A 70614-nucleotide genomic window follows, 5' to 3' on the forward strand; every position below is an offset into this window, starting at 1 on the left:
TATAGTTTATTTAGCTGCTAATAGTAAAGTAGCTGTCAAGTTCATGCAAGAGGGTGGAATTGTTTTATCATGCCAGTAATTAAGAAGTATAGCCCCCGGCTTCACTGGTACAGTATAATTAGGCATTAGTTTTATGATTTCTATTGCCTTAGTCCAAAATTGTTGGATTTCTACACATTCCCACCAGCAATTAATATAGGTACCCTTATTTCACCGATGTTCTTTTTTTGCTTGTTTGTTTTATTTATTTTTTATAACAATAAACTATTAAACTATATACAATCATGAATTTGCAGTCATGCAAGAAGTTAATACTAAAATCCGTTAATAAATATATACATCAAAATTAATAAACACATAACGTCATAATAAGTAACAATTGAATGCATATTAAAGCAGTTTAGAGGGTTATATCTGAGCATATATCTGAACAAATATAAGGAGAAAGTACTTGTAAATTCTAGCATATTAAATTGACAGATTTCTTATATATTTGCATATGTATGAAAGCGTTTAAGACCGGGTAAGGAACTATTATTTTTGAGGTATTCAAAGAAAGGAAACCATTTCTCAATAAAGTTGGTTGTTCTTGGAAAATTTTCTACTTGGTAAATTTTATCATATAACTTTTCTGATATATAATGGTCCCAGATTTTTTTGTGCCAGTTATCAATTGAGGGTGTAGACTTAGATTTCCAAAAGGTAGCTATTGCGCTCTTTGCGGCTACTAGTAGGGTGGCTCTTAGGTCTCTTCTTATTATTGAAATTTGGTCTTGGTATTTGTCCCATTGGTCCAATAGAATAATTACTGGCATCAGGGGGATTCCCCGATGTTCTTTTTTTTTAATATAAAGTTTTAATTTTTTAAATAGAGAATAGGGAATAAAAAGTAAAGGGGGGGATAGAAAGAGAAGAAAGAACAAAGAAAGAAATTGCATTTCTATTACATTGCATCATTCACTCTAATACATGTCTTAATATTCTGCTAATCAGCTCTCTATTTGCAAATGTTTCCATTTATCTTCTACAACGTCCATAAAGGACCACATCTTAGTTGAAAATTAAATTTCTCCAAACTTATCTTGTATCCATTTGTAAAAAGGCCCCCAAATGTCATTATAGGTTGTAGCGTCCAATTCTTTCAATAAAGCCGACAATTTGTCCATTTCAGCCGTCTCAAGTATTTTTTCGACCAGGTTTTCTTGTGTTGGGATAGTTGTCATTTTCCAAAGTCTCACATATGCAATCCTAGCTGTTGTAATTATATTCAACATCAGATGCTTTTGCTCTTTATTGAACAGGGCTGATATGTGGTTTAATAAAAAAAGTTCTGGTTTCAAAGGTAGTGGAGTCATCATAAGTATGGGATTCCCCCATGTTCTTAATGGTCATTTTTTATCATTCTTTTAATCATTTGACAGGGGGAAGAGAACAGGGAATGTAGAGCCACCGGCCGGCCCTTTGGCTTTCCTTTGGCCCAGCCTGCCCCCTGCAGGTGGATCGGCGCAAGCGCTCCGCAGCCACCCGACGACTCCTCCAGCCTGCAGAGGGCACTTGCAGAGAGGAAATATCGACGTGCATATTTGCAGTTTTTTCCCCGCAAATTTGAACGTTGCAGCCGACGGAGCTTTTCCCTTCCGCTTCCTGCCTCCTGCCAGGAGCCGCCCGAAGCATGGAGGGGGACAGGTGAGCCGGGGAGAAGCGCGCTGATGGGCGAGGCGTTTACTGCTGTTCTCCAGCAAAACGGGGAGGGAGTTGTGTGCTTTCTGAGAATGACTTCTGGTTGAAAGAACGGTGCAAGCTCTCCTTTGGATTGAGGTCACACGTTTGGAACGGGGATGCCGAGAACGACTGTAATATTATCAGGGTCCATAGAGGGCTTTAGCGCGGTCAAACCGTTTTGACGACGAGATCTCGGTCATCCTGCCAACAAGCTTGCAAGGTAGGCCTGCACGTGGCTCTTCCCCGTATTGCAGCAGTTGGGCTCTTAAAGAGTAATTATTCTTTTTAAAAAATGATAGTTCCTGTAGATTACTACTACTCATTAAAGCTCCGGTTATTTGGGGTTTGAAACCGCCCCCCCCCATACACATGCTATACATAAATCGAATGTTGTTTTTGTTGTTGTTATATGTGCTAAATAGGCAGCAGCCCAAATTATTCCAGTAAACAGAAATTTGTGCTGCTTCTTGGTTTGCTGTGGCTGCTTCTGGGCAAGAATTGTAGGGTTGGAAGGGACCTCTAGGGTCATCTAGTCCAACCCCCTGCACCATGCAGGAAATTCACAAATATCTCCCCCCCCACACACACACAGACAGAGTGACCCTTACTCCATGCCCAGAAGATGGCAAAACACCATCAGGATCCCTAGCCAAACTGGCCTGAGGTAAATTGCTACCTGACCTCAAGGTGGCGATTGGCCTTACCCTGGGCATGTAAGAAGGAGCCACAAGAACTCTGCACTGATGTAACCCTTCCTGCCCTCCCTCTCATGATCTGCCCAGGTTCACAGAATCAGCATTGCTGTCAGATGGCCATCTAGCCTCTTCTTAAAAGCCTCCAAAGAAGGAGAGCCCACCGCTTTGAGATCGATGCTTTGCAGTACACGGAGTAGAAAAATTCCTTACTAGTGTCAGGTTTCCCTTCGCAGTATTCCTCTTAGAGCTTGGATCAAAAGCCTTTGGGTGATTGTGCCACGCCAGAATGCAAACACACGCTGCCCTGTTGATAGGAGCGGGTGGCCTTCTTGATAAGGGTTGGGAAGGACAAGGTGGCGGGCGTTTCTCTTTGGTTCTTGCCTTTCGAAATGGAATCATTACCATCTGTGGCAACATGGATTAGAATTTGATGGCCACTTAACGGCAAAAATATCTTGGTAACTTCCAAAAGATTGTAATCAGGGCTTTTTTTCTGGGAAAAGAGGTGGTGGAACTCAGGACCGCGCAATGACGTCACTTTGGGTCAGCTGGAACAAGGGAGTTTTTTTAAGTTTAAATCGCCCTAGGCGAAAATGGTCACATGGCCGGTGGCCCCGCCCTAGGGGCGCGGAGGGCAATCTCAACTCCCCTCTGTCTGGAGATCAGGGGGCGGGGCCACTGGCCATGTGACCATTTTCAAGAGGTGCCGGAACTCTGCTCCACCATGTTCCCTCTGAAAAAAAGCCCTGATTGTAATATCTGCTTTTAAAGCAATTCATTTCTTCACAGTTTGTGATATTTCCCAGCCTGACCTGATGCATGCCAACTGGTAAATAAGGGTGGGGTTTGGTCATTGGCTCAATATTTTTGGTGGGTCTTAAGACTTAACACTAGATAATGCAAATAATTTTGTGACAAGCTTATTTTGGACATTTACCCATGCACAGGGAGGGATATAAGAAAGGGATATATCCATGTTTCTTTTGAGATACATCTTCCATATGATGACTCTTAGGCCTATCATATTATACAATATGATAATTTTTATATAATTATGTAAAATTAATTATATTTTATATATAATTATATATAATTATTGCGTTTATTTTTTAAGCTCTAGTGTATTTTCTAGAGGGAGATTGCTTTCAACAGAACTTGTTCTTGAGAAATGTTATAGAAATACTTAATATGAAAAGAATGTCAACCTTTGCTGGCAAAGGATGGAAATGAAAATGAAAAATTATCTTTGAAGTAAACAAACTCAAATCCCCAGGCAACAACATTTGGAGGTCACAGTGAGTTAGAGCTTAGTCACATCAGGAAGTTTTCAGTCAAGCCCAGGAGAATAGTGCAGGAGAATGCCATCCAGGCAGCAAGCTGTATTTGTGCCCAATCTTGGCTTCATCAGACCTTCCCTTGATGTCTGTACGCCTCCACTGTAACGTGGACATATTTTGAATATATGGGCATTAACCAATTGTTTACCAGCACCATTTCAAACCCTTCATTTAAAGGTGATTGTTTGGTGTGTGTGTTTTTTTTAGATAAGCCCAGAAGGGACCTTCTGCTTTGCTGAGAAACCAGAAGCAATTTCTGGATGACCTTCAACCAGGAGGGGACGATGCCCTTTCTGCATGGATTCCGCAGGATCATCTTTGAGTACCAGCCGTTAGTAGATGAGATCTTGGGATGTTTGGGGCTGCAGGATCCTGAGCGGCAAGAAACCCTCGAGAGGTAATGGGCTCAAAAGGTCCGTCGTAATTCATTGCATTTGTGCGCTCCTTTTCTTACAAGTAGTTCGGTGCTCTTTAATGTAAGAGGACAGTTCCTCTTCTCTGCTGCCTGGAGGGCCACAGGTTATGCCAAGTGGTGCTGGCAGTGCCGCGGGGTCTCCCTGGCACAGATCCAAGCCATGGTGATGATGACAAAGGCCGGAGCCCAACCCAAGAGCAAGGGACCACTTGGCTTTGCTGGCTCCAGCATTGTTTCAAAGCCCCCGTCCACTCGGGACTGGCCCTGCTTGCAATGCCTGTTTTCAGAGTTGCCTGTATGTTTGCCTTGTTCACGTTTAAAAGTGTCCTTGCATCGGTGGGATAAGTGGCATTCATCACCACGTGGGCAGCACCCTAGTGGACGCTCAGAATGAGATGATTTGCTGGAAATCGTAGTTCTCTCGGTCTTTGGATTAAAACTACAGTTCCCATCTGACGAAGAGAGCTGTAGCTCTCGGAAGCTTATGCTACAGTAAAGTTGGTTAGTCTTAAAGGTGGTACTGGACTTTTTACTATTTTGCTACTACAGACTAACACAGCTAATTCCTCCGGATCTACAGTTCCCATAAGATCCAGCAGGAATTGATGCTGAGGAAGAGCCAGAGGTATAATTGGAAGGAAAGAGAGGTTTTGGTGGGAGCCATCCTCCAAATAGGGCTGCCAGTTGAGTTGTGACAGAAGCACTAGCGGGATAGGACCGCAAAATAGCATCGCAAGATGCCGTGACATTGCTGCCAGGTAGGGACCCAGTCGTAGCGACGCTCCAGAATTTCCCCTGATTTCTATGATAAAAACCGTACAGATTGGGGAAATTCATAGAGTGTTGCTACAACATGGCAATATCAGTTCTGGGTTCCTGCTGGAAGTGAAGTCACAGTGTCGTGTGATGCCTCCCCCCATTCCCTCCACTCCATTGCATTCTGGCATGGGCTGGGGAGTGCTGGTAGGGGTTTGTCTGCCACAAGAGAGGGCAAATGGCAACCCTTCCTCTGTTGCAGGTTACTTCTTCCCACTGGGTGGGTGTGTGCCCATGTGTGTGATCGTGTACATATGTATACATACGTGCATATTTTACAACATTTTTGTGTTTGACAGGGATGCTGACAAATGTAAGTGGTCTGTCTGTCAGTCAGTCAGTCTGTCTGTCTATCACTGCTCATACGACTATTGCCTTAAGCAGAAATTAAAATGGGAAGAACCTTACTGATGTTTAATTATTGCCCCTATATATTTGGCCACAGAAAGAGTAACGGAATCATTCGTATCTAATAATAACCGTGTCACCTGGTTTGGAGTAAAGCTTTACCCCCCATCAGTCTGAGGAAAATTGTTTGCCGTGCCATTCAAGCTCCCTGATTGCCTCAGTACACCGTTATTCAGTACCCTTATTTACCTTCTCTGGTCACTCTGTCTTTTCCAAGTCCCGGCTGCGTGGCGGAAGATGACGGCAGACTGCTGGTCCTTGAGGCCCTTCTGGAGAGAGAGGCCCATTCCGCGTTCTACCAGGAAGGCGTGAGCTACGCTCTGCTGAAGGTGGCCGAGCTCGGGCTGACCCACGCGGCCCAAACCCTCTTGCGCCACGGGGCAGACATCGTCTTTGAAGGTAGGAGGAGAAGAGGGCTTTCTGCATCGGATCCTCTTCTTCTTTTTTAAATAATGACCAAAATCTTTAGGGTAGCTTAACCATAGCATGTTTGGTTGAGAGGTGGGGGAGAAATTAAGAACCTCGGCCTGCATTTGGAATCAAATATTGACGACTTCTGTTCGAAACACGACTTTTTCTCCCCCCCCCCCTTCCACTTTTTGCGGTAACTTTGCTGCAGAACTAGGTCTGCTTGGCATCTTGGTGGGCATCTCTTGTGGATTCGGTGTATGCCACCATGACAGACAGTGTTCTCTAGTGGTTACAGTGCTGGACCACACCTGTGGAGTCCTAAACCCCCCTCTTTGTCACTTCCCCTCACCCATCCTTCAGGTATAACCGTTGAGAAAGCAGAATTGTGTAGTCTGTTATGTGACTGTGTTAGATCTGGTTTGTTTCTTCCCCTGTTCAGGCTTACCTTGGTGTGCCACATGTGCACAGTGCTGCCCCTGCATTTTGCTGCTCTCCTCCAGCCCTAGCTGGCGCTCCGGAGTTTTGTGATGTCACCTCTGAATTCCTTCTAAACGGTCTCCGTAGCAACATGTCCGCTTCCGGGCGAGGTTGGCTTGATGGCGAGCGTGAGGGCCTTGGGCTGCCATATAGGGAGGAACTGGTTGGAATCCTTCCTCTCTTGCTGGTTTCCCTCTTGCAGGGTAGACAAGTCTAGTGGTAAGGGATCTGCTGCCTCTCCATCTGCCTAACAAAGAGCTAAACTATAAGAGATGAATTATGCAAGGAAGCTCAAGTGAAGGGAGTCGCAATGTTAGCTGGGAAGCCGAGTTTTAAAAGATAGATCGGAAGGCGCTGTCAATTTCCCCTCTCTACAGAGCCAGCGAAGATTGCTCCTCAGAGAGTTTTATTTCCTCTTCGCCTCCTAGAAGGGGAGGTGAAATTGACAGAGCCTTGGGGAGGCAAAGAGGAAATCAGCAAACCCTCTAAGGAATGGCCTTTGCTGGCTCTGTAGAAAGGGGAAATTGACAAAGCCTTCCGATCTGTCTTTTAAAACTCAGCTAACATTGCGACTCCCTTCACGTGGGCGTCCTTGTGTAATTCGTCTCTTGTAGCTTAGCTCAAAGCCACTACGAACTAAAGATGCAACACAAACTGTCCATATTGTGTTGATTCAGATCAAGCTACACGTTATGCTGGACGATCAGATGCCTTCATAAAGCCGTATGGTTTCATAAAAAAAGAAGAAATAGCAGCCACGGGGGGGCGGGGGGGACCTCTGATTGGGGTGACAGTGAATGGAGAAAGGAGCTATCACTCTTCTGTTGCCCCTCCTCTGTATTTCCAGTCTAATTTGTCTTCCGCCTGACTTGCTGTTTTCCCTGCGCAACAACGAAGCATTGGGGAAGGATCAGGAAGCTGGGTAAAGGAAAGGGTTAACTGCCTCCCGCCCTCTGCTCCGATCCCTGATCTGAATTGTGCCACCCGCCCCATGACAGCTATTTAATAGTAATTAGAACCTCTTAAAACACATACATACCCCGTGGGTAGTCTGTTCAGAAATGCCCATGGTATACAGAAACGCAGTCTCATTGGCTATCGATAATATAGTCTCCATATACCGTCATACAACAGAAACAAAAGAGTATCAATTCAATGGAGGAATTCTAGATGGCTGCTTGTATCGTTTCCAGTCTGGTTTTAGGCCTGGTTATGGGCCTTGGTTGTTCTGGTTGGATGACTTGTGCTAGGAAATGGAGGGAGGGGGGCACAGCCCTGATAATTCTCCTAGACCACTCGGTGGCTTTTGATACCACCGATCATGGTATCCTTCCAGACCGCCTTTTGGGATTGGCGCTGGGAGGCAGTGTGCTGTGCTTCTTTGAAGGTAAGTCTCAGAGTGGGTGGTGCTGGTGGTTCGCTACTTAGCTCCTGGGCCTCTGGGCTGTGGGACCCCACAAAGTTCCATCTCGTCCCCCATGCGTTTCCACATCTATGATGGGAGAGGCAGTCTAGAGATTTGAGCTGGGTTTCACCAATATGTAGGTAATATTCAGCTTTGTCTCGTATTTCCATCGGATCCCAGGGAGGCTGTGAAAACCATGAACAGATTTGTTCAAGACTTTTTGTATCATTTGGCATTCCCTTACTGACCGTTTCCCCTGTTTACACTTTAATTGTCATTTTGTATAATTACGTATTGGAGTTTTTAAAAGTTGATTTTAATTGTCTTTTCAACTGTTCGCTGCCTGGAGAACCCTGTGTGTGTTATGTGCCATCAAGTTGTCTTCGACCTATGGTGACCCTAAGAATGAAAGACCTCTTATCATTAACAGACTTGCTCACATCTTGCAAACTGGAGGACGTGGCTTCTTTTAATGAGTCAAGCCATCTCCTTTTAGGTCTTCCTCTTTTCCTACTGCCTTCCACTTTTCCTAGGAAAACCCTAACTGGGTGAAAAGGCGGGATAAAAATGTTTTAAACGAATAATCAAAGTAACTGTTTTCCAAAGCATCCATTTGCAAATAAGAAAAATTCTTGCATCTAGGAAGCTGACCCCCATTCTGAGCAGATCCTTGAGCAGGATTCCTTTTCTGTGACAAAATGTCACACGCCGGCATCTCAAATTGTTGAGCCTTTTGGTTTATCATAATATCCTATCCTCCTCCTACTTGTATCTATGCATGTCTACATCTCTGCCCCCAAAGGGTAACACTTCATGTAGCTGATGAAGAGAACATAAGAGAAGCCATGTTGGATCAGGCCAATGGCCCATCCAGTCCAACACTCTGTGTCACACAGTGGCTAAAACCCAGGTGTCCTCAGGAGGTCTGCCATTGGGGAAGGGACACTAGAAGCCCTCCCACTGATTGACGCCCCCCCCCCCGAACACCGAGAATACAGAGCATCACTGCCCTAGACAGAGAGTTCCAGCTATACCTTGTGGCTAATAGCCACTGAGGGACCTCTGCTCCATATGTTTATCCAACCCCCTCTTGAAGCTGTCCATGCTTGAAGCTGCCACCACCTCCTGAGGCAGTGAATTCCATGTGTCAATCACCCTTTGGGTGAAGACGTACTTCCTTTTATCCGTTCTAACCCGACTGCTCAGCAATTCCATTGAGTGCCCACACAAGCTCTTGTATTGTGAGAAAGGGAGAAAAATACTTCTTTCTCTACCTTCTCTATCCCATGCATAATCTTGTAAACCTCTATCATGTCATCCCTCAGTCATCATTTCTCCAAGCTAAACAGCCCCAAGCACTTTAACCTTTCTTCATAGGGGAAGTGTTCCATCCCTTTAATCATTCCAGTTGCCCTTTTCTGCACTTTTCCCAGTGCTATAACATCTTTTTTGAGGTGTGGTGATCAGAATTGTACACAGTATTCCAAATGAGGCCGTACCATTGATTTATACAGGGGTGTTATGATACTCGCTGATTTGTTTTCAATTCCCTTCCTAATAATCCCCAGCATAGCGTTGGCCTTTTTTAAATTGCCGTCACACACTGTATCGAAGAGGGCTCAGACTCACGTGGCACTATAATTTTGTTTATTTGTAAACCTGCCACAAGATTCTCTGTTGTATAAGTGGCAACAGCTTTGCACGGCTGTCTCTCTGGATTTGATCAGACTGAATATCTGTATAGTGTTAGATCCAACTTTTGTGAGGACAGTTCTCTGGAGCCAGTTCTAAGCTTCCTATCCAGGGAGAGGCATGCTATTAAGGGTATTGCTGGATTTTGTCAAAAATAGACTTATAATGCATTCTCTCTCTCTCTTTTAAAATTAAGACCCAGTCACCTATTACACAGCTCTGCATATTGCGGTGCTCCGGAACCAGCCAGACATGGTGGAACTCCTGGTGCAGAGAGGGGCGGATATTAACCGGAGGGACCGGGTAGGTCAATTGCCAAGGCTGAGGCCTGGAGACTTCGCAGACTGGGGATTGCACATAGTCTGTATCCAGTGTCATAATGTCCTGGTGTGTTTCTGGGATGCAGCCTATTTGGAACCTTGGACACAGTCCTGGTCGCTCTCTCTCTTAGTGAGGGTATCAGAGGTAGATAGTAAATACATGAATGACAAAAGGAAGTACTTCTTCATCCATAATTCGCTTGTGGAACTCTCTGCCACACGATACAAGGAAGAATGCTTCCTTGGGTGGCTTTAAAAGGGACAGATTCATGGAGAATAAGTTTATTGAGAACTATTAACTGTAATGGCTGCACGCAACCTCCATGTCAAGGAGGTTAAAATCAATAAATGCCAGTGCGGCAGCCTCGGGGTAGGGAGATCTGCCATCCCAGCACCAGTGTTGGAGCCCTTAGTCTTTTGTGTTGGTTAGGGGGCGTTGTACAGGAGAGCCAGTGTGGTATAGTGGTTAGAGTGTCCAACTAGGATCTGGGACACCCAGGTTCGAATCCCCACTGTATTGAGGAAGCTTGCTGAGTGACCTTGGGCCGGTTACAGGCACTCAGTCTAACCTACTGTACAAGGTTGTTGCGGAGATAAAATGGAGGAGAGGAGAGGAGAATGATGTCATTTACTTCGCATCCCCGTTGGGGAGAAAGGCAGGGTGTAAATGAAGAGAATAAATAAACAAAGGCGGTTTTTCCCCCACTTCGCAGAGCGACTGCCTGACAGTCCCAAGCAGTTCAGCTCTTAATAAGGCTGTCATTTCTGAGCCACAAGGACTGAACGCTCATGGAGCATATGCGCGAAAGCAGACTATGGCATGCAAATATGTCCATTTGCATACTGGAAACTGGCTGCGTGCCAAATCTACCAATTGGCTGAGCTGGCGTGAACATTCCAAGGAACAAATACGCTGTTGGAAGATTTGCAGTCCATCTTCTGTGAGAGAAGGGGAAGTTTGGTTGTGGTTAAAACCTTTCAAAGACCCTATGGACAGGAATCGTTTAGTGGGGCAGGCCAAGGGATGCAAGATGGGAGTCTGCCAAGACTCTCAGGGGTGGGATAAGCAGTCATGAAATTTACACTCACCCACCCGGACATGACTGTCCCCCTCAAGGATTTTTATACGTCATCAGAGGCTTGACTGAGCTTGTTTCCTTTGTCTTCCGTGCCTCCTGGAGCATGCTCAGTCCTCCCCAAGCTGATTTTTGTTTTTCTCTTCGGTTAATTTTCAAAGTCATCTTTTTCTGCACACCTGGGGGAGTCCCCTTGAGTAGGTAAAGACCTCCCACCTTGTCTGTGGCGTCGCCCCAGTTGTGCTGCCTTCATGCTTGTCACAGGGGCTGGGTATGAAAGCTAATAATAATAATAATAACAACAACATTCAATTTATATACCGCCCTTCAGGACAACTTAATGCCCACTCAGAGCGGTTTACAAAGTATGCCATTATTATCCCCGCAACAAAACACCCTGAGAGGTGGGTGGGGCTGAGAGAGCTCCGAGAAGCTGTGATTGACCCAAGGTCACCCAGCTGGCTTCAAGCGGAGGAGTGGGGAATCAAACCCAGCTCTCCAGATTAGAGTCCTGCACTCTTAACCACTACACCAAACTGGCTCTCGATGACTGATGAAAAAGTGAGGGTACTGTTCTTGGAGGGCATGGAAACTTTGAAGGACAGGGAGCCCTGAACACTGAAAGAAGGGTGCAGAGCTTACTGCCTGAGAAACAGGTGCCCTGGAGGAGGCCTGAGGAAAGGGGAGCTCACAGGAGGCGGTCAGTGGGTAAATTGTACACATGGATTTAAACAGACCAATCTGTCCCTTGGCTGGAAAACAACACAAAGAACAGATTGGTGGACAAACCACACCTGAAGATGTATCTAAGGGATGGATAAAAGGGCTTCCAGCCTGCCAGTTTGTTGTTCTCTCACCCCCACTCCTTCTCATTAGATTCACGAAAGCAGCCCGCTGGACCTTGCTAGCGAAGAGCCAGAACGCCTGCCCTGTCTGCAGCGCCTTCTTGAACTCGGTGCCGATGTCAATGCATCTGACAAACATGGTCAGTGCCTTTCTCTCTTCTCCCTTCCCCCCCCCCCCGCCCCCCAGTGTTGGGATGTTGGCTAGGATAGAGCTGGGATGTTGACTCTTGTTCCTCTTCAACACGTTGCCCCCTGCCTGCAGTTTTGTGTGTACAGGCGACGCATATACATTTTTGCTTGATGTGAGGAGAATTTGTCACGGCTGCTGTGGACAGGAGCATGTGTTGGAGGGGTCCCATGTTGCGCCATCCTCGTCTGGAACTATGGCATGTCTGTCTCTAATGGGCTGTTTCATACTCCCTCTGTCCAGGGAAGACGGCTTTGCTGCACGCTCTGGCCAGCAGCGATGGAGTTCAGATCCACAACACGGAGAATATTCGCCTCTTGCTGGAAGGAGGTGAGGTCACACACACACCCTCTCCCTCCAAACTCTGCCCTTCCTTCTCTTGGGAGACCAAATTCTACACTACTTATCGTGTTTGTGCCTGAAATTATGCAGTTCTCACAGAGGTCGGCACAACAAACTTGTCTTTGGATTGCACCACTACAGACTGCAGATGAGAAGTTCATAATTAAATTACCCCTTGTTATAAAACACTCCCTGCATGTAGAAAACTAGTACACCAGGGAGACGATTAGGGTACAGCTCTTCTCCTGTTTTGTGAGGGAGGTTGGTATAAAGGAAGAGTCTTATATCACTCACATCCTCATGCCCAGGTGATGTCACTGAGCTGCACCTTTGGGGCACTAACCCTTTGTGAGCATGGGATTGCAGAAGATGGCCCCCTAGTGTTAAGCCTATTGCAACATTTTCATCCCTATTGTGGAGTTATCCCCACCCCCACAACTGGCTTTCTGGCTTAGAGTGGTCTATTCCAGGGTTCTGCATTCAGAAGATTGTCATTGCTTTCATGGGACCACTCCCAGGATTTCTCCCAGTGCATGCACTAAAAATGGTTTGTAATACTTTATACCAGAATTTGAAACCACGGCTTGATTCAGACCTAATGTACAGCCACGGTTTATTTAACAATGCTGTGTGGGTGCAGGGTCAAGTGTAGGTAGAGGAGGAACATGGCTAAGGGCGCTGGCATCATCTTCCGCCTACACACACAGCCAAAAAACTGTCAGGTCTGCAATTGTTTCAGCACTTGAGAACACAGCAGGGCCCTTACGACATCTCTGAAATGGCTTTAAAATGGCAGCAGCATCCATGGGCGCCATTGGGAAGCATTGGGATTGCTTGCCTTGCCCGCCCGCCCACCCACCCGCAGCCTCATGGCCCAGTACCGTGGCCACCGTGGACGCCATTGCATCTAGTTTGGCCCACAGCTGCTTCATGTGGAAGGAGTCTCCATCCCAGGTCTTGTCCAGTGTGCAAGCCCACACTGGAGTGAATGCCGGTAAGTGGGGGCGGAGGCTAAAATGCTCTGCACTGCTCCCCTTCCATTCACGTTGCCTTGTGCTCACAATACTGTGTGTACAGGGCTAGGGTGAATTCAGCACTTGGCCTACAAGGTTTTCCTTCCAGCTGTGATTATAGTTCCTGTTCATGGGAGGTGGGTTGTATGTACTCTCTCTCTTTGTCTCTCATTTTGGCTGTGATGGTCCTTGAGGTGCGTTTCTTATGCTGTGTGTCTCTGTGCTCCTTCCATCTGTATGAGATCAGAAGGTTGTCATAGGGCCGGTGTGGTTGAGCCGGACTGGAGACGTGTGATCCACGAGGCTGCTGGCAGGTAGGCGGGCAAGGCAAGCGATCCCAATGCTTCCCTCCCTGGCTGCTTAATCAAAGTTTGCAGCGTGAACCCTTTGCATAGTGGTTTACACAGGAGGAAGCCCATCTCTCCTTCGCCCATGTGTGTGAATGAGTGACTTTCGTGATGTCACTTCCAGATCAAAGGTCAGGTGATGGCACTTCCCAAGCTCCACCTCCTTCCGATGATGGCACTTCCAGCATAATGTACTAAACCCCACCCCTTCCTGTGATGTCACTTTCAGGGCACGACCCCAAACACGCTTCTTCCTCTGAAGTCACTTCAGTGCATCATGTCTTGCGGCTCTCAAACATTTGATGTTTGTTCTATGTGGCTCTTACGTTAAGCAAGTTTGGCCACCCGTCATAGGCTGTCACTTAGTTCTCAGTGAACCAGAGGCAGCTCAAGAGCCCCAGTTATCTAAGGTCTCTTTTCACCCCGCCCCCCCAAACACTCTTTGAAGTCACTTCTGCCATCAAATCTCAGTGACTTAAATAAATCAAAGGCTGAAATGTAGGTCATCTGGGGCTAAGTGATCACATCTGTGCATGACAAATGGCTTTTCCCAATCTGTGGTGGAGGCCGTTAACCTCTAAAAAGGGCCACGGCCCTGATTCCTTAAAGGGCCTCCTCTTCCCACATGTACCCCTTCAGAAGGGATCCTAGAGGGTTGTGCAAGTGGGTCTAGGGAAGTTGGAGCTTCTGTGAAGTGGCTAAACTGTCTCTGAGAAGGCTCTCAAATTTGGTAAAAAAACCTTTTGTTGGGGCAGGCCGGGTTGATCGGCCTTCAGTTGCTGGTTGTGTATATGTATGGTGTGTGTGTTTTCATTGTCTGTTTTAACACCAAAAGTTCATTTTCGGACTGTAAGGTAGGCATATAAACAAACACTCCCCTGCAAAGCTAAGGTGAAGTTGAGAATTGACCCCAGAAACCAGTGGGGGCAGAAAATGTGGCTTCCACCTCTTCCTCCCCATTTCAGGCCACCTCGGTAGATAAAATAGGCAGGCAGATGGCCTAGTGACTTTAGGGGGGTTATGGGCAAGGCTGCTCATGAGAAAGTTCCAGAAGGCAGAGAGCGTCTGTTGTGTCGAGGTTGGACTAGAACCATTCTGCCCAGGACTGAAATCCCCATTTGTACATAAAGCTCCCTGAGCAGTCTTGGGCGAGTTGCTCTTTCAGCCTTACCTCCACTCAGAATTGCTTTTCGGACAAAAATGGAGAAGGGGAGAACAAGATGCATCACTCTGATGTCCTTGGGGGAAAAGTTGGTGTCACAGACCTTTCAAAGTGGCTCTTTCTTGTCCTCCCTCTCCTCAGGAGCAGATGTCAAGGCCACCACCAAAGATGGCGACACCGTCTTCACCTTCATCATTTTCCTCCTCGGAGAGATGGTGGGTGGGGACAAGGAGGAGGCCCAGATGATCAGCTGCTTCTGCTTCCAGGTCACGCGGTTGCTCATGGCCCATGGCGCCGACCCCAGTGAGTGCCCCTCCTATGAGTCCCTCACCCACCTCTGCCTGAAGAGCTTCCGTCTCCATTTCCCACTCTTGCGTTTCCTCCTGGAGTCGGGGGCCTCCTACAACTGCTCCCTCCACGGGCCTTCGTGCTGGTCGGGCTTCGACATAATCTTTGAGAGGCTGTGCTCCCACGTCAGCGAATCGGAAGACGACAGCTTCTCCACGGACTTCCTGCAGAAAGCGGAGACGGCAGTGGAGCTCATGATGGCTAGCTCTCCAGCCGTGAAGCTGCCAAGCAACTTTGAGGTCAACCTGAAGAACTGCCGCTTCCACAAGGAGAAGATCAAGGCCCTCTTCTGCTCCCTGAAGCAGCTGGAGTGCTCTCCACCCACTTTGAAACACCTCTCTAGAGTGCGCATACGCCAAAGCCTGCGACCCTGGCCGGTAGATGTCAAGGTCAAAGCTCTCCCTCTGCCTGACAGGCTGAAAGGGTATCTTCTCATAGACCATGACAGTTCCACAGAACAGGACATGTGAGCTAGAGCATGGGCCGAGAAACACAAAACATAGGTGTTGTTTATACACTGAGGTGTGCCAGCATGCTGAAGATCTCATCCTGGATCAACTGCCTTCTCAGCTAGTTGGTCTCCACAAGGTTCCTCATGTCGCATCTGGTGGCCCTCCATTCTTCTGCAAACATGCTGGCCTTTGGTCCCGTAATGGGAGATGTATCTTTCTCTGGTGGAGCCGTATCTGGTACTAAACCACGTGTCACGGGTGGGTGAGGAGAGAGGGGAGAAGATTCCGTGTCAGGTGGATCTGTGCCTTCACCAGTTAAGAACTCAAACTCGCCTTCATCTTTCTCAGACTAGCCTCTCAGTCTTTCCAAACACTCAATGCCCAATACGAATTTCTGGCAAATTAGAACATTTAGCAGTCCAGCATGCTCATTAAAATTACGTGTCTGCGCCAGTTAAGGGTTACGAGGTTGTATCATCATTTTTTTAAAGGAAGGGTTGTTAATGCCCTGTTATGAGTTGCTACATATCCCTCTTTACGCAGCCTCTATTGCAGTTCTTCTGAGAGAGAGTTTTAGTCCTCATGAGGATATCTAAGTGAAGAAATTTCGGTGGGGCAAGCCCTAGCCGAGACATGGCCTGGTTCTACCGCAGCCGCTTCAGACTTCCCATCTGTGTTGCTTTGACAATTGGTGCTACTACCTAAAGGGAATTACTGATTGTCCTAACAGCAGCAGTCCCAGGGGGGCAACTGGAGCCCCAAAAGCTGGTTGTGGTGTTTGAGACTTTTAAATCTAGCCATCTGTGACCCAGCCCAATTTTAAAACAAGATATAGCTGACTCGTTTAAATTGTCAAGTCTTGGGAACTACCCTGGTGGTCATCAAATTCTACTCTTTGGTGTCCAGCTAGCCTATAGCTACCAAGTCATCTGCTTGTTATCACTTGGTTCCTTGGAACATCTTTTATCTCTCTTTCAACGTGTCCTAATCTCTGGCCATCGTCTCCAGAGCGCTCTGTCAGGAGCTGCGGCAGTGTATCAAAATCTATAAATATCAATTAAAAAGAGGTCCATGAACCAACAAGTGCAGCTATAGTAGTAGGAATGTTGAGAGTAAACATCCTGTTTAATCACTGGTAGATTTAGGAGCCGTGTAATGATTTCTCAGCAGTAGGCTTATGTGATTGTTGCACCATGCAAAGAAGGAATTTCAGAAGACCGTTGCAAATGAAGCAGAGCAACTGTCACGTTAGTTTTTATAAAATGGGGGGCAAGGGAAGGCGAGCTCCCCTCAACAACCTGTACTGGGTCTGGCTGTTAGTGGGATAATTCCCCCCCGATTCACTATCGTTTTCCGTAGAGGCTGTTTACTGCCCTCAGAAGAGGGTGCCCATTGTTTCTCTGTATGAGACACAGATCTGGGCCATTTTCTTTCCAAGCAGCAGGAAAGCACAGAAAGCTGACTCAAAGAAATGTGTGTGTCTGTGTGTGTGACACAGAGAGCGAGAGATTAATTCTTGCACAGCCTCAGAGCAAGCCTGAAGCATGCGACACGTTTATTATACCAGAGCACTTAGAAGCATCCCCTTTGCACATGTTTCGGATTCACTATCAAACCCTTCCAACTAGACCTGTTCTGGAAACTGAGGCATGTGTGAAACACCGCTACTGTGTTGGCAATCAGTCAGCCTTTGATACGAACTTAAGAGTTTTGACACGTGGAATTTGCTACGCTTTTTAGTTTACTCCCCCCCTCCCCCCCGCATGTATTCTGTGGGAGTATATTACAGCACAATTTTTTTTGCATGTGTTGATGCATTGTGATTCACGCATACATGCCTGTGCCTCAATACTGGGTGGAGGTGAGAAATCACAACCTGAAAGTTGCAAACAAACTGCTAATTCTGAAATGCATCTTAAACTCTGTGGCAGGTGGGGCAAAACAGGGACAGAAGCAACTGTTAGGACAGAAATGGAATGACAGATTAGATACTCTACTGTATCAAACTAGTAGTCCAGCTAGTCTCGCATTCTGTTTCACACAGTAACCGGCTACCTGGCCCAGAAAGCCGACCAACAAATGCTGCAAACCTGGGTCTCTGACTGGGGAAAGCCGGGTTCCAATCTGCCCTCTGCTAGTAAAGCTCAATGGATAACGGTCTCTCTTACCTCACAGGAACATTGGGGAGAGCCACAGAGGTCAACCAAGGACTTTGAATCCTGGCTGTTGAAGGCATTTCGATTTATTGAATGTATTTTATCTCCGAACAAAGTCAGCTGACCATAGGCTCCTAAGGAAGGCCATATAAAATTGGGAGACAACCTTCCACATTTGTGACTTTCTTATTCTGGCTCAGGTTGGTATGTGGAAGCATACACTCACCCTCTAACCAACACACAGTCTACAAGACAACAAAAAGCTGCAATGGCACAAATGTATTTTCTTGCAAGCCGCTGCTTTATCTGAAGACAAAAGGCTAAACTTCTTCCCCACCAAAACCAGCCTCAGCAGACAGTCAAGACACACCCCACGATGTTTGGACCAGCTCCTAGGGCTGGTGGTCTCAGCCCCCGCATGCTGAAGCAGCCCTCTACGGGAGGGTCCTCACTCTGACGTGGCCCCGTGGGGCCCCTGGGAAAGCGTTCTTCCCCTCTCCCGGCCTTGTAAGCCTTCATCTCAAGGCCAAAGTATAGACGTGGTAGATTTCGTCGGGGAAGTTCTCTTGTTTTTCTTGGGCCAAGAGGCTGAGCCCGGCCCGGCGGATGAGCTTGCAGACGACGTCCAGGTCGCGGCATACGCTGCTGTCCACGTCATCCATGATCACTCCTTCCTGGGCCATATTGTCCTTAATGACGATGATGCCGTTGGGCTGAAGGCCGAGCCGACACCTCTTCAGGAAGTTGGTGAGGTCGTCATCCGTCAGGTGTCCTGGGGGTGGGAGGAGAGAAACGGGGTGAGGAGAGACCTGCCAGATCAGACCCAAAGGGTTCAACTTCCTGTTTCCCACAGCCCTCCTTCCATGGAAGCAGCGGCCTCGAATGGCACCATGCTGTTTTTAGGGCACTGGTCTTCAAGCCAGGGGTCAGGATCTCTATGTGAGTCCACGGTCCTAGCTGGGGGGGGGGGGGATAAGATCCTGTGGAGCCACTCCCCCCCCCCCCCGTTTTCTGGAAGGTCCATTCTGCTAGAACAGCTTGCCTCTCTTTGCACGCATTCATGCAGAGTGAGAACAGACTCAGGGTGCCAGCGCAAGGTCACACGGTGGTGGCGAAGATTCTTTCGAGCATAGGAAGTTCCAGAGACGGCCTTCCCCTCAAAAGCTCTTCCTTGCCTTCTCTCTTTCCCCTCCAGCCCAAACCAGCATGGCTACCCCTTGGTCTTCCGCTGCTCTGGCGTGTGGTTACCACACCAAGTTCCCCCAGCTTTGGGACCTCTTCTCCCTCTCATGTGACTGTCACATGCTTGCAGTTTGGTAGGCCCCATGCGGCTCCCTGGGTATTAAAAAGGAGGGACCTGGGTTGGAAAAAGTGGAAGACTCCTGCGATAGGGGGCACTGATGCTGGCTGGGTGTTGGTTCACACAGACGAGATGGCACCATGCAGCCGGTCGCTTCCAGCTTTTAGTGCGGTTTAGCAATGCCTCACAAACAGAAAGCAGGCACAGCAGGGGGGAAAGAAGGCTAGAAACAGCTTGGTGTGCTGGCTTTCTGTTCGCAGGTTTCTTTTTTGAACATGGAAGAACATTCCAGAAGGTATTCCCTTCACCTGCAGTCAGAACGGACCACACCATTTCAAACTCTTTCTCCTTTGAACGGAGCAGGCCCGGAGCTTCGCTTTGGTGCTTTTAAAGGCTCTCTCAGCCTGAGATTTGAGAGTTTTCACTGGCCATTTCCATGTATTTGCTCTTTGCCATATTAAATTCATTTTGACCTCTTCAGTCGGCTTCAGTGTGATTATATTCTTTATATCTTTTTAGATTACAAGCCACTCTGCCTAAATAAAGTGAACGAGGACTGGCACTCTGGTGGACTGACGGGCCAAGTGCAGTTGGTTTTGGTAGGCAGATGCCCAATCCTACATCTCTGAAGGCGCCTCACTTAGAAAAGCTGCTCCCGCTGGCCCCCAAAGCGAATGGCAAAAGGCATTTCACAGAGTGGCATTCTTCACTCTGAAGAACATGTCACTGTCAGTCAGCGGCTATGCGGCCAACCTTCCCAATTAACCAGTCACTCTAGCCTTCCCCAACATCAAATTTGTTCCTGTGAAGCCGGAATGTCAAAGCAGAACCCCAAATCTCAGTCCCCGTCCCCCTCAGTGGCAAAGCTCACCTATCACCCACTGAATCCAGATGACATCGTAAGCGCCGGGCTCAGGACTGAAGTCTTGCAGGCCACAACAGAAGTAGTTCCTCACACGTCGCCCCTCCTCCCCAAGGTAGCTCCTGGCTTTGTTCAGGAAGTCCTCAGTTACGTCCACCATATCCACTGCTTTGAAAAGAGGCAGCAGGAGTCTCTTGGTAATCCGGCCGATCCCAGCCCCGCAGTCCAAAGCCCGGGCGGTCCCTGTCTTGTTTGAGCCATCCTGAAGCAGAAATGATTAGTCAGGGACAGACTTCTGAAGAAACCTCCAAATACATCTTTCGTTTTCTGCTACACTATACAGGGTGCATATTACTCCCATCTCGCAGCAGCTGCACTGGCTCCCCGTGGAGTTCTGGATCAGGTTCGAGGTTTTGAGTTTAACCTTTAAAGCCCTAAACGGACTGGGACCAGCATTCCTGAGGGACCACCTCTCCCCTTATGTACCCCGGAGAGCACTACGGGCCAAGCTACACATGACGAATGACACTTGAACGGCAAGTGGATTTAGTGGAGGGCAAGTGAACAGGGAGAAATACACTTGCTGTTCAAGTGTCATTCGTCATGTGTAGCTTGGCCCTACGATCAGCAAATAAGCACTTACTGGTGGCCCCCGGCCCCAGGGAGGCTCGGCTGGCCTCGACCAGGGCCAGGGCCGTCTCAGTCCTGGCCCCAACCTGGTGGAAGTCTCTGCCAGAGGGCGCCTGAGCTCGCCAAGATCTTATTATCTTTTTGGCGGGCCTGTAAGACAGAGATGTTCTACTACACAACCAAAATGGGAAGTCTTCCAAATCAATAAACAGCTAAACTCAAAGGGAAACTCCCAAGGAGACCAAAAACACTACCGGGTGTTAATTAAATATAGCTGTTATTCTTAAAGCGCAAGTGCTCGGATGTGGATTATTAAAGTGCAATCAATTTAGCATGAATTACATCCCATCAGAATAACAATTTACATTCATACATAGTGGTAGTAACCTAATGCAACAAGGTAAGATGGAGATGTTCCACCAGGCATACAGTTGAGGCCAGTCTCAAGTAGTTTTGGGAGCCTCCCTACCAGTCTCCCCGCCGGGGGGGGGGGGAATGAAATCATCTGCCCCCTATAAGCACAGTCACTGGAACGTTATTAACTGTGACCTCCACCCTCCCTTTTGTTTACCCTATGACTGGGGAAACTGGAGGGGGCCATGATCTGAGATCGGGAGGGAGGGCTAAAAATTGAATTAATAAAATAAATACATGGCTTTGGTGGTGGAGAATGCTGTCAAGTCATAACTGACATATGGCAACCCCTGGTGGAGTTTTTACGGCAAGAGACTAATAGAGGTGGTTTGCCATCGCCTGCATCTGCAATCCTGGTCTTCGTTGGAAGTCTCCCATCCAACAATTAACCAAGGTTGACCCTGCTTAGCTTCTGAGATCTGACGAGATCAGGCTTGCCTTGGGAGCTATGTGGCTTTACTGGAGCTATTTTTAAAACAATGTCTCCCATAAGAGGATGGACCACATTAGTTCCTGCCCTTCTGACACGAAGCCGAACCTTCCTCTGGTGCTCAGAGAGCCTCGTGCCAAGGGAAGACTCCTACCACTTGAGAAAAAACACCTCCGTTGGAGGAACATGAGATCCAGCACTGCGTGTTCCTCAAAGCCTGAGTAAATGAAAGGATATTTTCACCCGGCACTTAAAGCTCTGCCAAGCAAGTCGTCTGTAGACCTTCTGACTCTCCCTTGAGGCACCACAAGAGAGGACGGAGCATCTCCGGTGGGCAACTACTGCGCCACCAAATACAGTGGTGCGCAAAGGAGGGCCTCTAAGGAAGATCTAACGACTGGACAATTCCTGGGGGAACAGGAGTCCTGGGCCCCTGCTTACCCGGATGAACCTGAGCAAGAACTTCCTGGAGCTGTTGATGTCAATGTTGGAGATGTGCCCGTAGCCCCCCAACATGCCATCCACCGTGGGAGGGATGTCCTTCCAGTACTTCTTGGCCTTGGAGTAGAAGTCCAGTTCATCCTCCACTACATTGCTGGTCATTATGGCTGTTCCCGGGCCAAGCAATCCAGGCTCAAGGAGGCACCTTTTTCTGAGAGGGGAGAGAAGAGAATGTGAGCACCACCAACTCAAGGACCTATGCAACTCAGCCTAAAAATGATGCTCGTGCCCAAATAGCTAACTCGGGGCCACACCAGGTGTTAATAGTGGTTGCTTGCCTGCTGCTCAAAATGGCAGCCAGGTGGGCAGTGCTCCCTCCTTACAACATCTAGTGGAACCCTTCTTTGTGAGGTCACGGAATTTTGCACCTCTCTGCATCCGCTCCCCATCAGTGGCCAATGATGTGGGAGGAGACAGAAACACAGAACGCTGGATCTTCTGGGGCTGCGACATCACAACGTTCCATGTTTCTTCCCTGCCCCCTTCTACCAGCAGTCCAGAGGGTGAGTGACTGGGCAACTACAGACGACCATGGCATTCCCGATGTGAAGTCTGACTTCCCCCCGTGTTCTTCGTTTCCTGGCCTACCATCTCCCGCCAATACATTTGCAGAAACAAAAGACAGCGCAAGCGGGCCCACAGGATTTGTGGACTCTTCCCCGCATTCCTCATACACACCAACCTCCTCCAGTTCAACTTCTCCAGTTCAACTTCTCTGCAGCCCCTTCACACAATGACTTCAAGAAACACGGGGAGACACAGGGAGCATTTTCTGGCAGCCCCCAACAACGCAACTAAAGTCTGGCCATGAATTTAGATTGTTGCCGATTCAAGATCCCCTTCCGATTTTTCATCTCGCCGTGTGAGAAGTCATACCCACTGCCTGGTCAGGCTAAGAATACCATTATTCACAGCCATATGGCGCCATTGTTGAAATTTATTTTATTTGTTTAGTTAAAATATTTTATACCCTTCCAAGTCTCAGCGTGTCAGCTCCTGGGAAGGAGAGGGGTTCACAATAAAATAAAAAATAGGTTGGGAGAAACAGCAATGAGACAATAAAACAGCAACTTTTTATCTGGCCAAAGGGTGGAGCAAGTAGTAGAATCGGTGGAAGCCATAAAACCCTTTGTTGACAAGCTGAACGAAACTGATCAAAGGGTGGGCTTAATTGAAAGCGAGGTGAAAACCATTAAGGCAGCAGCGGGGGGGGCAGAAAAGTCTGCTCTGGAAAGTGCGTCACTTGTGAAGGCTACAAAAAAGGAGCTGAAGTTGGTGGAGAACCAGCTGATCGGGCTACAGGTGGAACGAACGCAGACAATTTTGCGTCTCCAAAACGTGAAAGAGGAGGAAAATGAGGATCTGTGGGATTTGGTCTCGGAACTACTGGCGACACCCGCGAGGACGACTAAAGAAGAGGTCAAAAGCGCCATTTTGGAGGTCCGTCGGGCTTCTTCAAAATATGCAACAAAGCGACAGTTGCCTCGTGAGATCATTATTGACTTTTCATCTAAAAAGATTCGGGACACCATCCTATATAACTCATACAATGCGGATTTGGACTTTATGGGTCTGAAAGTCAAGATTTTGAAGGACGTTCCATTTCTAGTCCGGAAACGGCGTTTTAAATATAAAAAGTTTGCAGCACTTCTGAGGGACCATGGAATAAAGTACAAATGGTTATTCCCGGAAGGAATATGGTTCAGATATAAAGATCAGGCCTATAAGATATTATCAGAAGATCAACTAAAGGATTTTGAGAATAAAAACCCAGAACTCTGCTGCACCAAGAACGAAGAAAAGGAGGAGCCGGAGGGGGGGGGGAGGAGGAGAGCATCGCAACAGCAGTTGCACAGAGAGAATTGCGTCCGGGACCTAGAAGGGGGAGGAAAGTTTAATCAGAATTTGAAATGTTTATTCTCTGTATGATTAACCACTCCATCATTATTTTATGGAGCTATTTTTGTATTATGACAGTATGAAGGGAAACATTGAAGTGTAGTGTTTAGTGTTTGTAGTTCATTCCCCCCCTTTTCTTTTTCCACCCCCCCTTTGTCCCTTCCCTCCCCCTTTTCCTTGTGATAGTTTTGTGTAGTGTTTTGTAGCTATGAAAAATAAAAAATTTATTAAAAAAAAAAAAAAGCAAGTAGTAGAATCATTACCGAAGAAAGGGACTGTGGCTCAGTGGCCCCTGCTTGGCATGCAGAAGGTCGTGGGTTCGATCTCTGGCATCTCCAGTTAAAAACAATCATGGGAAGCAAATGCCAGCAAAGAGATTTCTCTACTGGAGACCCAGCAATTCAGCTGCCAGACACAGTAGACACAACTGAGCTCGACAAGGTCTGTGGTTGGAAGCCTGTTTTGTGTGTTGCTGGAAAGGACCCACAGGAATGGAAAGTGCTGTCAAGTTGCAGCTGACTTACGGCGACCCCCTCCCCCTCCCCGGGGTGTTTAAGGCAAGAGGCGAACAGAGGTGGCTTGCCACTGCCCGTCTCCGCGTAGCTACCCTGGGCTTCCCATCCAAGGGCCTGCCAGAGCCAACCCTGCTTAGCTCCTGAAATCTGATGAGATCAGGTCAGCCTCGGCCATCCAGGTCTGGGCAAAGGTCTCATAGCAACTCTTCGCAGAGCTCTGTGAGGAGGAGATCGCCTGCCTCTCTCTTTAGCAGAGGAAAGTTCTTTCCCTGTTGGAGAACTACAGGTAATCAGAACAGGCAACGCCAAGAAAAATGGACCAAGGGCCTTTCTCTGTATTTTAGTTCATTTACGTCCCGCCTTTCTCCCCGCTGAGGACACAAGCTTCCGTCATTCCCTTCTCTTCCATTTTATTCTCACAACAACCTTATGCGGTATGTTAGACTGAGAGTGTGTGACTGGCCTCAGGTCGCCCAATGAGCTTTCATGGCAGAGCGGGGATTCGAACTGGGTGCCCCTGATCCTAGACCACCACGTTAACCGGCACATCAGACTGGGCTTATAAGGACAGTATTTGGCTTCTTCCCATCACCCGTTAACACCGAGGGAAGAAAACGCCAAGCAGCCGGAGCAATAAAGAGGACAGAATAATCCCGTACTTTCAGAAGTTGCTGGCCAGCCTCTGTCCTGGCCGCATTACCCCCAGGGCATACCAGTCATAGCCTCAGAAGATTGCAGCCGAGAAGTCCTTGTGTAGTGAATGTGCTCTTTTGTTGGTTCTCAGCAGGCACAGAAGCAAAACAAAGCAAGCCTCTGAGACTCCTCGGCATTATGGCAAACAGCCCGGGGCACGAAAGATCCAGAGTTTGGCTTTATTTATTTATAACAACATTTGATTTATATATCGTCCTTCAGGATGACTTAACATCCACTCAGAGTGGTTTACAAAGTATGTTACTATTATCCACTACAACAATCACCCTGTGAGGTGGGTGGGGCTGAGAGAGCTCTGAGAGAGCTGTGACTGACCCAAGGTCACCCAGCTGGTTTCAAGCAGAGGAGAGGGGAATCAAACCCGGTTCTCCAGATTAGAGTCCTGCGCTCTTAACCACTACAGCAAACTGGCTCTCGTGGATACCCCACTTTTCTCCTCGATTTATTTATTATGCCATTCATAGTCCGCCTTTCTCACTGAGACTCAAGGCGGATTACAGTGTGAGATTAGTACAATCAGTAGCAAGGACCTTTCCATACAGCATCAAGGACATGGGGACCCAACGGGGCTTATGTCATTCACCTCTCCTCCGTTTTATCCTCACAACAACCCTGTGAGGAAGGTTCGGCTAAGACTGCCCCAGAGCGGGGATTCGAACCTGGGTCTCCCAGATCCTATCCAACACTCTAACCACTGTACCACACTGAACTGAACCAACATGCTCTGGTATCGGGATCTGGTGCTCTATCTGGAAATACCCTGTTTATTTTCAGAAGGAAGAGCCTCATAGGAGAATGGTCTTTGCATGGGTGGTGCACACAAGACTTTTCACATGTGGTCTGTACTACACACACACAAACACACAGAGATCCTAGTAGGCAGTGGCAGCAGGGCTCCCAAATCACACGTCCCTCAGACCCCATAAACACGCTGGGTGTTCCTGACAGGTCCCACGCAGGAAGGAGCGAAAGCATTTAAGAGAAGCAGCCAGTGTGCTAACCCCAGAACTATGTGCAACTGCGCACAGCGAGCTTAGGAGCTAAATATACATTGCTTACTAGGGTGTGCCTTCTTTCCAAACATGGAACTGGGACACACAGCTGGCCAAGTTCCCTTACTTGGAACAGCTTCTGTGAGATGGGCTCAAGTACCAGTAGGTAGGGAGAGACCTACGTTTCGCCACCAAAGTTAGACAATCCGAGCAACCTACTGATGGATCTAAAGAACAGTCCTGCTGCATCTAGTCCGGCCTCCTGATCCGGGGGCAGCCGCCAGCCAGATGCTGCCAGGGAGCCCCCGATCCAAGGCACCAACCCTCCCAGCACAAGGAACTGGCCAAGTCTCTTTTTTTCAGGAGCAACGGCTGCTTATCACAGAGGCTCTATTTAGCAAGCGCAGCTAACAGCCCAGCTTCCCTTTAAAGCCATCTAACCCAATCGCTGGTGGGAGCAAACTTACGGGCAGGGTGATTCAAGGTTTTGCAATGCAGGAAGAGTTCAGGACTGTTCCGCACATGCGGGGAGAAAGGGGCAGCGCCAAGAACCAGGAGCCTGCGTGCCCCTCCTAAGCAAAGGTCCAAAGGCAGCCCCTGCAAAATAGGGCTGCAGGTTCTGAGTACTGCAGTTATCCAAATGGTTCCCTTCACGCTTTTCTAAATGAAAGATACTCACAGAGGCTAACGGTTCCACTAAAACATCTCACAAAACTGAAATTTTTCGGCTTCGTGCCTAACTACTGATCTTGAAGGCACCAAGCAAGCCTCCCCGGGCACACTGTTCCTTTCCTTTCCCTGGTCATAGATCCAGAGGAGTTAGCCGTGTTAGTCTGTAGTTGCAAAATAGTCAAGAGTCCAGTAGCACCTTTAAGACTAACCAACTTTACTTTAGCAGAAGCATCTGACGAAGAGAGCTGTGGTTCTCGAAAGCTTATGCTACAGTAAAGTTGGTTAGTCTTAAAGGTGCTACTGGACTCTTAACTATTTTCCTTTCCCTGTACCTTAACAGCCTGAAAGCCATACGTATTTATAAGTAGTTTATGGCTCCGTAGATAAAGGTCGAATCCACATTCACCCATTACCCGCATGTTTATCGGATATCTTCCGTTTGCCTCCAATCCGTGATTTTTTTCTCTTCGTTCACATCCCTGCTTCCAATTCGCCTTTCTCGCGCGTCTCTCCGGTCACACGGCCGCTCGAAAACTGCTTTTTTGGGCGGGACCTTTTTCCCCGCCCATTTTTTTAAAATTTTTTTGAGCTCACTTTTCCGTTATTTCGATCTTGTGTTATAAAGAAACATCATTGAAGATAATGATGCCTCTCTTTCCCCCACTGACAGCACTGATGGCTCTTCCGTTTCTTTTTTGGACATTTTGAAGCATGCGGGAAGCTTTCGTGGGCATTTCCTATGCAGGACAGTTCAGTGCTCGAATTTTACTGAAGTTTCACAAAGCCAAGCTTTGGGCGGGTTCAGGCCGGTCAGTCACTTTGGATGAAGAGGCTGGTTTGAAAGGTGGTTTGAAAGGTGCAGTTTGAAAGGCTGGTTTGAAAGGTGCGGGTTGCATGTCTGTGCGAGTGGAGCGTGCCGAGACGCCACCCAGCCGTCCGCTCCCCCTTCCCCCCTCTCCAAGACTGGAGCGGCAGCGCCTGCGGGGTCAAGCCGGCTTGGTGGCCAGAGGGCCGTTTACCCCAAGGGGGGAAGGCTGCGCCCCCTCCCCTCCCGCGGACCGCCGCGCTGATGGGCGACCTCGCAGGGGCAGGCGCCCCGCGAGCTGGGCCTCTGCGTGGCGAGCGCCTGAGCCGGAGTGCCCACAGTGGAGAGGGCGCCTCGCAGCGCAGCGCATCCTCGCCCCCCGGCAGCGCAGCACTGGCTCACTGCAGAGAGAGGCTTGGAGGGACGCGGCTGTCTCCTCGGCCGGCATCCCCGGCCCGCCGCCGCCGCTTCTCTCGGCAGCAGTTTTTAAAATCCCTGTTCATCTTCAGCCCCCCTCCGCGGATGTGCCAGCCCACGGGCCAAGCCACCCTTGCTGTCCCGGCAGCCCCCGCAAGCCCTGCCGTTCGGCTCAGCCGGGGATGCCTCGGCCAGTCCCTTCTCTGCTCTGAGCTGGGAGCCTCCAGCTGCGCCCGGGCTTCGACTCGGTCTGCCGGGCACCTTCTTGACCCCGGCGGGAGAGGAGGCGAGCGATGAGCCCGCCGGCTTCCCAGCGCCTCCAGCCCCGCCGCTGGGGCGGCCCTCGGCAGCGACTGTTTTCTTTATTTTGAATGATTGATTCACTGTAATTTCGATATTACAGTAATATAAAATAAAAAAATAAAAAACAGTTAAAAAGGAAGTTTTGCGAGTCCGTTCTGAGGATGGATTCACCCCAAAATGATTTTTCAAACTACCAGATTTGATTCAGAAACAGCATAATCAATAAATCCAATGCTATGAAGTCAAAAACAGTCTTTTGCAGACTACGGAGCACTTGCAAGTTGAATCAGCCAATAGGAACTCTCGGAACGGCCGGAGAGACAGGAAGGGGGGGTGGTTTTTAAAAAAACCGCGTAAATTGCGCATTGGACTGTTCACGGCCACCGTGAAACTCCCGTTGAAAAACTGTGACCACATATTCGGGAGAAATGCGAATGAAATGCGTCTGTTTAATGAGGTAATGTGACCGGCACTCAAGATTGCGGGGAGAATGCGGGGAAAACGCGGAAAAAAAGAAGTAATGTGGATTTGGCCAAATACGGCTCGATCACATGTACATTTTTTAAATCTTGCCTGATAGCAAAACCTTTAGTTTCTGTTGTTCAGAAATGTTCTGTAGACAGCTATGAGCGACTGAATCGATTCAATCCTTACAAAGGGTACCCTGTTCCAAAGGCATGGGACCACCACCAAGGAGTCTCTATTCTGGGCCATTGTGCATCTTGTTTCAAGAAAGGCTTTCGAGGCAGATTTAAACATACAGGGAGATTCATACATGAACAGGAGACTTTACAGCTGGCAGGTGTGTGTGTGTGTGTCTATATATATATAGACCCCGCCCCCTGATCTCCTCTGTCTCGGGGGGGCGGGGCCACCAGCCATGTGACCATTTTCGCTGAGGGCAATTTAAACTTTAAAAAACTACCCCCTAGTTCCAGCTGACCCAAAGTGATGTCATTGTGCGGTCCTGAGTTCCACCACCTCTTTTCCCAGAAAAAAAGCCCTGAGCTTGACGGTGGGTGAAATGTGTAATCCTTGATCCACAAGAGCTACAGTGGCTTCCAGTTTGCAATTTGAAATGCTGGCTTTTTTTATATATATATAAATATATATATTTTTTATATATATATAAAAAAAGCCAGCATTTCAAATTGCAAACTGGAAGCCACTGTAGCTCTTGTGGATCAAGGATTACACATTTCACCCACCGTCAAGCTCAGGGCTTTTTTTCTGGGAAAAGAGGTGGTGGAACTCAGGACCGCACAATGACATCACTTTGGGTCAGCTGGAACTAGGGGGTAGTTTTTTAAAGTTTAAATTGCCCTCAGCGAAAATGGTCACATGGCTGGTGGCCCCGCCCCCCCGAGACAGAGGAGATCAGGGGGCGGGGCCACCGGCCATGTGACCATTTTCAAGACGTGCCAGAACTCCGTTCCACCGCGTTCCAGCTGAAAAAAAGCCCTGCTCCTCACAATATTTTAGGCCAACAGAAATTCCTGAGATATCTTCAAAATGCAGACCCACACAGAGCACACTGAAGAACACGGGCAGAGCGCGAAAGAGAAACAGAGTCCCTTCCACAAAGAGAGATACTCAACACACCAGCCCAAGCTGGTAAAAGGCACTTCATGTCGTCTTCCTGACCTGAAATGGCCCCAGAAAGCCACTACGTGGGGGCGGCGGGGAGCATGTCCTGTTGGGCTACATGCAAAGGTTCCCCTTAGATCAAGTTGTCTCCCTGGGGCTTTCAAGATAGGAAATACACATCAGCATGGAATTTCCAAATCATGTCCATCAACACGATCCAGAGACAGACAGTACGCACACATATTGAATTAATGCAGACTGGTGGGGGTGAGGAGTGCCCTCAAGTCATCGCTGACTTATGGCGACTCCTAGTGGGGTTTTCAAGGCAAGAGACTAACAGAGGTGGTTTGCCATTGCGTGAATAAGGTGATTAAATTTCAAGCGACTAACAACATGCCCTTGATTAATTGGTTAGTAGACCTTTTTAATTTTTTTTAAGCTTTTATAAAAGCGATAGATGAAGTGCCATCTTAGAAGAGGCATTCCTTGTTCTCTTAGACATGGGCGAGAATTCTTTTTCTAGCAGTTTCCAGTGCTGTGCTGGAAGATGCATTCCCACTTCTCTCACATCCATCGGAAAACATGCCTCCTCCAGAACACATGGGCACATCATCAAAAATTGTATTTTCTTATTTTAAAAGCTATTTTTATGTGCCAGTGCGGTGTAGTGATTAGAGAGCACTGGACTAGGCTCTGGAAGAACCAGGTTTGACTCCCCACTCTACCATGGAAGTTCATTGGGTGATCTTGGGCCAGTCACGCCCTCTCAGTCTAATCCACCTCACAGGGTTGATGTGAGGATAAAATGCAGAGGAGGAAGAGGCAAGCAAACTGGGTCCCCATGGGGAGGAAGGCAGGATATAAATGGTTGATAAATACATGAGTGAATAAACCTACTGAAACTGGCTACTTTTTGGATCATTACATTTTATTATTTGTATATAAACTTAGGTCAACATCCCTACTTGTAAAATACTATCTGCCCCTTAGCGTGACCCATCAGTGAGCACACACCTTCCCAGGTGATACTGAGCACTGACATCGGAAATACCATCTTTAGAAGAGGCATTCTCTCCTGATGGTGAAAGAAGGTGGGATGCCTCTTCTGGGAGGAGGGTTGCCTGCTCTAGGTCGGGAATCCTGGAGATTTGGGGAGGGGGGTGGAGCTAAGGAGATTGACAAGGAGAACCTCAGCAGGGTATAATGCCATAGAGACCACCTCTAAAGCAGCCATTTTTGCAGGAGAACAGATCTCTGTAGCCTGGCGGTCCGTTGTAATTCGGGGAGGGGGGATCGAAACCCACCACCTAAAGGACGGCAACTCCACCTAGGGGCCTCTTCCCCTCTGCAGCCCACATCCTCAGCATCTTTATCCCAAACAAAGCAGGGCCAGCTGCTACACACAAGGAGGGCCGCTCTGCACATGCTCAAACACCCCCCTTGCATTCTGTTACTGCCAAGCCCCTGCTTGGTTTAAAACATGTGGGGGGGGGGAATCAACGCTAACCCGTGACTCTGCGTGCGTAAGAGGGGCGCAGGAATGGACAGGGGGGGCACAAAACTCGGCAGAAGCTGCTGCAAGCGAGGCGGGGGGCGTGCTTGGGGGGCAGCGCCCCCCTTGCGCCACGTGCTGCCCCCCCCCGGCCCGGGAATGAGCCTCGCGCCACGCGGACCCGCGCCTCGCGCGCGCGCACTCACCTCCGAGGGCCCCGGGGTGGCCTTGCAGCAGCGTGTCCGACCCGGGGCGGGGGGAGCCCGGCTGCAGGAGGGCTGGGAAGGGAAGGGAAGGGCGGGGCGGCTTCCTCTGTCCCCCTCCGGCCCGCCCGGGAAGCCGCCGCCGCCGCCTCCTCCGCCGGCTACAGGTCTCGCCTCCGCGGCGGCGGAGAGGGCCGCGCATTGGGCGGCGGAGGCTCCTCCCCGGCACGCCATTTCCTTAAATAGAGGGCGCCTGGACGGGCCCCCCGAGGGAGGCGGCGAGCAGGGTTTGGGCAGTGGTGTGGACCCGCGTCGCGGGCCCCGGAGGCTGTGTTCACACGTGACGCGGGAGCTTGCGCTCGGCTCCTGGCGCGCTCCGGCCTGTGGCGCGGGTCCGAGGGGGGTGAGTGCCGCTTAGGGTTGCCAGCCTCCAGGTAGAGGCTGGAGATCTCCCGGAATTACAACTGGTCTCCAGGCCACAGAGATCAGTTCCCCTGGAGAAAATGGCTACTTTGGCGGGTGGACTCTCTGGAATTCTGCCACGCCAAGGTCCTTTCCCTCCCCAAACCCCACTTTCTCCAGGTTTCACCCCCCAGGTCTCCAGGAATTTCCCAACCTGGAGCTGGCAACCCTAGTGCCGCTCCATTCCGGGGGCTTCCTCCCGAGTCAGGCGTAGGATGAAGGACCCTCTCGGTTGGTTACCCGATCCGCGGGGCAAGTCCCGCCTTGGCAGTCAGCGTTGGAGCCTGATCCCGCTGCGTGCTTACTCTGGAGTAAGCCTTGCTTTCCGACTTGACTTCCAGAGCGAGCCCCGCTAAATAAACAGGCTGGTTTACTCTGAAGGGGGTGGTGGTGATAGTGCTGGAAGACCGCGATGCACTGAACGCTTTACTCTGAAGTAAGCTCATTGAACACAGGGGCTGGCTCCTGAGTAGTGCGCCTAGGCTTGTGCTGCGCTGCAACTCTTAAGAGGCTTGGGCTGCAATCCTAAAGACACTTTCCTGGGAGTTAGCCCCATGAATAACCTGGGGCTGGTTCCTGAGTAGACCTGCTTGGGCCGGCTCCCTCAGAACCTGATCCAGTGCTTGCTTACTCCGAAGTCAGTCCGACTTGAGCCCTCATTGGACTTGGTCTGCAGTGCCTGGGAGCGGGTATGCAAAGACACTAAATGAGGGAAGAAGCTGGCAGACGGGTGCCAGCCTCCTCGGGAAGCAAGTGCGGGTTGAGGCCTGGGCATTTCTGAATAAACAGCTTACTTGTCTCTTGAGAACTGCCCCATAGTCCGAGGGAGCAGTGCTAGCTGGTCTACTTGGAAGTAAGCTCCATTTTATTCAGTAAGGAAAGTGGGTTCTTAGCCTCACACATGGAGTGGAATTTAAATGGCTTGGGAAAGGGAGGGGTTTCACCTCTGCTAAGACTTCAGAGTTTTGCATGCCACAGGTACAGGGAAGTCCAATTTTATTTCTTTATGTCACTTATAGTCCACCTTTCTCACTGAGACTCAAGGTGGATTACTCAGTGTGAGATTGGTACAACCAAATTTCAAGGACATTCCCATGAACGATGCCATAGGGTCAGTAAGCACAAGTTTACAGGTAGCTCATAGAAGCACATATTTAAGACAACAGGCAGTACATAAGGCAACGTAGTGGTGAAGTCTACGGTCCTTAACTCATTAGCAAAGCATCTGAGAGCCCCTCCCTACAATACAGAAGCCTTTTTGAATAATTCAGTTTTGCATTGTTTGCAGAAAGCAAGGAGAATGGGGGCTCTGCTGACCCCCTCAGGCAGGCCGTTCCTCAGGGTAGGGGCCACCACAGAGAAGGCCCGTGTACGGGCTGCTGTTGATTTGACTGAAACATTTCCCTCCACTACTGAGTCTTTCATAATATTTCCCTTCCAGGTGACTTACTGTCTTTGTAGTGTTCTGAGTCAACTTCAGGATTTTTGAGAGGGCCCTGAAAGAGCCTGTCAGTGCCTCCCCACCCCCAGAACCAGCGATGCTCCAGGATTGGCAAAGAAGATGCTCAAAACTCTTCCCTTACCTTGCTTGCCACACTCATCTTCTCTCAATAATAATAATAAATAATAATAACATTCAATCTATATACCACCCTTCAGGACAATTTAACGGCCACTCAGAGCAGTTTACAAAGCATGCCATTATTATCCCCGCAACAAACACGCTGTGAGGTGGGTGGGACTGAGAGAGCTCTAAGAGAGCTGTGACTAACCCCAGGTCACCCAGCTGGCCTCAAGCAGAGAAGTGGGGAATCAAACCTGGCTCTCCAGATTAGAGTCCTGCCGCTCTTAACCACTATACCAAACTGGCGCTCAAGTGGCACAGCAGTGCACAAAGTCACACCAGTGGGCGATTCTGAGCAGTATTTTGTGTGTCTGTGTTCGGTGGCTGGCTGGCTCAGATTAATGGTTTACTGGTTTGCACCAGGGCCTCACATTCAGTTTATGCATCATTTAAAATCAGCCACAGTTTGAGCATTTATGCTGTTTTTGTGGCTGTATAGTTGGTGGCATTCATTATGTTTGTATGTGGAACTGACTGCATCAACCTGTTTCCCAGGTGGTAATGCTAAATGTACAAAGTATTTGCAATCCAACTTAGAGCATTTAATAAACACAAAACATGCTTGGCTTTGGAGTAAGCCGTCCAAGATTGGCATATTAGAGAGACAAGCCATGAAGGTTGGACCAGAACCAACGGGCTGAAATTAAATCAAAAAAGTTTTCGGCTAAACATTGGGAAGAAGTTCCTGAGAGTTAAAGTGGTCCCTCAGTGGAACAGGCTTCCTCGGGAGGTGGTAGGCTCTCCTCCTTGGGAGGTTTTTAAGCAGAGGCTAGATGGCCATCTGACAGCAATGCTGATTCTGTGAACCTGGGCAGATCATGAGAGGGAGGGTTACATCAGTGCTGAGTTCTTGTGGTCCTATTTTATATGCGCAGGGTAAGGCCGATCGCCACCTTGGAGTCAGGTAGCAATTCCCCCCAAGACAGTTTGGCTGGGGATCCTGATGGTATTTTGCTATCTTCTGGGCATGGGGCAGAGGTCACTGGGTGCGTGTATGGAGGGGGAGGTATTTGTGAAGTTCCTGCATTGTGCAGGGGGTTGGACTAGATGACCCTAGAGGTCCCTTCCAACCCTATGATTTTTCCTAGGCGGGAATGAAGCAAACTAGGAATACATCTTTTTGTAAGTTAATATCTTTTCTTGTCAGGTGAGTTGAGCAAATGGGAAACAGGTTAGGGACAGTTGCAAGAAAGTAGTGTGAGATGGTTAATGAGCAAAACATTTGCAATTTAGGGCAATTTGAAGCGCTCAGCAAAAGATGAGTAACTTTTCAAGGGTTTGAGGTGACTGCTTGCAGTTGATGCAGAGAAGTCCCCCTAATTGCCTCTTCCCTCTCTTGCTCTTCTGTGTTTGACCAGTCTCTGTATCAGGCATCTGACGAAGAGAACTTGATTCTCGAAAGCTTATGCTAAAATAAAATTGGTTAGTCTTAAAGGTGCTACTGGACTCTTTTTGATTTTGCTTGCAGTTGGTGAGGACTGAGAACACCGGTGCCACAGCGCCCCCTGGAGCTCGCTCTGTGGATGACTCGTACATTCAAGCTCGTCAGTTTTAAAAATGCTACCGGCCTTCTAACTCTTAATAGATAATTTTTCCCCTCCCTCATTGTTTACCTGACATACTGTCTGTACTTCATTGTGAAATCCTGTTTATTTACTTTATTTACAGTCTGCCTTTCTTGCCGAAACTCAAAGTGCATTGCAAAATTTAAAATAGTACCATAAGAATAGTATAAAAATATAATAAACCATGAAATAAGATTGGATTAGTTAGAAAACAAGGCAATGAAAGTAGTGTTGAGACATGACATATAAGAAATGCAAAAACTGAAATTACAGAAATTAGATGACAATACCATAAAAACAATAATATTCGATTTAATAACATTCGATTTATATACCGCCCTTCAGCGGGATTCGGTTTCGTTTTCTCAGCCATGCCGGACGCTCCTCTCGGCTGGTCCGGGAGGAAACGACCGGGCACCCTGACCGGGCGGCTGATCCGTAAGGATTAGCCCCCAGGACTCCCAGGGAGGGAGCCAGGGTCCGGGACGCGGCGGGAAGAACTCCCCGAAATCAATGCGGGGGGGGAATTGCCCGTTTGTCCCTATGGAGGCCGGCAGATGTGCGCGGCGCCTCGAGTGCCGCCGGGCAACGAGAAACGGCAAGTAAAAGAAACAGGCGGAAGCCTGTAAACAAGCGAATCCCTTCTGTTCTACAAGCGTTTGTGAAGGAGAGGTTGATCTGAAGAAGACTCGCTCTTCCCCTTCGTGGAGTTCCAGAATTTTGTTGGCGCCCCCCCCCCCAAAATGGCAGCAAAGAAGCAAAGTCCCGCTCTCGGTAAGTCAATCTCGGCCACCTTGCAGAAAGGGGAGTCGCTCGAAGAGTTGGTGCGCAGGGCGGTGGTGGAAGCCATAAAACCCTTTGTTGACAAGCTGAACGAAACTGATCAAAGGGTGGGCTTAATTGAAAGCGAGGTGAAAACCATTAAGGCAGCAGCGGGGGGGGCAGAAAAGTCTGCTCTGGAAAGTGCGTCACTTGTGAAGGCTACAAAAAAGGAGCTGAAGTTGGTGGAGAACCAACTGATCGGGCTACAGGTGGAACGAACGCAGACAATTTTGCGTCTCCAAAACGTGAAAGAGGAGGAAAATGAGGATCTGTGGGATTTGGTCTCGGAACTACTGGCGACACCCGCGAGGACGACTAAAGAAGAGGTTAAAAGCGCCATTTTGGAGGTCCGTCGGGCTTCTTCAAAATATGCAACAAAGCGACAGTTGCCTCGTGAGATCATTATTGACTTTTCAACTAAAAAGATTCGGGACACCATCCTATATAACTCATACAATGCGGATTTGGACTTTATGGGTTTGAAAGTCAAGATTTTGAAGGACGTTCCATTTCTAGTCCGGAAACGGCGTTTTAAATATAAAAAGTTTGCAGCTCTTCTGAGGGACCATGGAATAAAGTACAAATGGTTATTCCCGGAAGGAATATGGTTCAGATATAAAGATCAGGCCTATAAGATATTATCAGAAGATCAACTAAAGGATTTTGAGAATAAAAACCCAGAACTCTGCTGCACCAAGAACGAAGAAAAGGAGGAGCCGGAGGGGGGGGGGAGGGGAGGAGGAGAGCATCGCAACAGCAGTTGCACAGAGAGAATTGCGTCCGGGACCTAGAAGGGGGAGGAAAGTTTAATCAGAATTTGAAATGTTTATTTTCTGTATGATTAACCACTCCATCATTATTCTATGGAGCTATTTTTGTATTATGACAGTATGAAGGGAAACATTGAAGTGTAGTGTTTAGTGTTTGTAGTTCATTCCCCCCCCCTTTTTCTTTTTCCACCCCCCTTTGTCCTTTCCCTTTCCTTGTGATAGTCTGGTGTAGTGTTTTGTAGTTATGAAAAATAAAAAAATTTATAAAAAAAAAAAATATATACCGCCCTTCAGGATGACTTAACACCCACTCAGAGCGGTTTACAAAGTATGTTATTATTATCCCCACAACAAAACACCCTGTGAGGTGGGTGGGGCTGAGAGAGCTCTAAGAGAGCTGTGACTTACTCAAGGTCACCCAGCTCTTCCATAAGCTCCGTCCCTTGTCCCTTTATAAAAATGCCCTCCTGAACAGTTTGTTTTGCACCTTCTGCGGAATATGAGAAGCATAGGGGCCTTTCTGGCCGCCTCAAGCATGCCTTTCCACAAGGCAGGAGCCCCAGGTGCAAATTATCAGGTGTGGATACCTGCTGACCGTACCCATTTGCAGGCATCATCAGCTGACTTCCCTCAAATCGGCACAGCAGGAGAGGTGGTCCTTTAGTTACGTAGGCCCACCTAGGCCGTGAAGTGCTTTGTAGGTGATAGTCAGTACCTTGAATTGAACCTGGAAGCTAATTGGTAAGCAATAGAGCACCCACAGAGCTGGTGTGATATTTCTTTCTTTATTCAGCATATTCCTATGCCGCCTCTTCAGAGTCCTGCTTGAGGCGCCTTGCAATTAAAAACAGGCAGGGCTTTTTTTCAGCTGGAACGCGGTGGAACGGAGTTCCGGCACCTCTTGAAAATGGTCACATGGCCGGTGGCCCCGCCCCCTGATCTCCAGACAGAGGGGAGTTTAGATTGGAGATCAGGGGGCGGGGCCACCGGCCATGTGACTATTTTCGCCGAGGGCAATTTAAACTTAAAAACAACCCCCTTGTTCTATCCAAAGTGACGTCCTTGTGCAGTTCTGAGTTCCACCACCTCTTTTCCCGGGAAAAAAGCCCTGAAAACAAGTATAAGGAAAAACACAAAACCATTCAAAAACAGGTCACAACATAAGAAGCATAAAACCCATGAAACGAAGCAGGTCATTTTAAAAGCTGATAGGATAAAACTTCTAATTAAAAGCTTGGTTAAAAATACGTGTTTTCGCCTGGTGCCTAAAAGAAAGTAAAGTAGGTTTCAGGTGAGCCTCAAGGGGAGGACATTGCAAAGGCCACCAGAGACAATGCCCTGTCTCTCGTCGACCCCCTGCCTCCCCTCTGAAGGTGGCAGGGGCACAGCAAGCAGGGCTTGAGAGGCCGATCTTAACTGGCAGGCTGGATTGTATGGGAGGAGATGGTCCTTCAGGTACCTGGGCCCCAAGACATTTAGGTCTTTAAAAGTAAGAACCAGCACTTCGAATTGTGCGTGGACGCATATGGGTAGCCAATGCAGATTTTTCAGCATGGTAGTGATAACGATCCCTGTAACGAACCCCTGATAGTAGCCTGGCCATCGCATTTTGGATCAATTGAAGTTTCTGAACCTTTTTTCAAAGGCAGCCCCATGTAAAGCACATTTCAGTTATCAGTAATATGGTCACATGTGCCCTCGAATTAGCTCCCCATAGTAACTGAGCTACAGCATTCTTTACCTGCTGGAGTTTCCAGATTGTCTTTGAGGGCAGCCCTGTGTAGAATGCATTACAGTAGTCTAGCCTTGAGGTTAGTATAGTATGGATCCACTTGACCAAATTATCTGAGTCAAGGAAGGGAGCCAGTTACTGGGCTAAATTAAGATGGAAGAGATAAATGCGATGTTTCTGTTTCACTGTTTGGTAATTTGTGTAATCTAATTTTATTGCATTGTACATTGGATGTATTATACTGTCTTCTGCATTGTTTTATTTTACAACTCTACAATCCACCTTGAATGTCAAAAAGAAATGTGGAAGAGAAATAAAGTAAATAAAAATAAACGTAAGCTTCATTTTATCGTGTCGCTGCTGCCCCAGTCATTCGGGTTACCAGAACCCAACTGCACCTTTATAGTTTGAATTCATCCAGCATCTCACCCTCGATTAAATCCTGCCCTGCCATTTTGTTATCCTGCTTGCAAGCCTCAAAATGGTTGACAGCAAGCCCAGTAAGACTGAAGCTTTGGTGTCCTGCTTCCCTAGTGAGCCCCTAACGGCTTCAGGGGCTTAAAATTTGCTCACTGCATGACTTCTGGAGTCTGCCATGGTTTCCTCAGAATCCCACAACCTAAAGACAACATTTGAGGCCAGTTTGGTTTCTGTCCAGCAAAACTTCTTGAACACTTCCAGAAAAGGAGGGGAAGTATTTTTACACAACCAGCAAAATGGGTTGGGGGGGGGATTTCCAAACATATCCACGTATATCAAACATACCCACCTATTTTGTCTGTGTTCTCATGGAACTCGGATGTCTAGAACTTCCCCAATGAATCCAAATGAGAGGCTTCTCAGAAAGTTTAACTTTTCCACTGAACTCATACCACATTTAGAGAAAAAAATTATGGCACAATCCTGCACTTTAAGATCTTGTGTTTTCAACAGCTTGGAGGCTTAGAAAGGGCAGCAGGCCAGGCAGAGCAGTCCTATAACAATTTCTCATTGGCAGCTTCTCCTGGCCTACAGTAACAAATCATTCTTATGGACAGAGTGAGCCAAATTATTCTTTAGCCCTCCTCCCCGGGGTCTTTTCTAGGGCGTGTGCAGGGACTGGGACAAGTTGCCTCAGATCTTCCTTTTGACTGCCCGGAATCTCCTGCCCATCACCTTCACAGGGGGCCCCCAAGTTCTGTATTATGGGAAAGAGAAAGAAAATTCTCCACTTTCTCTGAACCATGTGTCGTTTTAAAACATCTCCCCCCTTCTTTTGTTCTAGATGTTTAAAGTCTCTTTAAAGTTGAGGCGAAGACGCTGCAATCTCTCTATTGTCTTGGTCTTCTGCTCCCATTTCCCGAGTCTGTCTTCTCCATTTTCTGCCTGTGGCTGGATTGAACTCTGGAGAGGCACCATCTCTCTCCCGTCCCAGATACTAGTTATGATCTAATCCCCCCCACCCAGAGTTGGACATAACTGATGGTCAGGAAGGGGAAGGAGATTCTGGAAGTGAGAAACAGACCTTCAGTCCTAAAGGAACCAGTGGATGAGAGTTTTGAAACAGAAATAAGAACCAGAGCATTTTACCTTTCTGCTAAAAATAACCGTCCAACTGCGAGATTACTGTTGGTGAAGGATTCCGTTGTGAGTACTGGACTTCGGTTCGGAATCACTGACGGAACCAGCGGCCAGTAGGAAAGGAGCACATAACACAATTTTGTTCTATTTTTGTACAACTAAAATACCTTCACATAGAAAACCAGCATGTCAGGAATAAGACTAACATGATGCTGTATGTGTATGGAAATGTAATCAACCACATGCACACAGCAGCAGTGCAGGGGTGCAGACGACTTATGACCTCACTGAGAACTGAGGCCTATTTTGGGCCTTATTGTTCATAAATGAGTACTTGCAAAGGGGGCCAGGTGAGGGGAGGCTTTTCCGAAAGCAATCAATCAATCAATCAATCAATCAATCAATCAATCAATCAATCAATCAATCAATCAATCAATCAATCAATCAATCAAAGAGTATTGTCTATAGCCATAAGCTGTCACAATTCACCAAACATTGACTAATAAACAATTAAACCCATTATAAATGTTTGTCTAGGTTACTAAAATTAATTAAAACAATACAGTATGCCAAACTATCCCAGGAGTCACGAAACAGCCTCATTCAGTACCACTTTAGATCTTATCTTTTTGGCTGCGAGTGCAAACTGAGAGACTCTGTAGGACACATGATTATCAGTGTCAGATAACAAAAACAAAAAGAGTCCAGTAGCACCTTTAAGACTAACCAACTTTATTGTAGCATAAGCTTTCGAGAATCACAGTTCTTTTCTTCAGATGCATGGAGGGCAAGAAGAAACTGGTCAGATATATAGGTGGAGAGGGGAGGGCGGAGTAGATGCAAACAGTAGCTTCTGATATGGAGATCAGCTTGCTTCTGTTAAGGAAGTCAGTTTCTTCTGATAATGAGATAACCATTCATAGTCTCAATTCAATCCCAGCTTGACTATGACCATAGATAACAAAAACACAATCTTCTCGATTTCAGAGTATGTGTTTGTCACTGATAGGATTCTGGCCAAAAATTTAGCTCTGGGTACACTATATAATGGACAATAAAGTAGATAGTGGGAAAGGTTCTCCACTGGCAAATGGTGGATAGAAAGCCAGGGCGTGTGGGGTCTATGGATAGTAAGTAATTTACTGATTGGCAGCTTAAGGAGTCAGAACTGGAAAATTTGATCCTTTTCCGGTATTTTAGAACTGCAAGGTGTACCCGCGCCCTAAGGGAGGGGAGTCCCGTTTTGACCCTCATCAGGGCAGCAGGAGCACCTTTGGGCAAAGCCAAAATCCGTCTCAAGAACTGGTTTTGGATTACCTCAAGACTGGTTAGAATGTCTTCCTTCCAACCCCGCACTTCAGCTCCATATAGGAGGTGAGGGACTACCTTGCTCTTAAATAATTTCAGTGCTGGATCTATCAGTCAACCCCCCCCCCTTTGTATAAAAGAAATGTATGATTGATCCTACAATCCTTAATGCTGAGGATTTAACCAACCCAAGATGTAAAGCAGTCATGGGCTTGGAAAATTTCAGTTGTCCCTTCTGTGGAGTTCTGCAGAAGGCCGGGATTCCATCTTGCCTCTTACAAAGACCAGATGATACAGAGGGGTACTTTTAAAAGGGACGGGGCTCAGGTAGCACAGTGGTTATGTGGTTCAGCTGCAAATCAGTACTCTAGTGGTTCAAATCCCACTCCTGCCATGAGCTCAGTAGGTGGCCTTGGGCAAGCCCCTCCTCTCAGCCCAACTCCCCAGCTGTTTTCTGGGGATAATAATAACCCTAACTTGTTCACCACTCAGGGTGAGGCACTAATCTATCTAGAAGAGCAGTATATAAGTGCAGTTGATGTTGTTATTGTTGTTATCACTTTCAAACAACACACAAAACTATGGAACTCACTGCCACAAGACATAGTAAGGGGCATTAGCTTAGATAGAGTTAAAGGAAATTAGACAAATTCATGGTGATTTCTACCTAAATGGTTCACAACCACTCCAGTTGTTTTAAGGTAGCTCATCATCTTTTCATTCCTGCATCTAAGCCTTTATTGTCACAGGAACAGACAGTTTGTGATACTTTTGCAAAGGTTTTGGAGATAAAACATCACAAATTTGCTTTAGTATGGATGCCACTGAGGTCTGTCAGAACTGCCTAATATATCTCCTGCTCCATTTATGGACCATTTTTATCCAGTTTCTGTGCCCTTCCTACCTGCTAACATCTGGTAATGAGCCTTTAAATAAAATTAGTCACTAACTCAGGGCACCATAAATTAGTCACTAACTCAGGGCACCTTAACTCGGAGCCAAGCTACAAGTGACACCTGACTCAGGTTGGACACTTGTCAGCTTCCCTCAAGTTTTGATGGGAAATGTAGGCGTCCTGGTTTTACAGCTTGGCTCTCCATTATAGCTGCAAGACCAGGACGCCTACATTTCCCATCAAAACTTGAGGGAAGCTGACAAGTGTCCAACCTTGTAGCTTGTAGCTTGGCTCTCAGTCACTTGAAGCATTATCCACCCATGAGTTAAAAAATCCCTAACCCTAGATCAAAATGATGTAGTCAGTAATTGCCCAGTCTCTAATCTCTAACATTTATAACAGCAACAACAACATTCGATTCATATACCGCCCTTCAGGACAACATAACACCCACTCAGAGTGGTTTACAACGTGTGTTGTTATTATCCCCACAACAATCACCCTGTGGGTGGGGCTTAGAGATTGTGACTGACCCAAGGTCACTCAGCTGGCATCAAGCAGAGGAGCGGGGAATCAAACCCGGTTCTCCAGATTAGAGTCCTGCTGCTCCTAACCACTACACCAACTGGCTCTAGATGCTCTGGATTCTTCTCCGTCTGGTTTCAGGCTGGGCTACGGGATGGAGACGTTTCTGGTGGCTTTAGCGGATGACCTGTAGACAAAGGCCGTGCTGCTTTTTAGCTCTTCCTGAATCAGTTTGCAGCTTTGACACAGGAGATGAAGCCATCCTGTTGAGGCATTTGGTAGCCTCGAGCTGGTATCACCGAGTTCCCCAACTCAATTATGTATCATCAGGACCTTTTTTCCAGGGGATAGACGCTGCTACAGAGTTCTGGCACCTCCCTGTGGAGTGTCAGCTCCTCTTGGGCATTTAGGACTTGGGCTAAGGGGGAGGAAAAAAGTAGCAACTTCTTTTTAAAGAAAAAAAAGCCATCATTTATCATGTGAAGAAGCAGGGCTTTTTTTCAGCTGGAACGCGGTGGAACAGAGTTCCAGAACCTCTTGAAAATGGTCACATGGCTGGTGGCCCCGCCCCCTGATCTCCAGACAGAGGGGAGTTGAGATGGCCCTCTGCGCCATGACACGGAGGGCAATCTCAACTCCCCTCTGTCTGGAGATCAGGGGGCGGGGCCACCAGCCATGTGACCATTTTCTCCAAGGGCAACCCACTGAGTTCCACCACCTCTTTTCCCAGAAAAAAAGCCCTGTGAAGAAGAGATTCCTTTTGTCTCTCCAGAATCTTCTGTTCATGAGGTTGAAGGTGTGAGGCCCCTCCCACCAATTCTAGGCCGAGGGAGAAGTTCTCCCTCCACTTTCCGCACTCCAGGCATCGCTTCCATAGAATCGCAGGGTTGGAAGGGACCTCCAGGGTCATCTAGTCCATCCAAGCCTCTGCCACATTATAACCTTTTAGTATTCCATTCCTGGCTCATATAATTCTCTTTTCCGTCTTAGGATGGGACTTCCTCAAGGACACCATTCCCAGGCCCCTTTGGCATATACATCGATGGGGGGGACGGCTGCTGCCCCTCACTCTAAGGAGCCTTAAACCCCCTGCTCACCAAGCCCCCCCCCCAGTCATCCTCTTTGAAAATCCCCTCCCCCGTTGCAGCAGCCTGTGTCAAGGTCTTGGGCTGGCTCGCAGCTTCATAGTTTTCTGCCGTTGACTTTTTGTCTTTTCTGCTTGCCCACCTCTGTTCTTTTTTCCCTGCCCCTGTGCTTCTTTCCTTCCTGTTCTCCATCATTTCCTCTGCCTGCCTTTCTTTTTCCGTTTTTTAATTTCTTCCTTCCTCTTGCCTTTCTTCTCCATCTCTCTCTCTCTCTGCTCTTTTCTCTTCCTCTCTGTCTGTGATCTCATTTCCCCTTTGTTCCTTTCTCTTTCTCACCCTTCTTATCTATCTATCTATCTATCTATCTATCTATCTATCTATCTATCTATCTATCTATCTATCTATCTATCTATCTATCTATCTATCTATCTATCTATCTATCTATCTGCAGTAGAGAAGAGCAAGAGTCCAGTAGCACTTTATAAGACTCACAAAATCTGTGGTAGGGTATGAGCTTTCAGGATTCACAGCTCACTTCTTCAGATACCAAAGTGAGCTGTGATTCACGAAAGCTCATAATCTACCACAAATTTTGTGAGTCTTGTAGGTGCTACTGGGCTCTTGCTCTTTTCTGAAGAAGTGAGCTGTGACGTACAAAAGCTCCTACCCTATCACAATTTTTTTAAAAAAGTTTTATTGAATGGGTTAACACATATTCATTATACATCTTTTCAAATATTCCCTATTATCTTAATACATGCATCCCACCCCTTCCCCTCCCCCCTTTCTATATTGACTCCCAACAGCACTTTAACCCCTTTATTTCTTATCGTTAACTCTAGATCTCGTCTGTCCCTATTATTAAAGGCAAAGTTCTTACTACTTCATTCTTAATTCTTAACAATTATCGAGAGACCACAATTGTGGTCAGTTGCGGACCCTACCACAAATTTTGCACGTCTTATAGGTGCTACTGGACTCTTGCTCTTTTCTGAAGAAGAGAGCTGTGACACACAAAAGCTCCTACCCTACCACAAATTTCGTGCGTCTTCTAGGTACTACTGGACTCTGGCTCTTTTCTACTGCTACAGACAGTCTCATTCCCCTGTCCGTCCGTCCGTCCTTCCTTCCCCTCTCGCACCCGGGGCAGGAGGGCGGCTCCAGGGAGGGCTCCGCGGAGGGCGAGGGCCAGCCGGGCTCTCCACCCCGCCGCAGTGGCGGCTCTCGGCCGCATGGGGGAGGTGTTGGACCTCCTTTGGCTGCCGGGGCTCCTCGGCCGGGCGGCCTGGCCCGCGCGCCGCCCGGCTCCACTGGGCTCCGCTTCTTCGTGATCGGCTCGGGAAGAAACTTTCCTCCTTCCGTCGCCTCCTCGGGCTCCGCTCCGCTCCGCACGTCGTGTGCCCCGCCGCTGGAGCCCGCATCCTCCGTAGGCAAAGGGCGGATTTTAAGGAGAAGAGGGAAAACAAAGACGGGGAGAAGGCTGGGGGGGGGGGGGGCAGAAGGCAGAGTCACCCCATGCTCCTTACACCCCGGTGCTGCAAACGGAGCCAGAAATGCATTTGCAAGAGATGGGGGCGGAGGAGGGGCAGCGATGCAGCTCCTGGCTTCTCCCCCCCCCCCGCCCCCCAATCTCCCCTGCCCACCATAGAGAATCGCCTTCAAGGGCTGTAATAACCCGGGTTTATTTAAATGTGGTTCGGGAGCCTGGGTGGTCTAGTGGTTAGAGGATCAGACTGGCGAGCCCCGGGCTCAGGTTTGCACTGTAACAACAACAACATTTGATTTATATACCGCCCTTCAGGACAACTTAATGCCCACTCAGAGTGATTTACAAAGTGTGTCATTATTATCCCCACAACAAAACACCCTGCAAGGTGGGTGGGGCTGAGAGAGCTCTGAGAGAGCTGTGCCTGACCCAAGGTCACCCAGCTGGCTTCAAGCGGAGGAGTGGGGAACCAAACCCGGCTCTCCAGATAGAGTCCTGCTGCTCCTAACCACTACACCAAATTATCTCTCTGTGCCTTGACCGCTCCCTGTCTGACCTTGGGCCACTCACATTCTCTGTCGGCCTGACCTACCTCACAAGGGTTAAAAGAAAAGGGAGAGACGCAGACTTCTTTACTCCGTTACAGGGTGGAATGGGCAGCCCAATGACGTAGGGAGGGCCAGAAGCAGAGAAGGCTTTTTGAGGGCATTGGCCACCTTCATGGAGGAGGTGAGGTCCATCAGTGGCTGCTAGCCACAATGACTCACGGGTGCCTGCCTATCCGGAGGTACTAAACCTCTGTTGGAAGGATGAAATGGAGGAGCCACTCTGAGTTTCTGCTGCGGACAAAGTGGGGGAATAAATGAAGTAAACAAATAAACCACTGGTTTTCAAAGTGTGGGTTTGGACCACAAAATGGGTTAGGAGGTCTCTTTTGCAGATGGGTCACGAAACCAGGAGGGAGGAGGAATAATAATAACAATAATAACATTCGATTTATATACTGCCCTTCAGGACAACTTAATGCCCACTCAGAGCGGTTTACAAAGTGTTATTATTACCCCACAACAATCACCCTGTGAGGTGGGTGGGGCTAAGAGAGCTCAAGAGAACTGTGACTCGCCCAAGGTCACCCAGCTGGCTTTGTGGAGGAGTGGGGAATCAAACCCGGCTCTCCAGATTAGAGTCCCGTGCTCTTAACCACTACACCAAACTGGAAGATGAGCCAGGAGAGGATGCTGTGGAAGGCTCAGTTTTGGTTTGCCTCCATGCAGTAACTGAAATGGTCCGGCTGCTACGGAATGCCGTCATGTCGCCTCTGACCTATGGTGATCCAATGAATGGGAGATCTCCAAAACATCCTATCATTAAGGGACTTGCTCAGATCCTGCAAACTGGAGGACGTGGCCTCTTCGATTGAGTCAAGCCATCTCATTTTAGGGCGTCCTCTTTTCCTACTGCCATTCACTTTTCCTAGCATTATTGACTTTCCCAGAGAATCTTGTCTTCCCATGATGTGACCAAAGTACGATAGCCTTAGTCTTGTCATTTTAGCATCTAGGGAGAATTCAGGCTTGATTTGATCTAAAACCCACTTATTTGGCCATCCATGGTATCTGCAAAACTCTCCTCCAGCACCGCATTTCAAATGAATCCATGTTCTTCCTGTCAGCTTTCTTCACCATCCAACTTTCACATCCATACATAGTAATGGGGGAATACCATAGTTTGGATCAGGGCTTTTTTTCTGAGAAAAGAGGTGGTGGAACTCAGTGGGTTGCCAGCACATGCGCAACCCTGGCACCACATGTGCACGCACAAAGTGCACGCTTGCTTCCGGGACCGCACAATGATGTCACTTTGGGTCAGCTGGAACAAGGGGGGAGTTTTTTAAAGTTTAAATTGCCCTCAGTGAAAATGGTCACATGGCCGGTGGCCCCGCCTCCTGATCTCCAGACAGAGGGGAGATTAGATAGCCCTCTGTGCCGCGGTGCAGAGGGCGACCTAAACTCCCCTCTGTCTGGAGATCAGGGGGCGGGGCCACCGGCCATGTGACCATTTTCAAGAGATGCCGGAACTCCGTTCCACCGTGTTCCGGCTGAAAAAAAGCCCTGGTTTGGATTATCTTGATCTTGGTCCCTAGAGAGACTTCTCTTTAAGACTCTTTTCTAGCTCCCTCATAGCTGCTCTTCCGCATCTCAATCTTCTTCTGATTTCTTCACTGCAATCTCCCTTTTGGTTGATGATTGAACCAAGTTAATAGACAATCTTGAACCATTTCAATGTCCTCATTGTCAACTTTAAAATTGTGTAATTCCTCAGTAGTCACTTCTTTTGTCTTCTTGATATGCTGTAATCTTGCTTTGGAGCTTTCTCCTTTAACCTCCGTCAGTAGTCGTTTCAAGGAATGATATACATTTATGAATATGAAATGGGAAAAATAAAATATTAACTTGTTACTTGAGGTAAGATTTTTGAGTTTATATGAGGGGAGAGAGTATAACAGCAACATTTGATTTATATACTGCCCTTCAGGACAACTTAACACCCACTCACAGTGGTTTACAAAGTATGTTATTATTGGTTGTTGTGGATTTTCCGGGCTGTATGGCCATGGTCTTGGCATTGTAGTTCCTGATGTTTCGCCAGCAGCTGTGACTGGCATCTTCAGACGTGTAGCACCAAAAGACAGAGATCTCTCAGTGTCACTGTGTGGAAAAGATGTTGGCAGGTAATTTATATCTACCCAGGAGGGGTGAGGTTGAGCTGAGTCATCCTGTAAGAGTTTCCCAGGGTGTGGAATACTGATGGAGGGAGGCTTCACTGTATCCTGAGGAGGTTCTTTTGCATATGGATTGGTGCTTGATATGCTAATCTTCTCTGCAGGGCTATTGTTGGGTATAGAGTATTTTGTTAGCCTGCTTCTCCAGATTAGAGTCCCGCTACACCTAACCACTGCACCAAACTGGCTCTCAACTCCAACTGGAGTTGGTTTTCAAGGGGCTCCCTAAAAGTACAGTTAGTTTAGAAGTGGGTCTAACTCTGAAAATGCATTCCCCTTCATGACACCTCTCCCTCAAATTCCCAGAGCAAAGAAAAGTATATTAACAATAAGAGGTAGATTGTCTTCTGCAACCACCAGAATGTATGCAAAGCTTCAAGACTGGATCCATACACACACACCCTCCCACTCATCTTTCAGTTCCCAAGCTGCTAGACCTGTAGATTGCAGACCAGCATGTTCATAAAATGTGCAGGCAGTCATGAGATTAAGCACTGCCACAGGCTTGTACCCTGCAGAGGTACCACCCCCTCCCTTCTGATTCCCCCAACTCTAGCCCCCCCTCCCAGTGAACAGTTTACCCCTCCATTTCCTCCTGCTAGTAATTTGGATCTTCATTGACAGAGGCTCCAAATCCGGCAAATCATTAACTTTCTTATCAGTCAGATCACAGCATCCTAAGCCTACATATGTGCACAAGCATTCTAGAATCGCATCAAGCCAAGCTGGCTCCCAGAAATGTTCCGGGAAGCAGGAACGTTCCCCAAATTCTCCAGATCCTATTTACTCCCCAGATTCTGGAAATCCTAGCTACTAGTTCTTGTTACCGTTGTGGATGCAGCCAAATTCTTCATTATTTTGTTTTGTAAAAAAAACAAAAATCCTGGGCAGTTGGCTGTCGATGACAACAACTTCTGCTCTGATGTACCTTCTCTATGCATCTCCCCCTGTCCGTTACTTGTGTTCCCATGCACAATGACGAAACACCGAAACAAACACAATGATGCAGTTATATGCAAAATGCCTGGACATTTCTATGGAATAATGGAGATTTGTCCATTTTTAAAATATTTTTCTCTATTTGCAACTATATGACTGAAGCAGGAGACAGCAAGAGAGCTGCCCATAGAGAAGGCGCTAACCCCTAAACCGGCACTAACCCCTAAACTGGCACGCATTCCCCCACAGCGTCCCAGGAGCCCCATCTGCTCCCATCAGCTGCACAAACATAGCTGGTATGTCCCTCATTGGATACATGTTTTGTCTCCAGTCCACACCCTGGGATGTGTGTTATAGCTAATAGCCACCAGCTGTCAAAAAAGATGGAGCGTGCACCGTTTGGATGTTGGCAACCATTAAAGAAAGGTCTTTCCTCCCAAGCCTACAGTGCGAAATCACCTCTCCCCCTATACAAAAGCTTTCTCTTTAGTCCACTACTGCTCTTCCTCAGAACAGTTGAAATTGTTAAACTCCACAAAGACGGGTTTACAGGTTACTGTAAACAGATTATTGTTTCTGATGTCATCGCGCCATGAAAATGGAATCATGACAGGGTGACATCAGAAATTGTGCTATGAAGACACCCTCGTTCTGTGAGCTTTGCACAATGTTAAAGACAACGGCCCACCTGTCCACCCCCATCTGCAGTGGCCCCGGTTGACAGCGGTGTGCTGTGAATTCTATGCTCAGACCTTGTGTGGGCCCGATTTGGATTGGGACTGTAGTGTGTAGGGAAAGGGGCTTACATGATCCCACCTGTGCTGCTTTCCTGACCTGAAATGGCCCGGGGAGCCATCATTTGCCCCAGCTCACACCACTACACTTCAGCATCCCCATTGTGCAAACAGCAGCTCCTTGAAACTGCTTCAGTTCAGGAAAATAACACCAGAGATGGAGAGGCTTAAGCCCCGTCTACCCATGCATTGTAGCCCCAACCTGAATTGGACTTACCCACATCTGGGAATTAAGTTTCACGAGCACAATTCCCAGCTCACCTCTGTCAGACCTGTGGGGAACACAAAGACATTGTAACATGTGACATGCCTTAAAGGCCTTTCCCACTCACCCCTTGACCTTCCTCTGCTGCCCCCTATGGCGGCTAGAACATTGTGTTCTAAGAACAGGGTGCGCCAGAAAACCACAGGTGGTGTTCCTGTGCACAAAATCCGGCTTTTGAAGCACCTCAGCTGCCATTGAAAAAAAATCAAGTTCTTAGTCCACATGGTTGCAGAAATCCACTTAATATTTACAGATCTTAATGTTTATGATGAAGACAACATATGATGACCTGCAGGTTCCTTGGGAGATCCTGCCCTATAACTTATATTCACACCAACCTTGTATACATTCATGCCCATGAGCAGGGCTTTTTTTTCTGGGAAAAGAGGTGGTGGAACTCAGTGGGTTGCCAGCACATGCACAACCCTGGTAGCACATGTGCATGTGCAAAGTGCACGCATGCTTCTGGGACCGCGCAATGATGTCACTTTGGGTCAGCTGCAACGGGAGGGGGGAGTTTTTTAAAGTTTAAATCGCCCTCAGAGAAAATGGTCACATGCCCGTTGGCCCCGCCTCCTGATCTCCAGACAGAGGGGAGTTTAGATCGCCCTCCATGCCAAGTGGGTGAATGATTCTAAAGACAGGATCTTCTTGACCATGATGCCAAACTTTCCATAGAGGTTTTCTCAACATCAAATTTGTTATTTTTAGGTGCTGGGCCAAACTTCCCAAGCCACACAGTTTTTAATTTATTGCTGCCTGGGTGCTAGGTTTTAAGAGGGTGCTATTTTAAGAAATTTTTGAAGCTTTCAAATTGTTGTGTTTTCTCTGCCAAATGTCATTTTTTAATGTTTTGCTCTGGTCTGCTTTTATGCTGCTGGATTTTGTACACATTTTGAATTATGCTCCACTTAAGGTTTTAAGTATCCTTGAGAATATTCAATCAAGAAAGCAGGGCATAAATATTTTAAATCAGTCAGTCAATCCATGTGAGAGCATTGGAAATGGCTGGGGTGTTAGGGGCGGCAGCAATTGGTCCACATGCACATTTGTTATGCAGAGGCCAAGGAAGTCACAAAAGCATGGGAAGAGGCAAACAAATGCGCATGCACATATTTTGGAATTCCTTTTAGACATCTTCCAAGAGAAAATGGGAATTGAGCAGAACACAATGCAGAGAAAAGATCTGGGCCATTTCCAGACGGCTTACCTGCCCCCGGAACGTCGCGCCATGTTGCGGGGAAAACGCGAAATATCACGTTTTCTTGTGCGAGTATTGCGAGACGTCGCACGACATCATGCAAAACTCGCGCGAGAAAACGATATTTCGTGTTTTCCCTGCAACGTGGCGCGACGTTCCGGGGGCAGGTAAGCCGTCTGGAAACGGCCCTGGAATGAAAAAGGAACTAGAGAAATACACCTGACCCTAGGCTGACAACATATTTGATGCTATTTAAGTCACCTCTCCTATCTGCTTCACAAAATAAATAAATAAACAAAGGTAGATAGGTAACGATCCATTGCACATACTGAAAACCAGCCACATTAAGCCACAAGTTGTATGCATGTCCGTACAGACAGGACAGGTGAAAGGAAAGCTTGCCTCACAAAGTGAACAATTTTGTGTTTCCAAGGTAGGTCTGTGTGCAATAGAGGTGGACACGAACCAGAAAAATGAAGTTCATTGCGGTTCGTGGATCATCACATTTCATGAACCATGAACCAGCATGAAATTGTCTGGTTTGTGAACTGGTTCGTTTGGTTTGTAAATATATCACTTCCGGGGCAGAAGAAGGTCTGCAGAAAGCCCCTACCCCCCATTACCTAGGAAATTGATTGATCGGCGCCAGACTGTCTGCAGTGACAAACCAAAAAACGAACCAAACAAACTGCTCTAAAAATCACAGAGTTCATCGCAGTTCATCAGAAATGAGCTCCAACGAACCACTGGTTCACAAATCAAAAAAGCCAGCCCAGTTTGTGACAAAATTTGGTTCATATATTGGTTTGTGCCCATCTCTAGTATGCAACCTTGTCCGAGGCCCGGCCCGGGGGCCTCAGACTCGCCGCCGCCGCACCCCCCCGGCCCCCACCGCAGCCCCCGCACGCACCCCGCCGCTCACCTGGGACGCGGCGCAAGGCCGGGCGAGGAGGACGCGGAGCCGGCCAGACGGAGCAGCCCCCGCGACAGCCTGCCGCTTCCCGGAGCGCCCGCCGCTGCGCCCGCCACCCCGCCGCCGGCCGAGAGCCCGGGCGGGCGGCTGTTTGCCGGCGCGGCATTCCGGCGGCCCCAACAGCTGCCGCGGCGGCGGCGGCGGCGGCGCAGCCCGGGCAGGGGAAAGGCCGGGAGCAGGTGGAGCCGGGCTGCGCCGGGCGGGCAGACGCCGGCGCAGGCGCCCTCCGCCCACCGGGGCCGTGCCCAGCGGCCAAAACTGGGAGAGGGGGAAGGAGCCAACCAGGCTCAGCCCAGCCCTCGGGCAAGAGCAGACCGGGCAGCGCACGAGCGGGAGAGGCTCGACCCGCTGCCCGTCACAGAGGAGGAGGGCGACAGTGCCTGGGAGGCGGGAGGAACCCCCGACACCCACCAATGGGCTAGGACCGGGCAGGGCTGGCAGGCATGGCCGCACCTGGCCCAGGTGTTGGGGATGGCCTTGGGTGGGGGAGCATGGGAAAGGGGGTGGGGATGAAAGGAGCCAGAGGGTATATAAGGGCACTCCCCTGGCAGGCCTGGGAGGAGAGAGAAGCCAGGCTGCCCTGAAGCTAAGGTGCAGCCGGCTGGGTGGAGCTACGTGCTGTCCGGCTCACCCCGGTACAGACAGGGGCCGCCCTATCTGAGGCTGCCAGGGGAGGGGAGCTCGCTCGCCCCCCCCCCGTCAAGCCTACCCGCCGCCCCAGGACGGACCCGCCGAGGCCGCCCCGCTCCGACCCGCCGTCGCCGCCACCAGGGGGCGCCTCTGGACCTGACATTGTGGTGGAGGATGCGGGCACGGATCCCGCTGTGAGGCGCCCACGACCGCACCTTCCAACCCCGCCCGGCTGGACGAGAGCCCGCGCCTATTTGCGCCCCGCGACCTTCCACTCGCCGCCTCGGCCACAGAGTCCCGTTTATACAACGGAGGTCACCCCAGCAATGGATCAGGCTGCCGCAGGAGCCGCCGGCGGCGCCGGGCAACCCACGACTCCGCCCACCTCGGACCTCGGCCAATTGGGCCAGTGGATGGCTGAGCAGCAGGTGCGGCTCTTGCGGGACATGGCCGCGCAGCAGCCAGAGACCCAGGCGGCTCTTCTCCGTGGCCTGGCCCAGGCCCTGGGGGCGGGGCATGCCGGGACCCCCTCAGGGCCCGGACGGGGCTCACCCTTCCAGCTGACGAAATTGGGAGATAGTGATGAGATCGATGCCTACTTGGAGGCATTCGAGCGCACCGCCGAGGCAGCTCAGTGGCCGAGGGATCAATGGGCGTTCATCCTGGGGCCCTACCTATCAGGGGAGGCTCAGGCGGCCCTGAAGGCTCTACCGAAGGAGGAGAGCGCCAACTACCAGACCCTGAAGGCGGCCATCCTCGATCGCTACGAGGTGACCCCGGACTCTTACCAGCAGCGGTTCCGGGCTATCACGTACAAAAAGATCGAGCGGCCCCGGACCCTGGTCAACGCCCTCCGGGACTCCGCCTACCGCTGGCTGCGGCCCGGGACGGACGGGGAGAAGAAAATCGTGGATCAGGTGATCCTTGAGCAGCTACTCACTATCCTTCCCCCGAAGGCCCGACATTGGGTCGCATGCAGCCGCCCGGAGAGCCTTAAAGAGGCCACCGCCCTCCTGGAGAACTTTGCAGCCGCAGCCGACCCGCGGGAGGCCCCCCGGGACCCCGGGGCAAACCTACGGGCCGCCGGACCCCCGCCCAAGCCCCAGGAGGCCCCGCGCCCAGGGCGTGCCAGAGCAGGGAACCGCGACGGATCGGGCGCGCGGCCGGGGCCGGCCCTGTTACCTCCCCCAGGGCCCCGCAGGGAGGGGGCCTGGAGCCGCCCGCCACCAGCCGCGGCTCCGGAGGCCGTCCCAAGGGGGGCTCGAGACCTAGAGGACCGCGGCCCCTGCTTTAAGTGTGGCCAACGGGGGCACTTCATCCGGGACTGCCCCCTTATGGAATGCGACGCCGGGTGGGAGGAGTCATACCCGGCGACGTCCCGACCTCCGCGGCCGCCCCCGCTGTTGATAATGGTCGAAGTGGCCGGCCGCCGCCTCTCCGCCTTTCTGGACAGCGGCAGCTCGGTCTCCATGGTCCGCACCCGACTGCTCCCCCCAGGCCTCCCCGTCCTCCGATCGACATCCGTGGCCTGCCTCCACGGGCACTCAGAGACCTACCCGGTGGTAAGGGTCCCCCTGACGTGCCGTGGCCGAACCTGGGAGGTGGAACTCGCCCGCGTCCCGGCCCTACCGTACCCGATCTTGCTGGGCCGCGACACCCCGAACTTCCACCAACACCTGCGGGACGCCCGGGGTGCGGATGAGGCGCTGCCGGCTGAGGCCTCCACCGGTGCTGGCCCTCCCCAGCCTAGGCCCAGCCCTGCACCCCAAGACTGGACCACGGACCCGGAATTCGTCGCCCGCCAGGCAGACGACCCGTCGCTCGAGGGCCTCCGGGACACTGTGGCGGTGAGTGACGGGGTGGTGAGGGATGCAAGGCGGGCGGGCCGAACACCCCGGGTCATCCAAGAAGGGGGCGTGTGGTTCCGCATCACGATGACGAGGGGGAACGAGGCCCGACAGCTCCTGGTCCCACGGAGCTACCGGCAGATCGTCTTAGCCCACGCGCATGACCACAGCTGGGCCGGTCACCAGGGCCCCAACAACACCTTGGCCCGGGTCCTGGCGCGCTTCTTCTGGCCGTCTGTGTCCCAAGACGTGAAAGACTACTGCCGGACCTGCGACGTGTGTCAACGGACCTCCAATCGGCCTCCACCCCGGGCCCCTTTGGCCCCCCTGCCAGTGATCCACACTCCTTTCGAGAGGGTGGCCATGGACTTTATTGGGCCCTTGCCACGGACTGCCCGAGGGCACCGATTCCTGCTCGTCTTGGTGGACTATGCCACCCGGTACCCGGAGGCGGTGCCCCTGCGCACCATGCAAGCCCCCGGGGTGACCAGAGCCCTAGTCCGGTTCTTCGCCCAGGTGGGCATCCCGCGGGAGGTGATCTCCGATTGCGGCACCCCATTCACCGCCGCCGTCACCCGGCAGCTGTGTCGCACTATGGGGGTGCGGCAGATCTTTACGACGATATACCACCCGCAGACCGACGGTTTGGTCGAACGCTTCAACCAAACGCTCAAGCAGATGTTGCGGCGGCTGGCCCATGACCGCCCATCCCAGTGGGACCTTTATGTTGACCCTCTGCTGTTTGCGGTCCGTGAATCCCCCCAGGCATCGACCGGCTTCACCCCCTTTGAATTGCTTTATGGGCGCAACCCCCGGGGGATCCTGGGGGTGATGGAAGGACAGCAGGCCTCCGCGCAACCCCAGCCGGGGCAGCCTGCGCCAGAGCATGTCCGGGATCTTCGGGAACGGCTCGAGACAGCTCGGACGCTGGCTGGCCAGAACCTGGAGAAGGTTCGCATGGCACAGAAGGCCCGTTATGACCGCGGGACCCGGCTGAGGACTTTCCGCGAGGGGGACCGGGTCCTGGTCAGCCGGAGGGTGTTCGGGCCGCACCCTCAGGGTGACCCCTGGCGGGGGCCCTTCCCCATCAAGCGGGTGCTCGGGCTCCAGTCCTACGAGGTTCAGTGCGGCCCTTCCCCCCGCCAAGTCAAACGCCTGCATGTGAATGACCTGAAGGGTTGGCAGACCCGCCCGCTGGGGGAGTGTCAGCTGGCCGACGACCCCTCCGATCCCCCGGCCGGGGACCTCCCATGGACGGACCGCCAACCCGAGGAAACCGCCCCCGGGCTCGACGAGGCCCTGCAGCCCTGGCAACGGCAGCAATTGCAAGACCTGCTGGCCAGTCTGCCGGGCTGTTTTTCTTCCCGACCAGGGCGCACGAACCTAGCGGAGCACGCCATCCCCACGGCCCCGGGCCAGGTGGCCCGAGCGACTTGGAGGCCCCTCCCCCGGAAGCAAAGGGACGCGGTAGCCCGGGAGGTGGAGGAGATGCTGAGGCTAGGCGTGATCCAACCATCCCGCAGCGAGTGGCGGAGCCCGATCGTGCTGGTCCCGAAGCCAGACGGCGCTGTGCGCTTTTGCGTCGACTACCGGGAAGTGAACAAGGTCGCGAAGTTCGACGCGTACCCCATGCCCCGGGCAGACGTCCTCATCGACCAACTTGGAGCGGCGCGCTACCTCTCGGCCCTCGACCTAACCAAGGGCTATTGGCAGGTCCCGATGGCCCCCGGGGACCAGGAAAAGACGGCGTTCGCCACCCCGCAAGGCCTCTTCGAGTTCCGGGTCATGCCTTTTGGCCTGCACGGGGCAGCAGCTACATTCCAGCGGCTGGTCGACCGGGCCCTCGTCCAGTGCCAAGGGTTCGCCACGGCCTACATAGACGACATCCTCGTCTACAGTCCCGACTGGCCGTCCCACCTCCGCCACCTCAGACAGGTGCTACAAGCCCTCCGGGATGCCGGGCTGAAGGCCAACCCCACCAAGAGCCGCCTCGGCTTCCAGGAGTTGAAGTACCTCGGCTTCCTGGTTGGGCGGGGACAGCTACGGCCTCTCCCGGACAAAGTGGCCACGGTCGAGGCGTGCCCCCAACCGAGGACTAAGAAGCAGCTGCGAGGGTTCCTCGGGTTGGTGGGCTACTATAGCAAATTTATCGCCCGCTATGCCAGCCGAGCCAGCCCCCTGACCGACTGCCTCCAAAAGACCCAGCCCAACCAGATACAGTGGACCCCGGAGCGGCAGGAGGCCTTTGCGGACCTCAAGGCCGCCCTATCGGGGTCCTCCGTGTTGCACAACCCGGACTTTGAGCGTCCGTTCATACTCCAGACGGACGCCTCGGACACCGGCCTGGGCGCAGTCCTTGCCCAGGAGCACGAAGAGCAGGAGCGCCCGATCCTTTTTATCAGCCGGAAGCTCCAACCGGCCGAACGGAAGTATGCTGTTGTCGAGAAAGAGGCCCTGGCTGTGAAGTGGGCCGTCGGGACCCTACAGTATTACCTCGCTAACAATCCCTTCACCCTCGTGACGGACCACGCCCCCCTTGTCTGGATGTCCCGGCTGAAGGACCACAACGCCAGAGTACTCAGGTGGTACCTGTCCCTTCTCCCTTTCAGCTTCTCCATCCGACACCGACCCGGGAGGTTGCATGCCAACGCCGACTTCCTGTCGCGGATGTTCGCCGGCGAAGAACACCCCAACGCAACGCGAAGAGGGGGGGTGTGTCCGAGGCCCGGCCCGGGGGCCTCAGACTCGCCGCCGCCGCACCCCCCCGGCCCCCACCGCAGACCCCGCACGCACCCCGCCGCTCACCTGGGACGCGGCGCAAGGCCGGGCGAGGAGGACGCGGAGCCGGCCAGACGGAGCAGCCCCCGCGACAGCCTGCCGCTTCCCGGAGCGCCCGCCGCTGCGCCCGCCACCCCGCCGCCGGCCGAGAGCCCGGGCGGGCGGCTGTTCGCCGGCGCGGCATTCCGGTGGCCCCAACAGCTGCCGCGGCGGCGGCGGCGGCGGCGCAGCCCGGGCAGGGGAAAGGCCGGGAGCAGGTGGAGCCGGGCTGCGCCGGGCGGGCAGATGCCGGCGCAGGCGCCCTCCGCCCACCGGGGCCGTGCCCAGCGGCCGAAACTGGGAGAGGGGGAAGGAGCCAACCAGGCTCAGCCCAGCCCTCGGGCAAGAGCAGACCGGGCAGCGCACGAGCGGGAGAGGCTCGACCCACTGCCCGTCACAGAGGAGGAGGGCGACAGTGCCTGGGAGGCGGGAGGAACCCCCGACACCCACCAATGGGCTAGGACCGGGCAGGGCTGGCAGGCATGGCCGCACCTGGCCCAGGTGTTGGGGATGGCCTTGGGTGGGGGAGCATGGGAAAGGGGGTGGGGATGAAAGGAGCCAGAGGGTATATAAGGGCACTCCCCTGGCAGGCCTGGGAGGAGAGAGAAGCCAGGCTGCCCTGAAGCTAAGGTGCAGCCGGCTGGGTGGAGCTACGTGCTGTCCGGCTCACCCCGGTACAGACAGGGGCCGCCCTATCTGAGGCCGCCAGGGGAGGGGAGCTCGCTCGCCCCCCCCCCGTCAAGCCTACCCGCCGCCCCAGGACGGACCCGCCGAGGCCGCCCCGCTCCGACCCGCCGTCGCCGCCACCAGGGGGCGCCTCTGGACCTGACAAACCTTAAAATGAAGACAAAATTTAAAAAGAAGCCACAGCAGGTTCTTAATTAGAGATGGGCACAAACCAAAATTCATGATGAACCAGGCCGGTTCGTGGTTCGCAAACCAGTGGTTCATCAGATCCCATTTCTGACAAACCGCCACGAACTTTAGGCTGGTGCGTTTGGTTCATGTTTTGGTTCGTCACTGCAGACAGCCTGGTGCCGATCAATCAGTTTCCTAGGCAACAGGGGGTGGACTTCCTGCAGACCTTCTGCTGACCTGGAAGTGATGCTTTTCTGACCTGGATGTGATGTTTTCAGGAACCAAACAAACTAGTTTGCGAACCGGGGGCCAGGTGCATGAACGTTCGAGGTTCGTGAAATTTGATGACCCACGAACCACATGGTTTGCTTTTTTTTCCAGTTCATGCCCATCTCTGTTCTTAATCACTGACATGTGCCTTGCTTTTCCCCACCTTTGTAGCTTGCATGACCATCAGCCATCAGCCTTCTTTCCCCACCTCCCCCCTGCTTCTGGCCAATTGCTCTGTGTTTTTTTTTTTTAAATCACTGTATAGATGTGTATTTACGTCTAAGTTCTTCCTGCTTCACAAGTGTTAGTCAATCAGTGCTACTTATAGCTAGTGTATGATACAAAATGTAAATGCTCTCCTCCCTTCTGCCCTAAACTTCAGTCTTGAAGAAGAAAAGATATATATGAAGTGTTCTCAGGAAGACTTCCTATTCTGGAAAGGGAGAATAAGAAAGATGAAGAGAAAGGCCGCCAATCGAAGACTAGAGGAGTTCACTTGGAAAGGAAGCAGAGCCTTCTAAAATCCATGCTCCATTATATCTGTCTTCGGACTCACTATATTACTTCTGTCTTCACCCGTGAAATTTATTGTATGTCTCCAGCCAATGATACCAGAATAAACTTTCTTCTGGCTGAAATTAAAGAACAGTCCATGATTATCTATTCCCTCCCACCCTCCACCCTCTGCCCCTGATTACCTGGCTGGCGGGGGGAAAGGTGAGGGAATGCGCCTCCTGTGGGGCACTCCCGGGCAGTCCTGCGCACTCCTGTATGCTGCAGTAGGCTGATTTCAGCCCCAACTGGACCTGATTCAGGATGAATTAGACTGGTGCAGAGCACAGGAGCACTCCAGTGCCCATCACACTGCCCCGGCAGCGCTCCCAATTCGGTCCACTGCAGAGCATGGGAGTGCTCCCAGGAGCGGCATGTGGCCTGCACAATGACATCACTTCCAGGAAGTGACATCATCATGCAGGCTGGAAGCGAGCACGAGAGCAGCAGACAGGTAAGTGCCAGGTTTCCAATATGCCGCTCAGAGAATAAGAGGACCAGGCAACCCACAACCACCTGGCACCCTACTGCGCATGAGTTGGTTCCACAGCTGGACCCTGTGCAGCAAATGAAAATGTTGCTTCTGCGCTTGACTCCAGGAATTCTGACAACCAGGCAGTATTTCTGACATGCACAAAGGGTGGCAACAAGCCTGAAGGGTTTTTTTTTAAAAAAATGGGCAAAACCAATTTTATTTCATGGTCATTTTGCAAATCTCAGTTCAAAAGTACAAAAGGATAAGTGAAGGGAAAAAACCAGCTGCAGGCGAGCTGAGAGAGCTGCTACCCAGAAAGCAAGCAGGGGCCTCCATGTCCCCTTGGAGAGGGCAAAAGCTGAATCCAGGAGGGGAGGCTGTAGGAGAGGGGAAGCTGGCTCCACCGGAGAGGCTTCCAGAGGCCTCACTATCAAAGGCTGGTTTGAGTCCCCCAGCGGCAGGGGAAGAAAAGAGACAGACAAAAAGGAAGAAAAGAAAGCCAAGCTGCCTGGTGCTTTCCGGGAGATGGTACATTTCCATTGCTAATGGCTGGACTGGAGCCAAGCTTCCTTTCAGAGCTAGTTTCCTGGGAAAATACAGAGGCGAGTGCTGTCGGAGCTCCAGGCAGAGAGGAGCCGAGTCGCAGCTTCGCTTCCCAGGCTGTGAGGTCGGCAGTATGAAGCAAGACCCGGCAGCTCCCCAATCTTGACCCCTTGTGTACCTTCTGGTTTGGGGAGACTGCTTCTTCCGTGACTCATAGGAAGCCTGGAGGAAGTGCTGGGTTCTGGGCTTTAGACACAGAATACCATAAGCCCCCAACTAGATGTACATGGAGATGCACTAGGGTGTGCATACACTTAACAACAACAACATTCGATTTATATACCGCCCTTCAGGACAACTTAATCCCCACTCAAAGTGGTTTAGAAAGTATGTCATTATTATCCCCACAACAACAACAATCACCCTGTGAGGTGGATGGGGCTGAGAGAGCTCTGAGAGAGCTAAGACGTACCCAAGGTCACTCAGTTGGCTTCAAGCAGAGGAGGGGGGGGGTCAAACCTGACTCTCTAGATTAGAGTCCTGCCGCTCTTAACCACTACACCAAACTGGCTCTCTCTGGCTCTCTCACTTACACAGATATGCACTGCACAGTGCCTTAATATTCACATACATGCATTAAAATAGAGGCTGTCTTGAGTACGGAGGGTTGGAGCAGTGTGAGTGTTCTTTGGAAGTGAGAGAGAGAGGCACTTTGGAGGAGCAATTTTCCCCCATCTGCATTTTTTCATATTTTCCAGGGTTAAAGCGAGATGTTGAAACTCGGTGATGGTCCTGAGCAGATGGAAGTGAGGCACTGGAGTCACAGATCAGGTGTAGGACAGGCAGACCAACTGCCATAAAGCTCACTGGACGGGGCTGGGCCAGTCCACATCTCACCACTCCAGGGTGATCCGTCCCCTTAAGATGTTTTGAAGAAAGAGGAGGATACAGAAAATTAATCCAAAATACTGTGATTAAGATCTGGTTTATGGAACCATATTTTTTCATCCGGTTCAGGGCTTTTTTTTCTTGGAAAATTGGTGGTGGAACTCAGTGGGTTGCCAGCACATGTGCAACCCTGGTACCACATGCGCACGCACAAAGTGCACGCATGCTTCCGGGACCGCGGAATGATGTTACTTTGGGTCAGCTGGAACAAGGGGGGAGTTTTTAAAAATTTAAATTGCCCTCAGTGAAAATGGTCACATGGCTGGTGGCCCCGCCTCCTGATCTCCAGACAGAGGGGAGTTTAGATCGCCCTCCGCAGCGCAGAGAGCAATCTAAACTCCCCTTTGTCTGGAGATCAGGAGGCGGGGCCACCAACCATGTGACCATTTTCAAGAGGTGCCGGAACTCCGTTCCGGTGCGTTCCAGCTGGAAAAAAGCCCTGATCCAGCTTAATGGATTAACCCTGCTCCCTCCATCTCAACTTGCAGTTCTGTTAGCTTTCATTAGCAGATGGACACATACTGGGGGGGCGGGGGGGTTCAGCGCTTCCTGCTCACTGCTTCAAAGTCCTCAAGAGCTAAGAAGCCACCCTGTTTTCAAACTACCTTTCAGCCTGCTTAAAAACTGCCGTGTGTCTGCTGCCTTGCAAAACCACGGTCGGTTGGGTTAAGGATGAAACGGCCTCAGCTCTAAAACATGCATCTGCGTATGAAGAGGAACTGAATGTAAGAAAATAAAGAATCCCTCTTGTGGTTTAATTGCTGAGTTCACAGAACTCGCCCCTGGAATGACTAAGAAGGCAACTCCTACGCAGGCAAATGAGCTCACTGGCTCTTGTGTAATCAGAAGTGGTGGGGCAGGAACTGTTGACCTTTCAGCCTGGAGAGGCTCTTTGTCATCCTGCAAGTAAATGTAAGACAGGCTGCAAAGAGCCATTTGCTTGCTCGCCTAGGACGAGTAAATATCATCTCCCAGGTGACCAGGCAAGCAACTTTTTAAATCTTGAAGAGACCTTGTTGTGCTGGGTTTTTCTTCTTTCAGTTCGTCAGTGTGCCGCTCTCAGGGATATTTCCAAAATTCTCCTCCTCTGAATTTCTTCCTGGATTTTGGAGTTTGGAATCACTTTCTCTTGCTTCCAAAGCAGAATCGATGCCTTAGGGATCCTCTGTTTTTCCATTTTTATTTTTGAATTTTTCACTTGTTGTGAATGCTCAGAGTGACATAGCTGTCATTTGTCCTTTCTGTGGTATTTGCAGGGCTTTTTTTCAGTGGGAATGCGGTGGAACAGAGTTCCGGCACCTCTTGAAAATGGTCACATTGCCGGTGGCCCCGCCCCCTGATCTCCAGACAGAGGAGAGCTTAGATTGCCCTCTGCACTGCTGGAGCGGTGTGGAGAGCAATCTAAACTCCCCTCTGTCTGGAGATCAGGGGGCGGGGCCACCAACCATGTGGCCATTTTCACCAAGGGCAATTTAAACTTTTAAAAACATCCCCCTTGTTCCAGATGACCCAAAGTGACATCATTGTGTGGTCCTGTGCTGGCAACCCACTGAGTTCCACCTCCTCTTTTCCCAGAAAAAAAGCCCTGGATGCAAGCACGTGCATTGATAAAAGACTGCGCAAAAGGAAAACTTGACGGGATTGTTGTATGTTCATTTTTTTCATTTATGCCACACCTTTCTCCCCAACGAGAACCCAAAGCAGCTTGCAACGTTCTCCTCTCCTCCGTTGTATCCTCGCGACAAGGGAAGTGAGGCGCTGTGTGTGTGTGTGTGTGTGTGTGTGTGTTTGGCCCAAGGTCACCCCGTGAGCCTCCATGGCGGAATGGGGGTTTGAACTGGGGCCGTCCTGATCCTAGTCTGGCACTTTAACCACTAGGCAACACAGGCTCTCTAATGTTTGAGAGAACCTTTTAACTTGAGAGGTTGGGGACTGGCAGCACAGGATCCTGTTCTTTATCACTGAGCTGTAGCCCACAGGAAGGTGCCGTGGCTCAGGGACGGGGGCGTCCGCCGTGCATGCAGAAGGTCCCGGGTTCAATCTCCAGCATCTCCAGTAAGAGGAATAAGTAGTAGGAGACGCAAAAGACCTCTACCAGATACCCCGGAAAGCGACTGCTGATACTGATAGACCAAAAGTTTATCGAAGGTCTTACTAGGCTGAAGGTCCGAGTTGGTGTAAGGAAGCCCCAGGTGTTCACAGTGCCTTATCCCAAGTCTGCCGACTGGTCCATCAAACTCTGAATTGCCTGTTCAGACTGACAGTGGCTGTCCAGGAAATCTGGGCTGGGAAATTTCTGGAGATTTTAAGGTGGACCCTGGAGAGAGTGGGGTTTAGGGAGAGGAGCAACATCAGCAGGGTGTAATACCATAGAGTTCACCCTCTAAAGCAGGTGCTTTCTCCAGGGGAACTGATCTCTGTTTTCTGGAGATCAGCTGTTACTCCACGAGATCTTCCGGCCCCTGCTTGAGGTTGGCAACCCTACTCTCCAGGGTCACTGCACACAGGCTGTGCCTAAGGTCCCTATCCTGCGTTAGACATAATGCGTTCACACATGACATGTGGGTTCTCCTAAATTTCTGCATCAATTAGGATCAGGACTAGCATCGCATGGAAAAGGGTCTTCATCCCATCCTCCTGTGCCATTTCCTCATCTGGAATAAACTTTGAAACAATCCCAGAGAAGCATTATTAAGAGAATCCCAGAGAATCCTGGTTTATATGTCGTTTTCCCCAGCAGGCCCAATCGTGCACCCTTGGGACAGTTTCAGGCTGGGATAATGATGGTGTGTGTGTGTGCAAAGCCCCTCCTCCTTGTGCAGCTCAATCCTGAGCAACATCTATTGTTTCCAGTACTATACGGATGTGAACCTGTGGCCTAAATTATTCTCCGCTATTTCCCAGTTGTATTCTCTGCCCTTGCTGGACGTAGTTAAGTGCTGGGATTTGGGGGATATGCACGAGTGGATCCTTGCTCAGGATGCCCTTTGAGATATCAGCCTTGCTGGGCAATCTAAATTTTCGACTTGGTACTCCTGGTCTAAGAAAAATACATTTTTCTCCCGCTATCTGGCTGATCTCTCTAATGCCTCCTTGAGAAAGGCTTTTACGCAAGCCCGTTTTCAAACCAGGCCGTCTGCTTATCTCCAGGGTAGATTCTCAAAACTACCCCTGAAACAGCGCATTCGCTCTTGCATTTTAAAACAGGTAGATGATATTGTTCGCTATATCTTACACTGCCCTCATCACGAGTCTATCCGTAAGAAATTTTTGCACCCGTTTCTTACTAACTTTTCTGGTACAGAGGAGGATTGTATATACTTTCTATTGGCTGATGCCATTCCAGAGGTTGCCTTTAAAGTGGCTCGTTTTATCCTTTCATCTAGGCCTCATTTCGAGGGGGAATGCACAGGAACGCAGTTCCGGCAGTTCCTCAAAGAGGTCACATGTCAGGTGCCCCCCCCACCTGACTCTCGGCCATTTTGAGCCCGTTTCGTCCTGGATTGGGGCTGAAACGGCCTCTGACGGATGGTGGATCACTCTCCTGTTCAGCAGTGGCCCGATCCTGACCATTTTGGGCCCCTTTTCAGCCATTTTCAGCCCCTTTTTGCCATTTTGGGCCCAATTTCGGCCCTGAATGGCCAGGATTGGGTCCAAAACAGCCAGGATAGGTGACGTCAGGGGGTGTGACATATGCAAATCAGTTATACTAATGACACACATTCAGTGATGACAAGGGACATGGCATATGCTAATGAGTTATGCTAATGAGTTTCTCCAGCTCTTTTTCTATGAAATGACCCCTGCTTTTATTAATAGATTTAAGGAAGAAATTAGCCTTGGTTGTTCCCAATAGAATTTTAGCTAAATTATATTATTTTGTACATCACTCAAGGTTTATTTTTATGTAACGTATATATATATTTATTGTGTCTCTTGTGAGGGTATGTATTCATTCTGTATGGTTGTTTGGATGTTACAGCCTAGGGCTGCATTAATAAACTTTGTGCTTGTACCTCAATCATGATCGGAATCAGGCACTGCCTGTGTAGGAGTTGAGGAGAAGCCACAACTCGTGTGTAATTGTGTTACAACGTGACACCCCGTGGGGACCTCAGGCCCAACCTATCTATTCTGTACTAGAGACATTCCAAAAAGGTCTTTTCCAAAATCTTTTAACTGGAATTCTTTCGTTGGAGATGGCGACGACTGAACCTGAAGCAAGAGACGTCTTCAAAATGCTCCTTATTTGAGTTTCTCTCTGGACCTGCCAATTCCAAATAACTTCATCTTCTTTCTTATAAGATTAGTGAATTGGTGGGATCCGTTTGGCTTTTTGGGTGGTTTGTGGATTCATTTCATTTGGTTTTCATGTCTTTGAGAATCTTGCTCGGGCAGCCCTTGAGTACAGGAGAACATTTTGAATTTGGGGAATGCAACCATTCCTTGTGTGTTTTGTTCATAGGCCATTTTCACACCTCGTAAATTTTCTGCTAATTTTGTGCTATGATTCCGTTAGTTGTGATCCCGCTATCATGTTCACATTGCCTTGACTTGTGCCACTTGGTTGTGCTTCCAGAAGTTCACATTCCACAGAAAAAGTGCAATTCTGGGCGGTGGATGTGCTCGCGTCACAGTTGATGAAAGCACCTTCCCGCCTCTTTTGCCTTTTTTAAAAACAGGAACCAAGATCACTGTTGACAGGAGCACAAAGACTTGCAGGATTCCAGGCAGGGGGCAGGAAAATCTCTTCCTAGGGTGCCAAAAATGAAAAAAGAGGAGGGGTTGAGTGGGCGGGCTCTGGAGAAGGGCCGTTTCCACACGGCTCCCCGCTGCTCGTAACAACCCGGAATATTGAGAAAAAAACATGGAAGATCGCGTTTTCTTGCACGAGATTTGCGCGACGTCACGTGACGTTGTGCAAATCTCGCACGAGAAAACGCGATCTTCCGTGTTTTTTTCACGATATTCCGGGTTGTTACGAGCAGCGGGGAGCCGTGTGGAAACGGCCAAGCATTTCCAAGCGTTCTCATGCAAGCAAAAAAGCACTAAAGAAGTGTTACACAGCAGAATAAACAGGAAATCTGCGTTCTCAAAGAAAGCGCAATGATTACAGGAGGATGACAGGTTTTCACGGTGGATTATGAGGATGTGTGTACAACTGTGAGTATAGCGGAACAATTGCGATACTATGGTGCTACAATAAGGCCGTATGAAAATGGCCATAGACACATCTACTTTGGGGAGTTGATAGTTTCGTTCCTTTCCGTTGCTTTTCACTGTTGCATTTTGTGTATGGTTTTCATAGGTACCAGTTTTATTTATACACAGAAATGTGTACATATTCTAAATATAATATCTATATAACTTATCATGAGGACTGATTTACACAAATTTGCACAAATTACATGTTAAAATGTGTGACTTTTACAGGGAAAATACAGTGCAAAGGTAACAGAAAATAAAGAGCCAGGCGAGTGATTCATGCAAGGGAGAAGAAAATCAAGACATGCATTTCCAGGCAGAACTAGAATCTCTGTTTTGGTTCTCCGCACTTTTGATGGCTAGAATGATAACAAAGGAATCAAGTTGAACACTAGCAAACTTTGCCAGTCTTCGGAGGCACGCTTTTTTGGAATCAAATACACTTTCTCACTGGCGGGGGGATTCGCATTAATGGCGAGGAGAGAGAGAGAGAGAGAGAGAGAGAGAGAGAGAGAGAGAGAGAGAGAGAGAGAACAAAAGCTAGAACTTCACCAATGACACCAACTGAAACGCTCCCTTGTTTGATTAATTTTTACTTTGTTTGATAACTGTTTCTTGCCAATATAAATATGCAAAGCACTTTGCAAGCTTTTGCTCTGTTTGAAGAACCAGTAAAATGAAACGGCCGTGTTATTAAGCGACCCAAGGAAAAGATCAGCTTCCCTGTAATGCAATGTTCGGGGAGCCAATCCAAGCAAAAGGCGGCAACAGGAAACCAGTTTTCTCTGAAGTTAAAAGCAGCCGGGCGCGGTTTTTCCTGCAATTCTTTTTAACACCCCCTGTCCCAAATAAACCGAAACAGGTTGGAAGGCAACAACGAATAAAAAGAGGACGGGGAAGGAGGACCATGTGCCTGGAGATTCAAGCAGAAATTAGAAATTTAGAATGTCTGTGGAAATTCTACGTTTCACCGAAGGGGGGGACACAGTGGGAATGACCTGGCTGCATTGCGCATCATGCTCTGGCCGTAACTCAGTTCCTCCCTCTCCTTTGATCCCCACATTCGGTTCTGTTGCCAAGTCATGTCCTCCTCTTCTTGCACAGCATTGTGAAAAGGCAGCCATTCCTCTCTGCCCCACGAAGCTGAAGTTGGTTCCCAGTTCCTTATTCGCAGTTCCTAGTTCCTTGTTCGTCACTTCCGTGATATCACGCAGTGTGGAGTGTGCCGCCCGCGTGGCAAGCCAGCTGTCCCGGTGCACCGCAGAGCTAGCGGCGGCAGAGTGGGTGGCTGGGAGGCCGCCTGTCCCATTCACCTGCCCCGCTGAGGGGGCGGCCGGCTTGCTGCATGCCCCCTGTCCTGCAGGGCAGGCAAATGGCGCGGGCGGCCTTCCAGCCACCTGTGCTGCTGCTACCAGCTCCACAGCGTGCCGGGGCAGCCGGCTTGCCATGTGGGCATCACGCTGACGGGGCGGCATGCTTGCTACACGCCCCCTGCCCTCGGAGCAGGCGAATGGCGCAGGTGGGCTCCCAGCCCTCTGCTCAGCTGCCTGCGCACTTCTGGCAGCTGCGCCCGGCGCCCCCTCTTTGACGGCACCGGGGACAGACTACCCCCTGCCCCCCCTCAACCTGGCCTGCTCCTACAAAGCCCAGTTCTTGAGTTAACAGCTTCAAAGTAGGGTTCCCCCAGAACAAATCAATAAGCAGAAAGGGGGGGGGTAGCTGCATTCGAAAAAAATGTTTGGCTCACCCCAAATCATACAGCCCTGAACTCTAGAGACTGTCCCCTACAAGGAGTCATACAGTGGTGCAGATCTAAACGCTGGTTCTGGAACTATGGCCTCTTGTTTGGCCTGCCTCCCAGAAGCTTGTACTGGGAATTGCTGTGAATAAGGAATTGGGAAAGATACAAGCCCTCTGCGCCCCTCAAACAATCTTTGGATCACCCCAAATCACACAGCCAAAATACTGGCTTGTTTTGTGATCCAGCTGTTTGGGGCTGGCTTCTGTTCTGAGCTCTTGGGCTACTGAGAGTCCACGGGCCCTTCCATAGCAGCCCCCCACCCATTTTCGTGGCTCCCTTTCCCCCCAACATTCTCAATTGCATCTGCAACAGAGCAAGTAAACTGTGATTCTCTTGCCCTTGTTTATCCCCAGGCAGTGCCAGGAGTTCTCCTGGAATTACGACTGGTCTCCTGACTATACAGTTCAGTTTCCCTGGAGGAAATGGCAACTCTGGAAGGTAGACTCTATGGCACCACAGACACCCCCCCCCCAAAACTCCCTCCTCTCCTCAAACTTCACCCTCCTCAGGCACTGCCTTTAAATCTCCAAGCATTTCCCATCCCAGATTTGGCAACCTTACCATTGTAAGGGAAAAGAAAGAGTCTATACCACCAGGAATTTGGAGACTGCTCCAGATTTCAATTCTCTCTCTCCCTTTTCTTCCTTAGTTTGCCTACCATATCTTTCTTTCTTCGTTCCTTTGTTCATTCATTCCCTGTGTTTCCTCCCAATGGAGACTGAAGCAGCTTACAACACTCTCATCTCCTCCATTTTATCCTTACAACAACTCCATGAGGTAAAAGAGTAAAGGGTCCAGTAGCACCTTTAAGACTAACCAACTTTATTGTAGCGTAAGCTGTGGTTTGCCATTGCCTTCTCCAGTCATCTACACTTTACCCCCAGGAAACTGGGTACTCATTTTACCAGCCTCAGAAGGATGGAAGGCTGAGTCATCCTTGAGCCGGCTACCTGAACCTGGCTTCCGCCAGGATTGAACTCAGGTCTTGAGCAGAGCTTGGGCTGCAGTGCTGCAGCTTACCACTCTGCACCATGGGGCTCCTTTGTTGTACTAATCTGTACAATTTATTTTCAATGAAGGTGCTGGGCCTCCCTGGACCAGAATATTTATTTAGTTTATTTATTTGTGTTGTTTACAGTCTGCGTTTCTCATTGGGAGTCATACAGGGTCACACAGAGTATGTCAGTACCATCAACAGGACAGGACCTCCCATGAACAATGTATCGTAGGTATGTATGTATCGTAGAAATCCTGAGTCAACCAGAAATCTGACCATGGCCATTTTCACACTGCTTACCGGCCACGGAACATCGCGCCGAGCTCCCGGAACGACAGCGTCTTCCTGGTGCAATTTCACGCGAGAACAGCAGTTCTCGCGTGAAATTGCACCAGGAAGACGCTGTCGTTCCAGGAGCTAGGCCGATGTTCCGTGGCCGGTAAGCAGTGTGAAACAGCCCATCATCCCTCAGCTGAGGTAGAGATCCTAGATTCTGGGTAAAACCAGCTTCCTATGCGGGGGAGGAATGTTGCCCCCCAGATTGCTGTCATCTGGTAGCTGGCCACCCTGCCCCACAGATGTGTCTTAATGCTCGGTGGGTGTGCAATATGGGTGTGACTGTCCATTTTAGACTTTATTGTACTGACTGATATTTGAGTCTCATTTATGCTGTTTTTATTGTATTTATTACCACCTGTGATCTGCTCTGAGCCCACTTGCAGGGAGAGCGGAATAGAAATCGAATAAAATAAAATAAAAAATAAATAAATCTTAGCACAGCTTCATCGAGGGTGAGATTAAAGTGTTCAGGCCTGGAAGATCATATCCACGGTGATTTGATTCTTCTTCCTTGGGGAATAAATCAGTGACGACGACAACAACAATAATAGAAGACCTGAGAAAGGGCCTTCTTGGTTGTAGCACCATAATTCTGAAATGCCCTCGCCAGGGAGATCCATCCGTCCCTCTCTCATTGTCTTCTGCCAGTGGGTGAAGACTTACCTCTTTCGTCTGGCGTTCCCTCGCCGACCTTCCTCCTGTATGAGTTTTAACTGTAAATGTGTTTTGTTTAATTGTTGTTTAAATGGTTTTTATGTAATGTATTTCAAAAAACACTTGAAGAGAGCTAAATACTCTTTGCTTACTTCCTTGGAGACTCTAAGCTGGGTGGAAAGGAGCATAGAAATGTTGTTGTGGTTAATATTAATTTTAATAATAATAATAGCAGCAAAACAAAACGATACTCTGACACCACGCAAATTTCTAATCTGTGTTTCTTGTACCCTTTCTTCTCACCCACTGGTGCCTCAGTTTCCTGCTTTGGTGATGGGGCCCGGGGCCAGTGTGGCATGTTCAGGCAGCTGTGGGGCAAGGAAAGCCGAGCAGTCCCCTGTGGATTTGGCAACGCAGCTGGGGCAGCTCAGACCCAGGTTGTGACAACAATTCCCACAGGTATAGAGCCACCTGCTGTCATCATTGCCACAGCTTGGGTCTGAGCCGAGCAGCTCCATTGCCTCTGGG

General features: G+C 49.8%; 2 protein-coding genes across 3 annotated transcripts; one reads left to right on the forward strand and one right to left on the reverse strand.

Annotated features, from left to right (window-relative positions):
- The first annotated feature begins 1602 nt into the window (after positions 1-1602).
- ASB6 (ankyrin repeat and SOCS box containing 6) lies at positions 1603-19406 on the forward strand. 2 transcript variants are annotated; one of them, XM_054997732.1, is made up of 7 exons: positions 1603-1686; positions 3962-4151; positions 5611-5792; positions 9575-9681; positions 11651-11759; positions 12050-12136; positions 14812-19406. In XM_054997732.1, exons 2-7 carry the CDS (start codon positions 4015-4017, stop codon positions 15486-15488), a joined length of 1299 nt encoding a protein of 432 aa, XP_054853707.1. In that variant the 5' UTR covers positions 1603-1686; positions 3962-4014; the 3' UTR covers positions 15489-19406. The 2 variants fall into 2 exon arrangements, with proteins under 2 accessions (XP_054853707.1, XP_054853706.1); XM_054997731.1 differs by having other exon boundaries at positions 1653-1942.
- On the reverse strand, positions 17907-31556 carry NTMT1 (N-terminal Xaa-Pro-Lys N-methyltransferase 1). The gene is made up of 4 exons (XM_054997733.1): positions 31366-31556; positions 21704-21914; positions 19798-20050; positions 17907-18398 (listed from the first exon to the last, which is right to left on the reverse strand). Exons 2-4 carry the CDS (start codon positions 21863-21865, stop codon positions 18142-18144), a joined length of 672 nt encoding a protein of 223 aa, XP_054853708.1. The 5' UTR covers positions 21866-21914; positions 31366-31556; the 3' UTR covers positions 17907-18141.
- Between the last annotated feature and the right edge of the window lie 39058 nt (positions 31557-70614).

Source organism: Eublepharis macularius, chromosome 14, assembly GCF_028583425.1.
Source record: "Eublepharis macularius isolate TG4126 chromosome 14, MPM_Emac_v1.0, whole genome shotgun sequence".
Classification (NCBI taxonomy): Eukaryota; Metazoa; Chordata; class Lepidosauria; order Squamata; family Eublepharidae; genus Eublepharis; species Eublepharis macularius.

Bases quoted from the DNA above. Each gene is read 5' to 3' on its own strand.
- NTMT1 (XM_054997733.1), bottom strand. From the start codon at position 21,865: ATGACCAGCAATGTAGTGGAGGATGAACTGGACTTCTACTCCAAGGCC. The intron at 20,051-21,703 runs GTAAGCAGGGGC...TTTCTGCTTCAG, and splicing joins TCTTGCTCAGGTTCATCCGG to GATGGCTCAAACAAGACAGG. The intron at 18,399-19,797 runs GTGAGCTTTGCC...TCCCACCCCCAG, and splicing joins CTGGATTCAGTGGGTGATAG to GACACCTGACGGATGACGAC.
- ASB6 (XM_054997732.1), top strand. From the start codon at position 4,015: ATGACCTTCAACCAGGAGGGGACGATGCCCTTTCTGCATGGATTCCGC. The intron at 4,152-5,610 runs GTAATGGGCTCA...GTCTTTTCCAAG, and splicing joins CGGCAAGAAACCCTCGAGAG to TCCCGGCTGCGTGGCGGAAG. The intron at 9,682-11,650 runs GTAGGTCAATTG...CCTTCTCATTAG, and splicing joins ATATTAACCGGAGGGACCGG to ATTCACGAAAGCAGCCCGCT.